Source organism: Capsicum annuum, chromosome 3 (assembly GCF_002878395.1).
Source record: "Capsicum annuum cultivar UCD-10X-F1 chromosome 3, UCD10Xv1.1, whole genome shotgun sequence".
NCBI classification, from domain to species: domain Eukaryota; kingdom Viridiplantae; phylum Streptophyta; class Magnoliopsida; order Solanales; family Solanaceae; genus Capsicum; species Capsicum annuum.
The window spans coordinates 9,947,491-10,019,579 of record NC_061113.1 but is presented as its reverse complement, the minus strand read 5'-3'; the positions used below and the strand labels follow the sequence as shown (position 1 = coordinate 10,019,579).

The 72,089-nt window shown below is 35.6% G+C and overlaps 1 long non-coding RNA gene across 1 annotated transcript; it reads left to right on the top strand.

Annotated features, from left to right (window-relative positions):
• Positions 1–15,553: 15,553 nt before the first annotated feature.
• LOC124896990 lies at positions 15,554–46,403 on the top strand. The gene is made up of 4 exons (XR_007053380.1): positions 15,554–15,906; positions 17,544–17,726; positions 38,705–38,768; positions 46,254–46,403. It is a non-coding gene; the product is annotated as an uncharacterized LOC124896990 (long non-coding RNA).
• The last annotated feature ends 25,686 nt before the right edge of the window (positions 46,404–72,089 follow it).

Sequence of the window (72,089 nt, the reverse complement as noted above, 5' to 3'; positions counted from 1 at the left end):
TATGCTCACTGGCACGACATGAATACCGAAAGAAGGGAAATTATTCCTAAAATATCTTATAGCCTCTGGCACATAAATGTAGCACGAAATAAACTCATGTATAAGACTCTACTAGATACGGCTTTCATACTTCCTAGGACTCGATTGAACCTTAGGCTCTGATAATAATTTTGTAACACCCCGAATCTGGTACCCGGAATGCTACACAGTGCTCATGACCTCGAAGGACCATAAGCTAACCTATGACTGATATATGTACATATATACTGCATAAAATACTTTATAATGCGGAAACATAAACTGAAAGGCCATATGGTTCAATACTGAACATGATCTGAATGATATAACATCTGAGTGGGGTAATAAAATACCCAAAATAAAACTAAACATGCTAAAGTATGAAATATAATAGTCTAGAAAGCCTCTAACTGACTGAACTGTCTGAGTAAGGAGTTGATGGGACATATCCCCAACTAAATCCAACTAATAAACTAATTAATGAGATAATAGGTAAATAATCATGTCCTCGAAAGATGAGGACTTACTTCTAAATCTGTCTGCAGATATCTGGAATCTACTGTTGCTCTGGAGCTCGTATCTCTGAACCTATGGTATAAGACACCATAGCGCAAATGCGTTAGTACTTTAAATGTACTGGTATGCATGTGAGGTAGGCTGAATGCATGGGGTTCATATGCATGAACAATAATAATAACTGACTAACTATCATGAGCGTGAGAATACATGCATGAGACATAACAACTGACACTAATATTGTGATAACGTGATTATTGAATCTGAATATAACTGATAACATATGTGACTGTATTTGACAGACCTAAATCTGATGGAACTATCTGAGTTTCATACTTTATCTGAGTTAATTGTATCTGATAGGGAGTTTGGGGAATAAGAATATAGGAGCTAATGAAGAGATTCGGAAGTTAAGGCAGCAAATGATAGAAATGCATCGATCTTGGGCTAATGAGTTGCCACCTCCTCCATTTCCCACTGATAATCTGGAATATCTTTATAGCTTGCCTCCAGTATCACATGCACAGTTCCCTATTTTTGTTGACACGACACAACATGCATCAGGATCGACTTCGGGGCAACAATATTTGAACACTTCCAATGTTCATTTCCTCACTCCTCAATACAAAACTACCACATACTCGGCTCCACCTTCAATTCCCGTTTTTGCAACTCCACTCCCATATAAAGCTCCTATTTCTGAGGGTCATCCAACAGTCATGCTTTCTCCCTCTGCAAGAAAGCATGTATTAAATAATTCTAATGATCAACATTATGCTTCCGGACCCATATTTAAGTCAACTGGTCATTACGGCTACACTCACCCGTCTGAATTTCCTCTTAACAATGAGAAACCTGTTATGATAGAAGAACAAGAGAAAATGACCAAAAAATTGAGAAGCTTGGAACTGGCTATGAAAAACTTGCAATTGAGGGGTACAAAAGTGTCTCATATAATGATTTGTGCAATGTTTCCAGATGTTCATCTTCCTCTTGGTTTTAAAATACCAAAGTTTAAGAAGTATGATGGATATTCCGATCCTGTATCACATTTGAGATACTATAGCAACCAACTAAGGGGCGCTGGAGGGAAGGAAAAATTACTCATGGCATATTTCGATGAGAGTCCTTCAGGTCTAGCTTCAGAATAGTTTGTTGACCAAGACATTGACAAGTGGAACAGTTGGGATGACCTGGCTAATGAATCTGTACAATAAGTCCAATACAATATGGAGTTGATTCCTGACGAGTAATCCCTAACTAATATGAAGGAAAAAATTACTGAAACTTTCAGAGAGTATGCGATTAGATGGCGTGAACAAGCTGCTAGGGTGAAATCACCAATGAAAGAAAGTAAGACAGTGGAGGTGTTTATTCAAGCGCAGGATGAAATATATTATCAACACTTGTTACCTACATTAGGTAAGCCATTTATTGAGGTCCTCAAAATGGGGGAGATAATAGAGGATGGAATTAAGACCGATCGCATTGTAAATTTTGCAACATTGAAAGCGACCACTTAAGCTATTTAAAAAGGTTTAGAAAGTGTTGGAGGGAAGAAGTATGAGGAAGATGCATCTATCATTGTAGTTGGACAATAGGCACGGGAAAAAGGACCAGACCATCGTTACCCACAGGCTCAAACCCAAGTTTATGCCCAAGCTCCACAGAATCTTTTCCAAAATCTATTATACTTTATTCCCCCACTTCCATATCCAGTAAATAACGCACAATCGCATGTCCAACCCTTATCTTACCCACAATGGCACAAGCCAACTTCTCAGAGTCATCCCCTAACTCCACAAACATACCAAAGCTCTTCTAGGCCAGATTTTTGGTCCAAGCTAAACAATGAAATGAAGCAGAAGTCGAAGGATAGCTTCACCCCAATTGGAGAATCGTGTGCAAGTTTATTCCAGAGATTGGTACAGCGGGGCATGATCAGTCCTCTCCTTGGGTATACTCCTGATCCACATTCAAGAAGTTTTAATCCTAATGTACGATGTGCATATCATTCTGATGTTCAGGGTCACAGTATTGAAGATTGTAGTGCTTTGAAAAGAGAAATTGAAAAGATGGGTCAAGATAAAGAAATTATGGTACAGAACATTGATAGTGAGGAAAGCTCTAGTCATGCTGATATGCAAACCAGTGGCTAAGATGACAGGCTGAGCAATTGAGAAGTCACCGCTCTCCCTATTAGGAAGAGGTCTGGTATCTTGTTTTGTTTTATTTTCTGTTGTCCGAATTATTTCAGGGTTGTAGTTCGGGATCTATCTTGTTTTGTCCTTTTGTCGTTTATGTTTGAACCCTTCTATCTTTTATTTCAACTAAATAAATTGTCCCTTTTCCTTTATGTTTTAAAATATGTACTATTTTTTTGTTTTCTTTATACAGTTCATTTTATGTTGACTCTAGTGATATGACATGCTTGGAAAATTTTCAGCCAGATCTTAAAATCCAGTTTAAGCATGAACATTGAATTGGAGTTTTAAATTTAGAAAAAGAGAGCATCTGAGAAAATAGATAGAGTACTGGGGCATTTGGTGATTAAGTTGAAGCATTCTTTGAAAATTAAGGCAATTATTTTAAGAATTGTGAGAATAACTTGGTCATCAATTGAAAGACATATCTCAATTGGTCAAGTAGTGAATGTACGATCCTATGTCAAAAGGAACAGAAAGAAAATCAGCTCCACGAAATCATGAGTCCTTCAGCATGAGGAATGTACAACAAAAGTGGAGTTGTATGTTTGACAAGGGTAGAAGAAGAATTGGCATATGCTCAGTTGAAGTTAGTGTTGTTAAAGTGTCACAAATGATCTTCATCTTTCATTTCATATTGCATGATATGTACTTGCATTTTTCAAGAATTGATATGACGAAGGCATTTCATTCTGCTATCCAAACATCGTGTCATCCTTTGTTTACCCCATTTTTAGCTTTAGTCCTATTTTCTTTCATACCGTTCTTTTGGAATCAAGATAGAGTCAGCAAAGCTCAAAAGAAAAGTGTGGAGCAAAGCAATATAGTAAGAAAAAATTCAAAAAAAAAAAGAAAAAAATATGTCCAATAAAAAAAAGAGACAACAAAAGAAAGAAAAAAATCAGAATCAATCAAAAGAACAAGCTGCCAGAACTACGCATGAACTGATTCTCCTCTCTCGAGGGTGAGATACGTAGGCTGACCTACTAAAGTCTCTGTCCAACCAAATAAATAATTTAGAACCCAGTCAAAAGAAACTGGGGCATGAGTTAATCCTCATTGTTTGAGTCGATTCCAAAAGTTGTAAGTCCTACCCCACTTCAAGTGTTGTTTGAGCCTCATGTCATTCTTTCTTTCTAACCTTATCCAAAAGCCAAGTTACAATCAAAGAAAGACCTTCAGATCAATCTTTGAAAATGTTAAGGCTAAGCATGCAATGGATATGATGATGCATTTTGGGTACTACTTGTCTTCCTCAGTATAAAATTATAAGAGAAATACAAATGAGTGAGTCTTATTGGTGAAAACCCTTTCGGGCACCGTAAGACGATGGTAAGTTGAGAGAAATAAAAATAAGAGAGCCTTATTGGTGAAAACCCTCACAGGCACCATCACGCGATGTGGAGTTGAGAGAAAGAGAATGAAAGGCTTGTTGACGAAAACCCTTCAAGGCGCCACTAGCCGAATGAGGTCTTAAATACAATTGACCTGAGGAAGCAACTCAGTTTCAAGGTCATTAACTCAACGACAATTGGTAGAAAGTTAGGACGAAAAGATCAAACTGCTTAATCCAGAATGCATGACATATTCATTAGAGTTGACTGTCATTTTTAGATGAATTTTTCGTTTCTTTGTTTTAAATGGGGACATTCATTGTCTTTCTTTCTTCTCTTTATTTTATTTTCTTTAGTCAGTTGTCCAAATAAAATCATTGTCATTTTTTCTCTTGTCTTTGAGTCAAGTCCACGTCAAAACAAGTGAGAAAAATTTTCAAAATTGGCTACCAGCTTCTTCAATTGCGCAAAGCAAGATAAAAGGCCAACACGTGAAATAGACATGGTTGTGAGCCGAAATAAGGCATACAAAAACTTTGTCAACAGACAAGTCAGGTAACTTATAAAAATACCAAGGTTCAAAAGGGTTTATCTGAGAAGCATGGTAAAGTAGAGATACTGTGTTTGTTTTAGTGTCACTCTTAATAATCTGAGTTTGGATCAATGATACAACAAGTCAATGGCATATGCTAATGGTTGGAGGCAAGATTAAATGTGACCGGGGTAAGAGCGATTGTCACGAAAGCTAAAGCCATAAATCAACCACCATATTTTTAAACTCACAAGTTTTCTTTGTATGAAACAGGAACACATGTTGTATTCGGATCAAGGATTTCAGAGCTTAAACATCAAAGGCCGTAATTTCTCATTTCTACAAATACAAAAGGCAATGTTGCTGCACAGGTGACATTTGTAAGGAGACATATTTCCTTGTATGGATAATTCAAGCAGTATTTGTAAGGAGACGCACTTCCTTGTTTGGTAATTCAAGCGACATTTGTAAGGAGACGCACTTCCTTGTTTGGTAATCCAAGCAACATTTGTAAGGATACACACTTCCTTATTTGGTAATTCAAGCGACATTTGTAAGGAGATGCACTTCCTTGTTTGGCAATTCAAGCAACATTGGAGAGGAGACACACTTCCTTATTTGGATAATTCAAGCGGCATTTATGAGGAGACACACTTCCTTATTTGTTTCATTCAAGCGACAATGGTAAGGAGACGCATTTCCTTGTTTGGGTAATTCAAGAGACATTTATTAGGAGACACACTTCCTTATTTTGGTAATTCAAGCGGCATTTGTGAGAAGACACATTTCCTTGTTTAGTAATTCAAGCGGTATCATAAGGAGACGTACTTCCAAAGGAGACGCACTTCCTTGATTAGGTAATTCAACCGGCATTGATAAGGAGATGCACTTCCTTGTTTTGGTAATTCACGCGGCATTTGTGAGGAGATGCACTTTCTTGTTTGGTAATTTAAGCAACTTTTGTAAGGAGATGCACTTCCTTATCTGGGTAATTCAAGCAACATTGGTAAGGAGACGCACTTTCTTTTCTGATAATTCAAACGGTATTTGTAGGATATGCACTTCCTTGTGTGGGAAATTCAAGCAATATTTGTAAGGAGATGCACTTCCTTGTTTGGGTAATTCAAGCATTTGAGCCCGCTTGAAGAACACGACGAATGCATGAAAGTCAAGCAATAAGGTAAAGAAGTTGAAAGTCAAGAAACAAGGTGAAAAAGTGAAAGTAAACAGATTGATGAAATTGCAAGTCAGGAGCCCGCCTGAAGAATGGGGTGATGAAACTCAAGTCAAGAGTCCAAAAGAAGTTACATAGATAGGTCTTTTGTAATTTTATTTATATTTTAACTTATCATTTATATTTTTTTGATGTAATAACAGAGCCGCGGATCAGAACCTCGATGGAACCTCACTCGACTCTCCAACTCGGTATAGTCCACTTTTCTTCCAACCCTTTGAGATACCTGCGACTTGACTCCCTCATAACTTGGGTAGGTAGGATGTCCTAAGTCAAGACTCGGCTGTCCTTCTTCCTTTGAATAATGGTCGGGTCAAAATTCTGTCTCGTTGTCTACTTCTTTGTATGAAAACACTTTGTGTTTACATGCAAAGAGGGGCATGATGTAGACACGTAATTTTGTCCCTTCCAAAAACCCAATTTATCCATTTTTACCTCACGTTGTCATACACTCTAACCCACGTGATTATCCCTCAATAAAATGACAAAAATAATAACCCCTAACTAATTTTATTTTTATTCTAACAACCCATCCAATCAAAACAAAACACCTCACCACCCACCCACGTAACCCTTACCCCTCACATTTTTATTCACTTTGAAACCAATTCACAAAAAGAAACAAAAATAGGGAAGGGGCCCCACTTGAGGGAATATTCCTAATTTGTCAATTTCCCTAACAGAAAAGGGGGCATTTCCCACTAGGAGATACTCCATTCTTCCATTTTTTGAGGGGGAGATACATAGTGAAAGGAACGAAGGAGAGAAAGAAAAAGGGTCTCCATTTTGGGTTTCTTTTTGGTCACACGCCATAACTTCATCTTTTCTTTTTCTTTGTACCCCAAATCACTGAAACACCGAACAATACATGAACACACACACACACTGAGATCAGACGGGAAGAGGGAATCGAAGGAGAATAGAGACTGAATTGAAAAGAGAGAGGAGGATAAGAGAGGTGAGAAAACACGATGAGAGATCGAAGTAGGGGGGTTGAATGGAGAACCGTTTTTCTTGATTTTTCCAGCGAGCCCTCGCTGAAAACCTGTCAAAAACACCGACCAGCTACCTCCTACCCCCAGTTCTGGCCAAAACCATAAACTCCTGCCATAAACGCCACTATCACCGGAAAATCCAACCCATTTTTTATTTTTCGTCATCTCCTAACCATGTCCGAGGTTTGGTGAGACAAAAACAACACCCCAATCCATAAATTCTGTAGATTACAACCAAAAATTCATTGGAACACGATTGAAACAGTAACGGGGTGTACGCATTCGAATACGGGTCTTTTTATCACTTCGTGATTTAGGTTCGAGTAGGCAAAAAACAGAGCAAAAATGGATATATCAAGTTGGTTGTGCGAAGTCGAGGTTTCATTTGGGTCGAGGTTTTGTTAGTTTGTGGTTCCGAATCCGAGAGGCTTTTTCCCGTTTAACAAAGCGTCAATTTGAGGTCTAATTCTTCAAATCTATCTTTTCCATTTTTATCGTGGCATGATGTGCTGATGTTGTGATTTGCGTGGCTTGTGTTGATTGATGATATGATCCTGATATTGTGTTTGACATTCTTTAATTGTCACGATTTAATTGGTTGGTGTTACTTTGAAATTGATTAATCGTTTGGTTAAGAAATGAATTGTGGGAGGAATGAAAATTGATAAGATTGGTGAATTTGATTCATTGGTTGTTTGACTTGATGGTGTTGTTGAAATCTATAGGAGCATATTTTAGGTCGAGAGCTTAATAGGCAAAGTTTAGGTTCGGGTAGGCAAATTTAGTGATATCGTTGAAGGTTGAAAGTTGAATGTATGTGTGGTGAATGTTTTTGAGTTTATCGCAGTTTGATTAAAATTTATTAATTTAGTTGGAGAATGCCCCAAGGCTTATTGTATTTATTCACCGAGGAATACCCCGACATATCATGTTGGCGGAAGATGATCGGAATCAAGGCCCGAGGCATCGGGTAAAGTACAGGAGCGTAGTTAAGACTAGTGTAGGTTAGAATAGGATTTATATTTCTCTGCATTTTTTTCTATTTTGGACTGTATAATTGGACTGAACACTATATTTTAGATTTGTTTTGTTTCATGTGTTTGATTGATTGTTTTATGTGTTTTTTTGTATGGTTTATATATTTGTAATGTCAAAATTAGCCGCTACTCTTCACCAAGCGACCGTGGTCAAACCACGGAACCGAGGGGTGCCTAACACCTTCCCCTCGGTCAACAGAATTTCTTAGCCGAAATCTCTATTCGCGGATCAGTTTTAGAGTCAAAACAGTTTTTAAAAAAGGATTTTCAAAGGTGACTTGGCACACCCGATTATACCAAGTTGCGACTCTGAATTAATTGCAAAACAAATACTTTTTGAAACAAATTTTCATCTTTTGTCACTTTAATAACAAGAACCCTTTCGACCCTTAAAGTGATTTTTTTTTGGTTAAAAAGGGGGTGTGACAAACATTATTTTTAATTGTTACGGATATTCTAATCTCTTTTTCTTCTTTTAATCAAATTTTACTAACGTGAAGTAAAAAATAATAAATGGCAATCTATGGCGGAAATATATCAACTTTATTTTGAATGAATTATATTATAGAAATATAAGGCCTAATACATTATGTTATTTAAAAATGAGAAATTTAATATTTTTTTCTTGTCATTCTAATTTTTTGTATATGTCATATAATGACTATGATGATTTTAATAAATTATTAAAAAGTAGCCAATAAAGTCGCATATCAAACATAACGTAACGATCCATATTAATGATTACCTTATTTTGGTTTTGTGGATTTTGACCAGAGACGAGTGTGGTAATTAGCTTAACAAAAGTTTGTTCTCTTTACAATATATATATATATATATATATATATATATATATATATTCAAGGAAAATCAATATCATCAATAGAGAAAAAACAAAAAATTAGCACTAATCTATTCAGAAATAATTCATTCGTAAATTTTTTTAAAAAGATCAAATTCAATAAAATAATTAATTCAAGTGAAAGTTATTAAGAATTTTCATCAACAAATTTAAGAATATATAAAATATATTTATATCCATCATTCATATTTATCAAAATATATTTTCTCTATTCAATTGATTATGGTTGGATAAACTTATTTAGCTCGTGTTTGTGATATTTTTAATCAAATTTTAGAAGAATAACAATCATAATAATTAGTTTGTGTTTAATTATTTTATCAATTGAAGACATATAAATTATTTTCTCAACATTTGGTTGTATGTTAGTAGGTAAATTAGTAGTTGAGTGATTTTGATAATTTTTAAAAGTTGAGGGCATAAAATCATATTTAAAAAAAAAATTCAAAAGTCTAAAAAGAATTTCAAAAAGATATGGCCAAACACAACTCCAATTTCAACTTCATCTTCAACTCCAACTTCAACTCCAAAAAAAAGTAGTTTTTATGGCCAAACGACTACTTAAATTCCATGGTCATTTTCATGGAAATAGTTTAATTTGAAGTGTCGTTTCTGTCCTTTCCCCTTATTTGTATGCACATTTTACATAAGTGCATTTAGTGGGTTGTGTTAGGTATTCAGAAAATTTAGTCTTCTCCACATTGTACTCTCTCTCCATTATAGTGAAACTTCCTTTGCTTCTACCCGTGTTTTTTTCCGCAAGTGTTTTCACGTAAATCTGTGTGTTGTTCTTGTTTTCCTTTACTTGTCGTTAGCTTATTCTATTCGGATCATAACAAACTGGTATCAGAGCCTGCTCGATTGTTTTCTCGAGGATGACAACCATGAATTATGATATTTCGTTGTTGGATCGCAACACTAGATTTTTGTTATGGCAGGTTAAGATGCGGGCTATGCTCGCGCAGATGGATTTGGATGATACTCTATTAGGGTTTGATAAGATGCCCTTGTTGACACCCAATTTTAGCTCTCTATACTTAAAATTAACACTTTTAAGCTTTATGATCGATAAATGACACAAACTGTAATTTTTCACACATATTTTATAATTGTTAATAAATTATTGATAATCATAATTATTTTAGAATTTTTACTCATTTATTGTTATATTTTAATATTACATAATTTATTGATAATTATCCTTAATTTTGTAAATTTTAGAATTTTTATTAATTTATTATCATTTTAATATTTTTGCACAGTCATCTACATACGTACATAACATACCACTGCAATTCTTATTTTTACATATTATAATTTTAATAATTTATAGCATAATATATTTTTTCAAGATAATTATATTTTTTATATTTTCAGTAATTATATATCGACATTTATATTTTGTACATTATTTAATATAATTCGCTAACAATAATATCGACTCGAATATTTTAATACACAGAGAAGTAAATCAGTCAAGTCAAGATCTCGTCACTTTAAAAAAGTTGACACTTGAATTGACGGGTTGAGTTTTTCATCCATTGAATAAAAATATTTATTCATTGGTTAAAAGAATGTAAAATTCTTCGGTTAATAACTTACGGGCTAAAAAAAGGGCTAAAAAGAGTTCTTGTGAGACAAGAAGAGGTTAACTTTTATTTTTTGGATAATAAAGTGTGCCACTTTTTACTCTATAACAGAAGCGACAATGTTGAGCAGCTTGGGGTCGTCCGGACTGCTCCAGCTGCCTGCTTCAGCTGCTTCAAACGTAATTTTACTAGATCATCCCTAATTAATTATTATAAATTATTTCATTTAAGTATTATAATATTAATAATATTTAATAAAAGGATAGTTTTCAAAATGACTACTAAGTTCCTCAAAGTTTCACTTATTATTATTTGAAAAAAAAATTAGTTGCTTCAATCGTTAATGTATCATCTCTAATTAATTATTATAAGTCATTTACGTATTAAAAATAGAGTAATAGAAGCGGCAATGTTGAGCAGCTTCGGGTCGTCCTGGCTGCTCCAGCTGTTTCAAACGTAATTTTACTATATCACCCCTAATTAATTATTATAAATTATTTCATTTAAGTATTATAATATTAATAATATTTAATAAAAGGGTAGTTTTCAAAATGACTACTAAGTTTTTCAAAGTTTCACTTATTATTATTTAAAAAAAAAAATTAGTTGCTTTAATCGTAATTTTAATGTATCATCTCTAATTAATTATTATAAGTCATTTACGTATTAAAAATTAATAATATTTAATAAAAAAGACAAACATTTTTTACATGTCTGCTTTGGTTGTTTCGACGTAATTTTACTATATCACCCCTAATTAATTATTATGAGTCATCTAAGTATTAAAAATTAATATTAAAAATTTATTATAAAGTCATCTAAGTTTTAAAAAATTAATAATATTTAATATTAAATTAACTTGACGTCTTATATGAGATCCACTTAATTTTTTTTAAAAGTATTTTCTTATATTAACTTTGTTATATCATTTCTAATTAGTTATTATAATTCATTCAATGTATGTCTACTTTGCTGTTTCAATCGCGACTTTATTACATCACCCCTTATTAATTATTATGATCATTTAAGCATTATGCCACTTAAATTGAATAGTTATATCTAAGAGGGAGTTTTATGCTTAAGCAGACAGCAGGTCGGCATGCCTGCTTCAGTTGCCTCATTTAAGCATTATGCCACTTAAATTGAATAGTTATATCTAAGAGGGAGTTTTATGCTTAAGCAGACAGCAGGTCGGCATGCCTGCTTCAGTTGTCTGCTTTAGCTGTTACAATCGTAATTTTACTATATCATCCCTAATTACTTATTATGGTTATTTAAGTATTAAAAAAATTATATTATTAGTATCTTATATAAGAAGTCACAATAAGTAGCTGAAGCAGGCTGCTCATGTTCGACATGTCTGCCTCAATTGTTTCAATCGTGATTTTACTATATTACTCCTAAGTAATTATTATAAGTCATTTATGTATTAAAAAATTAATAATATTTAATAAAAAATTAAAATAGATATTTATAACATGACTGTTTCAACTACTTCAATCGTAGATTTACTAAATTATCCATACTTAATTATTATAAGTCATTTAAGTATTAAAAAATTAATAATATTTAATAAAACAAAGTAAAATGAACGTAAAATGATAAATTAATTTTTAATATTTTAAATTAAAATGACGTCTTATATGGAGCCACTTAAAAAAATTCACAAGTATTTTTTATAATAATTTTACTATGTCACTTCTAATTAGTAGAATAGAAAAAAAATATTATAAATCACAATAATTAATAACTTAAATTATTTAAAAAATATAATTGATTATCTCATAAAAATTTGAATAACTTAAAATATCATTATTCAAATTTCATCAATCTAAATATAATATTATATATCTAACTTAAAATTTATCAATCAAACAAATAAATTTTTTAATTAAATGATATAATTATATATAACGTAAAAATTTTAAAAAATTTTAAAAATCAATATTGAGCTGTGCGTGATCCGGAGGGCAATTCTGTCGTTTCACATATTTCAGCCATCCACAAAATTCTCATTCTAAATAGCAATTCTGTCATTTCATAATAATTTCAGCCATCACAAAAATCTATATTTCGAGATTCAGCGCCAACCACAAAAATGGAGTGAAGAGATGTTGACACTTAAACCCTACATCCTTGACTCAAATTAGCAAAATGAAGCAAAAGAGACAACACATGCACCATGGCTGTAGACCTCAGTAAACTATAAATTTGTTGATTCTCGGATACGAAGGTATCCAACCAAAGGATTTAGTTTTCAAAGTTCATAAGAAGCTCTTGAATCATTAACGGAACACTTGATACCGATTCACCTCTTAAATTCAGCAAAATCGAGAAAAAATTAATCGGGGATTTTTTGTATCAAAAGTAAAAGAAGAAAATCAGAACCATACAAAAATTTGAAGGAGAAGCCATGTTTGCAGCTTATTCCAAAATGGAGAAAAAAAAAGAAATGGGTTTTTTAAGAGAAATCAATAGTTCTCTGTATTGCATGTCGAAGATCTAAAGAAGAAAAGGGAAAATTGAAGATTAAAAATCTCATTTTAGCTTTCTCTTTGCTGGAAAACAACATTTGTAGGAAAAGTGAAAGATGAAGAGAACTTTAAAATTGCAGTAATACCATAAAAATTGAAACTACTAGAAGGGGAAGGAAAAATGAAACTCTATCCAAACGGCCTTCTTTGAAAAAGATATATAAAAGACACGTGTGAAACACACACTACACAACAATAAATTATTTATTTTGAATTCAAGTTACAATTTAAATAACTTTTGATCCAATGTGTTAAAAAATTAATAATATTTAATAGAAAAATAAAATAGATACGAACTATTAAATTAATTTTTAATATTTTATAAATATTTATGATATGTCTACTTTAACTACTTTAATTATAATTTTATTATATCACTTCTAATTAATTATTAAAAGTCATCTAAATATTAAAAAAATATTTAATAACAAGATAAAATAGATATACAATGATAAATTAATTTTTGATATTTTAAATTAACATGAAATCTTATATGAGATCCATTTAAATATTTTTTATAATAATTTCGCTATATCACTTTTAATTAGTTGTTATAGGTCATTTAATATATGTATGCTTTGCTGCTTCAATAGTGAAATTTGATTGACTCTGTAAATTATATCAATGACACTTAAATTGAAATAGAAGGAAAAATATTATAAATAATAATAATTAAAAATTTAAATTATTTTAAGAATATAATTGACTATCGATACCACAAAAGTTTGAACAATGAGAGTAACATATATTATTTGAAAATTATGTAAAAAGCATGATAGATTACAATAGCTAACAATATAAAATATCTAAAAATATATTAAAAATATGATTTATTATCTAAATTATATTTATGTCACATAAATTCACTAATAGTGTTAGCTTTTTATTGTGATATTGTTAGAAGGATTGAAATATATTAATTTGTAGATATATGTGAACTTCTAAAGACTTTACTATTTTAATTTAGTAATTTGTTGATCCAAATGATGTTTTCGAATTTGACGTATTTTAAAAATTTAGTACTTTGTTATTTTAGTTTATTTATTTTATTTAGGTAAAATATTATATATTTAAAAATTACACAGAAAAAAAGTATAAGTCATAACTATTAACATCTTATAATATTATTAAAAAAATACGATAAAAAATATGATTGGCTCTTAAATTGTAATAATGTCACATAAATTGTGATAAAGCGAGTAACATAAATTATTTGAGATTACATAAAAAAAATACTATAAATACAGCGATTAATAATTAAAATATTTAAAAATTAATTAGTAAAAATTTGATTGACTCTCTAAATTCTAAAATTGGGATAAAGCGAGTAACATAAATTGTTTGATAATTACGTAAAGGATACTATAAAACACAATGATTAACAAATTAAATTATTTAAAAATTATATTAATAAAAATTTATTTGACTCTACAAATGTAATTTGTGCTCTATAAATTGTGATAATACAAATAACATATATTGGGCCCGTGTTAAGTATCTAGTATTTATAAAAGAAGGAAAAGAGATTAAGTAGCCGTTTAACCATGAAAATTACTTTTTTTCGGAGTTGGAGTTGAAGATGAAATTGGAGTTGAAGTTGTGTTTGGCCATATCTTTTTTAAAAATTTTTTTAGACTTTTGAAAAATCTTTTTAAAATATGATTTTATGCCCTGAACTTTTAAAAATTATCAAAACCACTCAACTACTAATTTACCTACTAACATACAACCAAATATTGAGAAAATAATTTATATGTCTTCAATTGATAAAATAATTAACAACAAACTAATTATTATGATTGTTATTCTTCTAAAATTTGAATAAAAATATCACAAGCTCGAACTAAATAAGTTTATCTAACCATCATCGATTGAATAGAGAAAATATATTTTGATAAATAAGATTGATGGATATAAATATATTTTTTTATTCTTAAATTTGTTGATGAAAATTCTTAATTACTTTCACTTGAATTAATTATTTTATTGAATTTGATCTTTTTAAAAAAAATTACGGATAAATTATTTCTGAATAGATTAATATTAATTTTTTACTTTTTCTTTATAGATGATATTGATTTTCCTTGAATATTATTGTATCGTAAATATAGATTGTTACGTTATTTTTTATATATAATTTTACTGTTCACTTTTTAATAATTTATTAAAATTCATAATAGCCATTACATGACATATACAAAAAATTAGAATGACAAGAAAAAAAATATTAAATTTCTCTTTTTTAAATAATATAATGTACCGGCCTTATATTTCTGTAATATAATTCATTCAAAACAAAAATTGATATATTTTCGCCATAGATTGTCATTTACTTCACGTTAGTAAATTTGATTAAAAGAAGAAAAAGAAATTAAAATATTTGTAGCAATTAAAACTAATGTTGTACCATACAAAACAAATGTAATAATTTTTTTCTTGGTGGTTGATTGTAGTTATAAGAGGGATTTGTGTAAACATTTAAAGATTGGAGTTATATGTAATAATAATGAAAGTTAAAAATAAAAGTAAAAAATTGTAAAAACAATAAAAAGTTATTTTCACTTTTTGAAATCCAACACCAAAATAATTTTTTAAATTTTCATGATCAAAAATCATAATTTTTGAAAAAGTAAAAAAAGTAAAAAAAAAAATTCCAAAAAAAGATATTTTTTTTTATGTCCAAACGGGCCTAAATTTTTATTAGCACAAAAAATACAAACTTACACCAACACACACATCTGATTTCTCTCACCTCTCACACTCTTCTCTCCAAACCAGCCTCTCCATCACCGCCACCCACCGGCGAACCAGTCACTGCGCCGTCTCCCTTTTCTCTCCCCATTTTTCAACCGCGCCGCCCCGTTCTAGCCACAGCCGCTGCTAAAACAGCCGCAAACCACAAGCCCAACAACTACCCTTTTCCGGCAAACCCACAACCACGCTTCCCGTCCCCTTGTTTCCCCTCTTTCCCACTGCCATCCCCACAAAACCACCATCACTGCCGGCAAGCCCCTCTTCTCCGTCGCTGCTTCGCCGGAAGTGAAGACCGGCGAGGTTTTCAGTTGCTTCCACTGCTTGTCGCCTTTCACCCATTTTTGCACTTTAAAGTTTCATGTGTTTTATGGATCTGATTGCTTATTCTATTTCCGGCGTTGCTCCGGCGAAAGTCGTGGAAGCAACGCCACTTCCATCATTGCTTTATTGTGTTGTCTTCATTGAATGAAGTTTTATTTTGATTTTTATATTGCTATGTTTCTTGTACAGATCTGTCCCAAAAATAATTTCACTCCGGCTACTTTCATTCCCATATACTGTACACATTTAGTTGCTATTGTTTATTGTTTTGTTCCTTAATGTTGATTTTGTTAATTATTGAACTGATTTTGTTTGTTATAGAGTTGTTCTCCAGTGGCTTTTTTTTTTTTTAAAATTTTATATTTATGCATGTGTTCTAATTATTGCTTGTACTAATATTTGCTTGCCACTGTTATGTTTCTTTTTCATTCATCGTTATTTGATTTTTGTGAGTTCATTATGTATGACTGCCACTACCTTTCTTGTTTTATTTATTTTTTATTATATACTAAGGAGGTTATCATTTTCATTTTGTTATGCTATTGCACTAATGTTACTGTAACTCCAACTTAGATTTACGATTTGTTGGACCATTTTGATCCATTTTTTCTTTTATTCGTTTATTTAAATTGATGATATTACATAATGGTCGATGAAGAAATTCTCTGTCAATTTTTAAGGCCTTTGCAAATAAAAAGACGGATATTACGTATACACATACGTAATAAAATTTGGGCGATGACGAATTTTTTATTACAATGCAAAAATTTTATCATTCATATCTTGGCAGGGTGATTTAGGACGGCTAATAAATTGAGCAATCACTTTATAGCCATGGCGTACCTAAACTCTGATCCGAGCCCATACTTTTTACTGAAAAATTCTATTTTTTATATGCACACATGTCTATTTTTTTTGGACAATTATTTATTTGTTAATAACATTTTTATTACAAATGTTTATACATATTATTGAGAAAATTCGTCGGAAATGGCATTCAAGGAAGATTTTAAATTTTGCATTGTATTTTTATATTTTTATATTTGTAAAAATATTATCATAGTGTTTAGGCCGTTAATATTTATAAAAAAAATTAAATTAATTTAGATATTTAATCAATTAATTCATACTTATACATTTAAAAATATTGCGTAATCTTTTTCTTTAAAATAATTTTTTCTTTATTCAATTTTTCTTTTCTTTCCATACACATTCTTATATACTTTTGATCATCTTTACACATTTTTTATATGCAATAATTTATGTAATTATACATTCTTTATATGCAAATTATTTATATTATTTTAATGCATATTTTAAATTTGTATTTATAAACATTAATTTTTTCCTTCGCCTTGTAAAAAATCTAAGTCTGTTCGGGAATCACATTTGTGGATTCTGAAGGGTGCCTAATCCCTTTCATTCGGAATAATTTGAACTCTTACCTAAAATCTAAATTGATTTCGTAGATTAGAATAAAGTCATACTTATTAAATAAATAAATAGATTTTCTATTTTTTTCTTAAAAATTAGGTGGCGACTCTGTATAAAATTAATTTTTTAGAGTCCATAATATCGTGCTCGATTTGACTTTAAGTAAAAATTGGGTATGACAGCCCTCATCATGGACGGACGAGGACAAACGGCGTAAGGATCGGAAGGCTCAAAGGATCAGAAGGCTCTATCTCAGATCCACCTTTATTTATCCAATCAGATTCTACAGGATGTTTTGAAGGAGACTACTGCCACTGCGTTGTGGTTGAAATTGGAATCGCTGTGTATGACGAGGAGCCTAACAAGTAAGTTGCATCTCAAACAACGACTTTATTCTTATCGCATGTCTGAGGGTGCGTCCTTGGAGGATCACCTATTCGTATTTAAGGAAGTCATATCTGATTTAGAGACTCTGAAGGTTAAGTACAATGTGGAAGATCTAGGATTGATTTTGTTGTGTTCGCTGCCTGCATCAATTCATGACCTTTAGGGATACGATTTTATATAGTCGTGATACCCTGATCATAGATGAAGTTTATGATGCGTTGTTCTCTAAGGAGAAGATGAAACATCTTGTGAATAGATCAGAGAATCAAGAAGATGGTCTTATTGTTCGAGGAAGGAATCGTGAGAGGAACTCCGGGGTGATGATAGAAACAAATCAAAATCCAAAAATAGAAACAAAACCTGTAATTACTGTAAGAAGAAGGGCCACATCAAATTCAAGTGTTGGAAGTTACAAAATAAAGAGAAAAGAGAAGCTCCAAAACCAAAGGGAAACCACCCAGAGAAGTCCGGTGAAGCCAGTTTTATTAAAGATGGCAATAGTGATGGAGAACTCTTGGTTGTTTCTGATGGTAACTCCAAATCCTGCGAGGATTGGATTCTTGATTCAGCTTGCACATTTCATATGTGTCACAATCAGGATTGGTTTACAACATATGAAGCAGTCTCTACATGTGTCGTATTGATGGAAAATAACACATCTTGCAAGATAGCTGGTATTGGAACAATTAGAATTAAGATATTTGATGGGGTTGTGAGGACACTTGGTGATATGCGGTTTGTCTTAGACCTGAATCTTATTTCCTTGAGTACTCTTGATTCGAACGGATATACGTACAATGGTGAAGGTGAAGTCCTGAAGCTTACTAGGCGCTCGTGTTGTGATGAAGGGACAGAGAAAGTCTGTAAATTTGTATGTCTTGCAAGGCTCTACGGTTACATGTGATGCAACTGTTTCTACCTCCTCTGTGTTAGAAAGTGATGTTGCTAAACTTTAGCACATGCGTCTGGGGCATATGAGTGAAAACGGGATGGCTGAACTAAGCAAGAGAGGACTTATTGATGGGCAGAGTATTACCAAACTGGAGTTCCGTGAGCATTGCATTTTTGGGAAGCAGAAAAGAGTCAGATTCACTAAAGACATCCACTTAACTAAAGGCACACTTGATTACATTTATTCTGATCTCTGGGGTCCTTCTAGATTACCTTATAGAGGAGGTGTGAATTATTTGTTGATTATTATTGATGACTATTCCAGAAAAGTTTGGGTGTTCTTCCTGAAGCAAAAGAATGATGTGTTGCCTACTTTTAAGGAGTGAAATATTATGATTGAAAAACAAACAGAGAAGCAGGTAAAACGCCTTCGGACTGATGATAGTTTAGAGTTCTATTCTAATGAATTTAATGCTCTGTGCAAGTCAGAAGGAATTGTGAGACACTTGATAGTTCGTCATACTCCGCAGCAGAATGGTGTGGCTGAATGAATGAATAGGACTATAATGGAGAAGGTGCGTTGTATGCTCTCTAATGCTGGTTTACCCAAGTCTTTTTGGGCCGAAGATGCTTTCACAACTTGTCTTCTTATTAACCGTTCTTCCTCAGTCGCGATTGATAAAAAGACTCCACAAGAGGTATGATCTGGTACTCTTGCTAGTTATTCTGATTTGAGGATATTTGGATTCCCTGCGTATGCTCATGTTTATAGTGGAAAGTCTGAGCCTAGATCCGTCAAGTTCTTATTTATGGGTTATAAGCCTGGTGTTAAAGGTTATAAGCTTTGGTGTCCAGAAAGCAGAAAGATTATAATTAGCAGGGATGTTGTGTTTGATGAAACTGCTATGCTTAGGGCTCCCTCCGAATCTAGTGTTTCACCTCCAGATGAACTTAGTGACATAAATCAACAAAAGTCATTCACCCACGTTGAATTGCAAATTGGAGCAGAGTCTATACCAGTGCCTACTTCTCAGTCTAGCCCGGAGATAAAGAGTGGTACTATTCCTTCTTCATCACCAATGACACCACAATATTCTATTGCTAAATACCGACCTAGAAGAGATATTAGACCTTCTCAGAAGTATGCTGAAACTGATTTGATTGCTTATGCATTAAATATAGCAGAAGGTATTGATTTCGGTGAAGAACCCTTCTTCTTACTCAGAGTCAGTTAGTTGTGATGACTCTGGTCGATGGATGATTGCTATGTAGGAGGAGATGGAATCACTTCATAAGAATGACACATGAGATTTTGTGAGATTGCCTAAAGATAAGAAAACTGTCCATTGCAAGTGGGTATTCAAAAAGAAAGAAGGAACATCGGGAGTGGAAGATGCTAGGTACAAAGCAAGACTAGTTGCGAAAGATTACAGTCAGGTTTCAGATGTCGACTTCACAGATGTGTTTTCTCCAGTTGTAAAGAATAGTTTGATTCAAGCCTTGCTTGGTATTGTGGCTATGCATGATCTTGAGCTTGAACAGTTGGATGTAAAAGCTGCATTCTTACATGAAGAACTTGAGGAGGATATCTATATGCAGCAACTAAAGGGTTTTATAGTCTCAGTAAATGAGGACTATGTATGCTTGCTGAAAAAGTCTCTTTATGCTTAAAACAGTTTCCCAGGCAGTGGTATAAGAGGTTTGACTCTTTTATGACCTCTCATATATTTTGGAGGAGTAGTTATGATAGTTGTGTCTACTTCAAGGAGGTAAGTGATGGTTCATTCATGTATCTTTCCTTGTAAGTTGATGATATGTTGATTACAACAAGGGATATGGGAGAGATAATAAAAGTCAAAGCTCAGCTCAGCAAGGAGTTTGACATGAAGGATCTAGGAGCAACAAAGAAGATTCTTGGCATGAGGGATAGAGAGAAGTGTTAGTTATACTTGACTCAGAAAAGGTATATTGAGAAAGTGCTTCACAGGTTCAATATGCAAAATTCCAAACCTGCAAGTACTCCATTAGTAGCTCACTTCAAACTCTTGACCACTTTATCTTCAATGATAGATGATGAGCGTGACTATATGTCTCGAGTTCCATACTCTAGTGCCATCGGGTCTCTTATGTATGCGATGGTGTGTTCCCAACCAGATTTATCTTATTCCATCAATGCAGTTAGCAGATATATGGCAAATCCTGGCAAAGAATATTGAAAATCAGTTCAGTAGATTTTCAGATACTTGCATGGATCTGTTGATGTTTGTTTGCAGTTTAGGTAAAATAGAGATGGAGTAATCGGGTATGTTGATTCTGATTTTGTAGAAGAACATGATAAATGGAGGTCCCTTACAGGCTATGTTTTCACCATTGTTGGTTGTGCTATTAGTTGAAAAGCTACCTTAAAGACTATGGTTGCCTTGTCAACAACTGAGGCAGAGTATATGGCTATTACAGAGGCTTTCAAGGAAGCTATTTAGTTGAAGGGTCTGTTCAGTGAACTTAGCAAAAACTTACAGATTACTATGATTTTTTGAGACAGTCAGAGTGCTATCTTCCTTACGAAAGATCAGATGTTTCATGAGAGGACAAAGCACATCAATGTTTGGTATTATTTTGTGAGTGAAATTATCGCTCGTGGTGATGTTGTGGTGAGCAAGATTAGTACTCATGATAATCCTGCTAATATGATAACCAAGATACTACCAAGTGCCAAGTTTGAGCATTACTTGGATTTGGTTAGTGTTAGCTGTTAAGATGTGCCCTTACGGATTTTTGTGGAAGAGGTTGAGAGTTTGTCTTGAAATGGATTTAAGTTCTGAATTAGAATTCGTGTCAAGGTGGAGATTGTTAGAGTTGTGAATCAAATTTTGTTGGCCCGACCCAAAAAGTTTTATGGTGCGACCCATGTTGGTGATTTTCAATGGGGTCTGTGGTGGTAGCGTAGGGATCGGGCCGACAGGCCCAATATGGACCTTTATGTTTTGGGCCTAAGACTTATTTGTATGCATATATTATATAAGTGCATTTAGTGGGTTGTTTTGGGTATTCAGAAAATTCAGCCTTTTTCACATTATACTTTCTCTCCATTATAGTGAAACCTCCTTTGCCTCTACCCATGATTTTTTTCGCAAGAATTTTTACGTAAATCTGTGTGTTGTTCTTATTTTCTTTTACTTGTGGTTTGCTTATTCTGTCCGAACCTTAACAAACATCAAGGTTAAGACAATGTTTTTTTAAATTCTCATCATCTAGTGATCTCAATTTTTTATCACTTAATAGAAATCCAAAAGTATTTTCATAAGCTTCAAGTTTTTCAAATTTATTTTGAAGAGAAAGAATAGCTTGGTCTACAATATATAAGAAATAATCTACTTAAAGATGCTTAAGGAGACTTTGTGATTTCATTATTAACATTCTCATCAAATTATTTTCTTCTATGTATTACACATTTAGTACGAAATTCAGGTTCTATATTCATCTCAAATGCAATTTTTTTAGTATAAATCATAGCACTGAAGAATCCTTGCTCTCTATTTTTTTTTTTAAAAAAGTTAAATCCCTTAATTGATATATAACAATATCAATATGCATGTCTTTTGATTGCATGGATTTGCTAACTAAATTAACTGCAAATAAAATATCATGCCAAAGAGTCATACCCAGTAAAAACTTAAAATTTTCAAGCTCATATGTTGCTAAACAACTAGCTTCACTTTTAGTTTTTGGATCCTCGCTAACTTCTGCCAATTTAAGTAAAACATCTCTTATTTGTGGAGTTTTAAATCTTATGACCTTAACACTTTCAATACTACTTTTTCATTATGTTTGTGACAATGATTTAAGAGGTAGGCCAGATGCACTATCTTTTAAAGCTTTCCATCGCCTAATAGAAGAAGAAAATAGTGTATATATACGTTGTACCACTCCAAAAAATAAAATAGCTTTTGTGCAAGAATTAGCAACATCACTAAGTACTCAATTTAAATTATGACAACCACATGGAGTATAAAATGATCTAGGATTTATATCTAAAGTCTTTTTTGAACTCCTTGATGTTTTCCCTTCATATTAGATCCATTATCATATCCTTGTCCTCTTAAATTATCAATGTCAAGTCCAATATTTTTAATTTTATCTAAAATAACTTCAAAAAGACCTTTACCACTTGTATCATTCACTTTTAAAAATTTTAAAAAATACTCAGTAATTTTTATTGGAGTTGTTGAAATATCCATACTTCTCAATATGAAAGACATTTGTTCTTGATGACTAGTATCTAGAGTGCAATCAAGTAAATTGAAAAATATTTTATTTTTATGACTTTTTCAATAATTTTATTTTTAATTTCACTCGCTAATAAATTTATTAACTCATTTTGTATATTATGTCCCAAGTAAGGATTGTGAATTTCATGATGTTTAATTCGTCAGATATGCTCTTCCATGATTGGATCAAATTCAGCCATCATTTCAAGTAGACTTAAGAGAATTTCATTATTCTCTTGATAAATCTTCTCATTTTTTTTTACCCTAAATGCCGAATTATTTTTTGAGACTTTTTATTACGACAACAATTCTTGATAATAAAATTTTTCAGTGTACTCTATCCCTATTGATTTGATCTTGAACATCTTTATCAATCATTTTATTTTTCTTCAATATTTCCTCTAAATCAATCCATTCCCCCATATTAATCATATGTTTGTTTGATATCTCATGAGCTTAAGCTTAACACTAAGATTTCTTCAATCTCTACCTCCTTCACTTGCTAGTTTACTATTACTAATATTAGAATTTGTATTAAAAAACTTACAATAAAAATAAAAAACTTTATTCAAATCTCTAGAATAAATTAACCATTTTCTTTTATGCCTTTCTCAATTTGCTAAAATTTGAAAATAATGGACATTAGAAAAATATCTTGATAATTTATCAACTGAAAAATTTGTATCACTAATTTTAATTGATCCCTTTTCTACTAGTAAGCCCCTCAATTTTGTATCGATATTAATCCATTGACTAGGATCATATATATTTTTAGGAATACAATTATTTGGTTCATTAAGTTCTTGATTTTCTTATGGATCTATATTAGATTTCTCACTAATTTCATCCTCTTCGTTTTGAATAGTATTACTCCTGTCATCTAATTCAACTGAATTAATAACTTGCTCATCTTGAGAACAATTTTCTATATTTTCTATTTGTGTTGTTTTATTATTTATTAAAATTTTATCGAAAACTCCTTTTTGAGATTCTACAAAAGTTTCAATTTTTTTTTCTAAGTTTTGAAGTACTGTATTCATATTTTCTAATTGTCATATTTAAATTTTAATAAATATCAAAAGTGTAATTTATATCTACACAACTAAAAACTCAAAATTTTTTTTAATAAATAGCAAAATATGTCTACCAAATATCAATATATAAGCCTACACAATTATCTAACAAAATAATTAATAATAATAATCTTAATAAAACTAAAATAATAGAACCTGATTTAATAACTTGATTTGAATCTAATAACTTCAATCTTCAAAAACTATCAACAATCTTGATATTCAAAAAAAATTGGATCAATAATAATAGTATGGAAAAAATTCTGCAGAACAATTGAAGATTTGATGGCACAAGAATTGAAAGAAAGTAGGAATTGAAGGCAAATAAATAGAGAAGAATGAATATGTAAGTTATTTTCATCATTTAAGAAAAGAAAATGAAAAGTAATAATCAATATTTCTTCTTCCTTCCATATCTTTTTTTCCTTTAAACATGTATTTTGCCTTTTTCAAGGCAGAGTCAAATCAAGTCCTTTATATTTGCATTTTTAAGAATTGTACTTTAAAAAAAAACGTTTAATAATATTTGGTACCAATGGGCCCTTTAATCTTCCAATTTTTAAGCCTATTGAATGTAAATATCTTACTAGATTTTTTTTAAATAAATGGTGATGTAAAGTGGATCCCCCCAAAATTGAGGGCATAAAGCAGGAGCTTCACCTGCTTCACCAAAAGGCCAGCATTGTTATCAATTTCAAGATTCGTCTCATTTTTATTTTCCCTAATCCCTCGCACACTTTCTCTCTTTGTATTTTTTTTCCTCAATATAAATTACCATAAGTATTTCACAATATCCTCATCAAATGGCTTTTTAATGTAAAGATAAGCCTCCTTGTCCAAAGCTTTGATGAGGATATTAAAGAGAAAGTGAGAGAAGGATAAAAAAATGAGACGAATCTTAAAGAAATTGAGAACAATAATATTGTTGAAGAAAATGAAGAACAAATTTGAAGTATGAATGACAAACTTTTTCTCTAAGATAAGAAATGGTAGAGATCCAGTACCAACTATGCAGTAAATTTATAGGCTGCTCATGCTCTAAATGTCTTCCACTTTCACTATGGTAAGTTTCAGATAATGTTGCAATGATTGACAGCTTTGCTACCAAAATTTTTATATTTTAGTAACTTCTTTTTCTTAATTTGATGCTTATATTTAACTCACCTGCTATAATAGGCTTAAGAAAAAAGATTATGTTTCCATAAGTGAATTACTACAAGCTGATTTCTTTTGAATATTGACTATCACTATGTTTGTAGTAAAGTGGAACATAGAACAAATCCAACTAAATTAAAAGATACTCTTGAGGTAATATAATTATTATTTATTTAGAAATGTAACTGGTATATTTGTAATGTACTTTCAGTCGAAACTATATTTTAAAATTACTCTTAAGGAAACTCCACTTAATTGATCAATGGTCATGTAAAATTAAAAATAGCCTTACTTAAATCTGAAAATGTTGAATTTGAACCTTCAACTCTGATCCTTCTCATTAAATGGGCTGATTTTCCATGTTGGATGCTTATGTGGACGGGCCATGTGATTTTTTCCACATGATCTGCTTGGCTGCATTTTGCTAAAGTGAAGGGAAGAACTGGATAATAGTTGAATGGGAGGGGCATTTTTGAGATCAAAAGCAAATAGAGGGTTATTTTCTTCACTTTGAATAGTTGGAGGGCAGTTTTTGCCATTTTCTGTTATAATTAAGATGTGGAAATTACAAGGTGGAAAATGTTAGTGTAATGAGATATCAAGCGCCTATCTTAAAAAACTACAAAACTTGCTGATGATCATCTATATTTAACACTGCAGACTTACGAAATTAAAATTGTCAGATTATCACTATATTGTTGTAATCTAATACACAAAATGCATTATACTTTTAAACTACTTTTATGTCAAGACATTCATATTTATTTACGAAATATAGGATAAGCTTCAATCTTTTTTACTTGTAAGTGATATTATTATATTCAACTATGGTTTTAAGCTGGAAATAACATTAATCAGTTTCCAAAACTTATTTGATTTTGGATCGTGACAAAGTAGTATAGAAATTGTAACAACCCATATGTTATTATGTCTTTTTATTTTGCTCAGAAATGAAGCTACCCAACCCTTAGGATAAGTAAAAATGACATAGGATGAGTTTGGGAACTTCGGGGGCGTTTGGGATGTGAAATGGGACCGTGTGTCGCACGAGGAAGGACGTGCTTTGGCCTCACATCGCACAAGCCAACGCAAGGGGCTACTGCCTCAGATTTGCAATGGCCTTACACTGCACAGGGCTTAGCCCCATGATGGGCTCGCGCGACATGGGGAGAGGGGGCACGCCTTAGGGTGTGTGCCGCACCCCCCTATTTTGTCTGATGGGACTTTATTTTTTAAGCTATATTAAGGGGTATTTTGGTCCTTATGCTGTGAAAATTATCCCCCATTACTCTTATACAATTTTTCTAAGTCTCATTCACCCTAAATCGATAAGAAGGGCTCCGTTCTCTTCCTCCTTAAGTCAAGAAGCAAGTCAACTCCATACTTGAATGAAAGGTCAAGCTATTCTCAATTTCCCTCTATTGAAAAGACATGTTGAATACTCCCTACTTCAACTACTTTATAAAGTGTGAATTTTAACTATTATTTATGTATATTTTTATTGATCATTTGATGTGAACCATAATGGACATGGTTTTTGCATGGAAAAGATATGGACCTCAACTTATTGCGCAACTTGATTTTAAATTTGAGTTTTTCATAGTGTTTAACTCGTCCTTTAAAACATTGAATGGCATTGATGGAAAATGGTTTACATTGAATTTCTAAATTGAAATTTAGAGTTTAAATGGTTAAATTAAAATGATATGACATTATATGGATGGCTTGTAAGTCTTGGTATGACAATATCAACGTGGAAGTGTCTTAATAAAAGACTCCATGGTTAATGATGAGTGAAAAATATTTTAATCGGGCTTAAAGGAAATTTTATAGCTTCATCAAGATAGTGTAGTCCCGGGGGGACCAACAATTGAAACCACGCTAGCCGACGTTGGGAGGTCTTGTCCTGAAATATGGATGACCGTTGTGTGCTGGCTTCACGCAGTAGTACACATTTTATTGGGAGGTTAATGTCTATAGGTGACTTTAGTCCAATTTCAGTCCATGAGACTAACATGAATTGGGGCCTTCCGGCAGGGGGAGCCGAACCCATAGAGCCCGTGGGTGCCTGAAGGTTGGTGTAAGCTACATAGTTTATGATTAAAAGTTTAAAGGAAAAAGGCTCAAATATGTTATTGAACTATCAGAAATGACTTACTTATGCCATCAGTTAAAAGTTTGGTTTATTTATGTCATTGCCATTACAAAACTAAATCATTCATGCCATTAATTTTTAATGGCGGTTTTCAAAAATAACTTTACCATGTGAAATTTTATTAGAGGTTCATGTCATTAATTAAAATAAGAAAAAATGCTCAAATATGCCATTTAACTATCAGAAATGGCTCATTTATGCCATCAGTTAAAAATTCAGCTCATTCGTGTCATCGCCTTTATAAACCCAACTCATCCATATAATTTATTTTTAATGGTGGATTTTTAAAAAGAGTTTTTTCATGTGACATTTTATTAGAGGTCCATGGCATTAACTAAAATAAATCTATATTAGTTTCAACTAATCAGCTACTGTAGGATAAAAAAAGTTACTGTAGGATAGAACTTTTGAGGCTTCTATTAAGCATAACATTTATAATGATTTAAAATAAAAAAGAAATAGTCAAAGGATCTACACTAATCACTATTTTTTCTGATAGAGAAATAGTTGTTGGTATAGGAAAAAATACTTTAATGGGTGTGTGTCGGGTTATTTTAAATGGATCGGTTCTTTCTAATCGGTCCAAGATATTTTAAAATTAATATTGATTTATTTTAATTAATGACTTGTACCTCTAATAAAAGACCACGTAGAAAATCTATTTTTGAAAATCCACAATTAAAAAGTAATCACATGGATAAGCTGATTTTATAATGGCGATGACACGAATGAGCCGAACTTTTAACTGAAGGCATAAATGAGCCACTTATGATCGTTCAATAGCATATTTGAAACTTTTTCTTGAATTTTTTTGGCTGATTTAATTTATGATGTAGACGAATCATTATTGACCACGTGTACAAAATGGTTTTGCCAAAAATCACCAAATTAAATAGTTAAAAAAATAACATGAATGAGCCTTTTTTTGTAACAACAATGGTATGAATGAGCCAAACTTTAAATGGATGACATAGATGCGTCTTTTCTCAAAGTTTGATGGCATATTTGATCCTTTTCTCAATTTTAAATGGTCCTGTTTCATGTTCCTTTCCCCCTTTCCCTGACATACCATTATTTTGGTGGTTGTTAAGCATATGTTTCATGACTGTGCATATTTTATCCTTTTCCTTGGGTTGCATGCCAGTAGTCACCGTACTAAACACCCTGGATGCTACATCATTTTGTGATGTAGGTTTGGAGATCTTTTCTTATGACCCTGTGCAGCTTTAAGTGGTTCGATATTTCTATTAGACAACTGGTGAAGTGGTGAGCCCTCCATCATTAGGAAGACCTTGTTTCCTTTTAGACTCTTTTTACAATTTCAGTATTTTTGATTTTCTTTTGGCATAGTCAGGGTCATCTCCCGACTTAGTTGGTTTTTCATGGTTTGGGGCTTTTTAGACAGTGTTAGGTTGTTACTTTATTGGATTTGGTTTTAACTTACAAACTCAATCATTTGGTTCGTTAAATTTTCTTTATTCTATGGGTTGGCTTCCGCAGTTTCTTGTTATAATTATGCTTATGATGTAAGCCTAAGGGGTCATTGCAGGCCTTCATTGGTTTGAAATTTTTGTCTCGGCCAGGCCCCAGTCCGGGTCATTACACTTAAGCAATGGTTGATACAATCTTGTGGAATGGAACAAAGCACCATTCAATAATTTTCATTATGACTATATTGTTGTAATCCTATAGACAGTTTGGATCCTACAAAATTAACTTCCAACTTTATAAATTTAATTTTTGAAAACAAGTGAATAGAAAAAAATGAGGAAAGCAATGATAGTTTTTAAAATTATGATGTAGAAATTACAAGGTAAAAAATCGGTGGTGTATCGAGTGACATGTTATATTGATGGCCAAGGCCAAAACTTGACATTTTTACATAGTAATAATAGGTGAAATTAACTACATTTGAACTATAATAATTTTGTTTTTTTAAAATATTCGACAAGGAAGCAAAGAAATATTTCCACAAATAAATGAATTGGATTATGTAAATCAAGACAAATATTTTAATAAATAAAAATAAAATACACCAATCTAAGCACAATTTTAGACACTCACCATGCCTCCAAATAATAAAATAAAATGACAGACTCGCCCTCTTATACACCCTTGTATCAAACAAACATATAACAATAAAACTAGAAAAAAAAGGACTCCAAACTTAATACATTCTTAGACATCCCCTTATAAAGAATATCAGCATAATTTTTTCTCTAATTAAAGCCTCACGTTTAAGTCCACATCATTTTGTTCTTCATCTATGTTAACTACTTGTAACACCCAACACATTCGGGCTAAAGTTGAATCGTCTTTTCTATGTTTATAGACCCGAACTCAATAGTTGGTACTTAGATATAAGTGTCAATGACACTTCATTAGTGTGTAAAAATCCTTTGAGATGAATATACCCCATAAAAATCTCCTAGCTCAAAAGTTAAGTTGAGCACTTTCCTATCAATTGACTTTTAGTTGACAAATTTGCATGGGTCAAATTTCAGCGACCATTTGTTGTTGTATATGAAGAGTTATGTGGACTCCTGTATAGCAAATTAAATCGCTTCGAGTTTTATTCCAATGCCCCCGACCGTTCGTCAATCCGAGTATGGAGTCAAAAGTTATGAGTGTTTGAATGAGACACTATCCAAGGTGTATGATGGCCATGCCATGCGATGCGAAGCCATTTTGGGGCATCAAAAAGTGTTATGTTTGATTTATTTAAGGGTATAAAGGTCTTTTATCATCCCATAATTATTACTAACCCTCTTTCGATGAATATTAAGACTTTAACATATTATTTTCACCTAAAAAAAATACCTAATCATCTTCCCTTCTATGAGAGAGGATAAACCACCTAGGGTTTGAAGATTTTGACCTCCAAGGGCAAATCTCTCTATGTCCTCTTCGATTTTCTCTGTCAAAAGGTATGTGGGGTAATCCTAAATCTCATGGGCATAGGTTTTATGATTTTAACAAGCTTTAAAGTTATACATGTATGTATATGTAATGAGTTTTGAGAAATTATTTTAAGAGCATGCATAATGAATCCCATTTGATGAAAGTACGTAATTAGCATGGTTTTTTTTTTTTTCCATAAATTTGATTTAAATTCTTTTGCATACATGATTTGAGTTTGGAAAGTTATTTATGAATGTGACTTGTGAAATTCCCTTTTCCATGATGAAATTTCTGGTCTTTGCATGTGACGAATTGTGAATTGGGTTTAAGAGCATAAATTTTAAGCCCCTTTTTGATTGTGAGATTTATGTATGACTAAATGTTGGGGCAAATTTATGAATGATGATATTTATCGAGTCTTAAATGCCTCTTGATCAATTATACTTTGTTATTTCATATGTTTTTATTGAGGCTATTCTTGTTCAAAAGTATTTTGTGTTCTAATAGGGATAATGCATAAATTAAATGATTGAATTGGACACCGCATATTTAAGTCTTAAAAGAGAGTGTGTTTACATAAGTTTTCATGTGCTGTAAAATGACAACTCTCTTGTGATGTTTAAATCTTCTTGGTGTTCATTTGCATGATTTTGAATAAGAAGGGCCATGGTTTTGATATGATATGGCTTGCAAGTCTAGGTATGATGATACCTATTATGAAAGCAAAGAATGTTTTACGAATGAAGCGTGGTTTTAAAGGACTAAAAATGGGCTTAAAGAGAGTGAGATGTTCACCCGAAGAAGGCTTGAGTTTAGATAACTCATAGCCTGAAATTATGTTTTATCGATACGGGTTTATTATGTCTCAAAATAGGGATTATACGCTAGCGACGACCTTATGGAGTAGTATGTATGATCTTCCTTAATTCTTTCAGAAAACTTGGTCTGGGGACTTGGCCACCGGGCTAAGGGAGGAATCCATATAGCCCATGGATTAGTCTGTATGTAGGATGACCCATCTAGCTCAGAAGTAAAGCAAAGAGTTGAGTCATGATTACAAGAAAATGTTTTGAAGCTCATCAAATTATACCCATGTGTTTTCATTTATGGTATACAAAACTGCTTTATAAAATGCTCTCATTTATGTTGTATAAGAATACATGTTATTTTTGAATTGTTCTACGTACCAGTACTTTCGAGTATTGACCCCTATCTACAAGTTCTGAAGTTCAGTCTCGGGGTCCATCCCATCCATTGATCATATGGGATAATGACAGAGTTGGTGAGCCATCCATCTTTCGAAAGGCATGATTATTCATATGTTTGTCTAATTTAGTTTATAGTCCAACCGGGGGCCTTATCCCGGCCTAGATAGTTAGTTTTTAATAGAGGCTTGGTAGACAGTATTTGAGTGATGTATGGTCATATTTTGTTGACACAGTTTGTATTAAAAGACCCCTTAAATTTCATTATATCTTCTACTCTTTGATTATGTATGGATTATTCTTATGGTAGAATGCTAAGGGGTTTCTCCAGCCTTTATGGTTTGGGATGCCCATTGCAGCCAAGGCCTCAACTTGGGTCGTGAAAAGTTTGGTATCAGAGAATGGTTTATGGTCCCAGGGTGTCTACGAAGCTGTGTCTAGTAGAGTCTTTCTTATGGGTGTGTTGTGCACCACACTTATAATCACGAGGCTACCGAACATTTAGGAGTTGCTTCTCATTTTTTCATACTCTAGTTCCTACTATAACATCGTACATACAAAAGTTATCCAAATTCTTTCCTTACTCTAATATTATTTGATGTCTCATTGTAGAAGCGATTCAAGTGCAAGGGCTTAGATTCTAAACGATGCGGTCCTTCCTAATTAATTTATCCGTAAAGTTATAAGATAGCACAAGGACTTGGCAGAAGTCCATTAGTGGTTCAAAGTGTATTGATTCGAGTGTAAACCTCTATATTAATGCAATCGTGCTTTTCAGCTTGAGGTACGGAGTGTATTCAATTTCCTTCAAAAATCAATGTTGTAGATGTCATGCTTAAGAGAAGAGATATGTGTCAGAATGTTGGAACAATATTTTCACACAAGTAGTACTATATGTTAATATGTCATGACCTATTGGTAGTAAGATGGTCCAGAATTTAGTGATATGAAGTCACAACTCTTCTATATCTTTCTTCATACCACTCCACCAATATATTCCTCGAAAGTCACGGTATATCTTGTTAGCACTGGGATGAATAGAATAACAAATGTTGTGCGCTTCTGGTATCTCAACACGCCATCTCCCCCTTGGGAGGAAACCTCTACCTTTTGGTCTTTAATCGACTCCTTCAGTTTGACCAAACTAGAATCCATGTCTTGCTTTTCCTTCACTTTCGAAACTAGGGAAGATTCGGAACTACTATGAACCCAAATATTTCCTTCAGCTGAGTCAAGAAACCTAACACCCAATCTAGCCAAATGATGGAATTCTTAAGCTAACTCTTTCTAATATTTCTCCACATGAGTAACACTACCCATAGACAACCTGCTAAGGTCATCTGCCTCTACATTGGCCTTTCCTGGATGATACAATACACTCATGTCATAATCTTTTAGCAACTATAACTACCTTCTCTGATGGAGATTCAACTCCCTTTGAGTGAACAGATACCGGAAGATTTTGTGGTCTGTGAATACATCCACATGAACACCATACAGATAGTGTCTCCAGATTTTTAAAGCAAACACCACCACAGCTAGTTCAAGATCATGGGTTAGGTAGTTTTTTTCATGAGGCTTCAACTATCTATAGGAATAGGCTATAACCTTACCTTTCTGCATCAACACACAACCCAAACCAACTTTAGAGGCATCACCATACACCACAAAACCGTCTGTACCATCAGGTGGCACTAACACAGGAGTTGAAGTGAGTCATGTTTTTAACCCCTAAAAACTCTTCTCGCAGGAATCTGACTACTGGAACTTAACTTTATTATGGGTCATTCTAGACATAGAGGACGTAATAGATGAGAAACCTTTAACAAAACAGTGGTAATATTTACCTAGAGCCAACAAACTTCTAATATCTGACGGATAAATAGGTCTAGGCCAATTTGTTACAGCTTCTGTTTTTTGGGGATCTACTCTAATACTATCAGCGAAAACAATATAACCAAGAAAGGCTACTGATCTTAACCAAACACACTTACTGAATTTGACGAACAATATATGATCTCTAAGAGTTTCCAAGACAATTCTAAGATGATCTACGTGGTCATCCTTACTACGGGAGTACACGAAGATATCATCTATGAATATTATGACAAACATGTCTAGATAATGTTTGAACACTCGATTTATGAGGTCCATGAAAGCTGCTGGAGCATTGGTTAGCCTGAAAGACATGACTAGGAACTCAAAATGCCCATAATGGGTTCTAAAGGCTGTCTTTGGAATATGACACTCCCTTACTTTAAGCTGATGATAGCCGAATCTAAAGTCTATTTTTGAGAAATAATTGACACCTTGTAATTGATCAAACAAGTCATCAATTCATGGAAGAGGGTATTTGCTCTTGACTGTGACCTTATTTAGCTGACGATAGTCGATGCACATACTCAAGGAACCATCTTTCTTTCGCATGAATAGGACGGGAGCACCCCATGGAGAAATGCTAGGCCTTATGAAACCTTTATCTAACAGATCTTTGAGTTGCTCTTTCAACTCCTTAAGCTCTACGGGAGCCATGCGATATGGAGGGATAGAAATAGGTTAAGTATCTGGGAGAAGGTCAATCCCAAATTTTATTTCCCTATTGGGAGGTACCCCTGGGATATCTTCTGGAAAAACATCAGGAAAATTATTTACTATATTGATTGAATGAATTATTGGAGTCTCAGACTTTGTGTCTTTAACTTAAACTAGATGATAAATTCAACCTTTGGATATCAATTTTCTGGCCTTAAGATAAGATATGAAATGACTCTTGGGAGATAGTGAATTACCTGACCACTCAAAAATGGCTCATCTGAAAATTAAAACTTAACCACATGGGTATGACAATCTACAATTACATAACAGGAATGGAGCCAATCCATACCAAGAATGAGATCAAAATCAACCATATCTAACTCTACTAAATCTGCGAATATGACCTTATGAAGAATAGTGATAAGACACTTTTTATAAATCTATTTAGCAACAACTGACTCACCTACTAGGGTGGAAACCAAGAAAGGCTTGGAAATCTTTTCAGAACTTATCTCATAATTCACAGCAACTAACGGGGTCACATAAGAGAAATTCGACCCAGGGTCTAACAATACATAAACATCAAGATGAAAGACACGAAGCATACCAGTAACAACATATGGTGAATCTTCCTACTCTTGATGGGATGGCAAGGTATGAAATTAATTTTGGTGCTGACCGCCACTAGTACTGGATGATGCGCCCATAGGAGGGGCAGGGCGACCTAAAGAAGCTGGTGCACTGTTAGCCTAAGTCTGGGGACGAACATCTCAATTTACCCATCTAGAATGTGGGAAATCCCTAATACCGTGACCCTTCTAGACACAACTATAACAACCTTTCTGATCCCACAAATATTTACCTCCATGGTCCTTACCACACTTAACATATGGAGGATGATTAGGCTTCCCACTCATACTATTCTGAGATATGGACATAGAAGACTTACCCCACTTGTATGGGGTGCATGTTGATATCTTCACTGACCATAAGAGCCTTCAATATATGTTCTCTTAGAAAGATTTGAATCTGTGTCAGAGAAGGTGGTTAGAGTTATTAAAGAATTATGACATGAGTGTTTTGTATCATTCGGGCAAGCCCAATATAGTGGCTGATGCTCTCAGTAGATTGTCTATGTGTAGTGTAGCTCATGTTGAGAATGGTAAGAAGAAGTTAGCTCAGGGAGTCCATCAGCTTGCCTTATTCGGTGTTTGTTTAGTCAATTCAGCAGAAAGTAGCATGTGGTGCGGAGTAGCTCAGAATCATCTCAAGTTTCTGAGGTAAAGAAAAAGCAGGATAGAGATCCCAGTCTAGTTAAGTTGAAAGAATCAGTCAGAGAGCAGAAGGTGGAGGTTTTCTCCCAAGGGGGATATGGTGTGCTGCGTTGTCAGGGTTGATTGTGTGTACCTGGTGTAGATGACTTAAGGCAATGAATTTTTGCAGAAGCGCATGGTGCACATTACTCTATTTATCTACGGGCCACAAAGATATACCATGATTTGCGAGAGATCTATTGGTGGAGTGGGATAAAGAGAGATTTTCTAGAGTTTGTAGCTAAGTGCTCTATATATCAGCAAGTTAAGATTGAGCACCAAAAACCTAGTGGGTCCATGTAGGATTTCAGTATTCCCACATAGAAATGGGAAGAAGTGAACATAGATTTTGTGATAGGTTTGACTCATACCCGTCATCAACATGATTCTATTTGGGTTATAGTAGATAGGATGACCAAGTCAGCTCATTTCTTGCTAGGTCATACCTCTTATTAAGCTCAGTACTGTGCCAAACACTTTTTCAAAGAGTTGGTTAGGTTGCACGGCGTTCTCTTATCGATTATATCAGATAGAGGTACCCAGTTTACCTCTCATTTTGGAAAGCATTCCAAAAGGGTCTTGATACCCAAGTTCATTTTAGTATAGCCTTCCACCCTCAGATAGAAGGTCAAGTAGAAAGGACCATTTAGATTCTTGAGGATATATTGAGATTATGCATAGTTGATTTTAAAGGTAGTTCAGATGACCACTTGCCTTTGATTGAGTTCGCATACAATAACAACTATCATTCCAGTATTCGTATGGATCCATTTGAGGCTCTTTATGGTAGGAGATATAGATCTTTGATTAGTTGATTTGAAGTGGGTGAAATAGCAGTGGTAGCGCCTGACTTAGTGTTTGATACGTTAGAGAATGTACAGTTGATCAGAGAAAGGCTTAGGGCTTCCCAGACCTGACAGAAATCGTATGCTGATGTGAGAATAAATGATCTCGAGTTTAAGGATGGTGACCTTGTGTACTTGAAAATATCTCCCATGAATGGAGTGAAGAGGTTCGGCAAGAAAGGGAAACTCAGCACCCAATATGTCGGTCCCTTCAGAATTCTCAGTCGTTTCGAAAAGGTAGCTTACGAACTTGAGTTGCCTTCAGATCTAGCCTCAGTACACCCTGTGTTCCTTGTCTCATTGTTGAATAAGTGTATTGGTGATCCATCTATAGTTGTTCCCTTAGAAAGTGTACATGTTTAGGACAGTCTTTCCTATGAGGAAGTTTCAGTTGAAATTCTTGATCATCAAGTTTGTAGACTAAGGAACAAAGAAGTTCCACTAGTCAAAGTTCTTTGGTGGAACCAGTCCGTTGAGCAAGCCACTTAGGAAGTAGAAGTAGATATGCGGACCAAGTACCCTCATCTTTTCTCCACTAATCCTCACTCAGTACAAGGTACTAATCTTCTTAAGGTTTCTCTCTATCATTCTCAGTTTTAGTTGCACATCATGTTTATGTCAATCGTGCATTCATGAGTCAGTTCAGTCATAAATTACAAACATCAAATATGCATATTCAGTGTATAAGCTCATTCCATCAGTTTTCTCAGCTTAACCAGTATCATTCGAGGATGAATGATCTCAAGGGGGAAATATTATAAACCCCGCATTTCCTTAGCATAATAAAAGTCCCATTGTATGAGTATTCATATATAAAATTTTCAAAACACTTATTATTTTTCAGTTTAGAGCCTACCATTATGTAGGAAATTAAATTAGCTTTCCAACAATAGTAAATTCGCTCAAATCCGATAACCAGGTAAGAAGTTATGGCGATTTTAAGTTTTAGTCGTTACTCTCTGATATTGGAGCGTCACGCCATCAGTCAGTTTCATAATTCTCAATTTCCAGTGGTGGTGTGCGATCATGGCGCATTGAGGAGTAGGAAAAATTGTCAATCCAAAGCCTTACTATGATAGCTCCGCGTCGCGGTATTTTTCTAGGTCCCAATTGTTAAATTTCCAGTGGCTTGACACGATAGTGGCGCGTCGCGCCAAGGCCAAAAATCAGGTTTTTCAGTTTTCAGCTTTCTCTTTTAAATTTGTTCAAGGATATTTGGGTCTTTTTCCATGGCCCTAATTAACCTAAAACATGAAATTTAAACCCTAAACACCCTAAGTAGTCATTATTCTTTCAATTTCAACTCACAATCAAAGATCCCCTTTTCAAGAACAAGAACCCTAGCTCTCAAATTCAAGGCCAATCCTCAAGAATTCACCAAGAATTTTAAGAAATTCACTATCCCAGGTATGTTAGATGTTCATCCATGGAGCCCAAGTAACCCCTTTTAAATTATACAATTGTGATCTTTTAAGTTAATTGATTTTAAATTGTGAGTTCACCCATGAATCTCCAAGTACTATTGATTTTATACCATGTTACCATGAAAATATCATTATTACTCAATCCTCTATGTTTTATATTATTAATTATTGAATTAAACTGTGATTTAGATCTATTATGTTGAATTCATGCTATTTTTATAAGTTTCATGACATTCCTATAATTGTTTTAAATCATGAACTATAAGTGTTTGATAAAATGCCTACAAGAGTGATTGATTTACTAAAAGCCTTCATGCTTTAGTGTCATTTTACTATCAATGTTTTCGATTCCTGGGGGTATTGAATAATCAAAAATCATAGCTTCTTATTTAGTCTAGTCTCAATACATTATAGAATAGTTGTCAGAACATACTGTGAGCATTATCAGAACAGTCAGATATCAGTCAATTAAACTTAGAACACTCTAGTATTTCAGTGTTTTTTAGTTGGGAGTAGGATTTAGCACCGAGCAAGTGTAGGGATGGAGGATTCCCCGTCTGATAGGTAGAGTCATTAGTAGTAGTCCCTATACTCCAGAACTACATAGCTAACATAGGATATGAGTAGTCACCCATTAGTTCAGGCTTGACACATTTAGTCCTTTGGACATTACACCAGTTTGGTGGATCCACATAGCCAGCGTTAGTACCGTGGAATGGTATTAACACCCTTCCAACTGGGGTTACAGGTTGGACCCCGATTAGCTCAGATTGGGGAATGTCGGTTAGGTGATACCTCCTACAGTCTCAGTCCAATAATCCGACCAGTAATCCAGTCTATGTATTGTTTGATCAAAGCATACAGATATCATATATTTCATTATTTTAGTATACATATTTCATTCAGTTCATGTTATATGCTTTGTCATGCATCCTCAGTATTTTCCGACTTCATGTATTTCCAGCATTTATAGACTTTCATGCATACTCAGTATTTACATGCTTCATATGTTTTTAGTATCTATAGATTTCCTATTCTCTAATCAGTACTCTATATTTTACATATATTCTTAGATTGTGTTATTCCTGTTCATGAACCCTTGCATGTCAGCCTACCTCATTTACCATACTAGTACATTCAAAGTACTGATCGCATACATTTTCTTTTATGCTATGATGTATTATATCATAGGTACTGATGCTCAGTTCCTGGATCACACTTAGACTCTCAGACTCTCAGCTGTACAGTAGCAGTGGTGAGTCCTCATCTGAGAACAAATTATTTACTTTATGTTTCTGGTTTAGAAGATAGTTGAGTTAGTTGGAGCCTATCCCATCAACTCATAGTCATTCAGTTTTAGAGGCTTTTCAGACATTAGAGTTAGATATTCAGTCTATAGTTATTTCAGTATTTTTATTAGACTTAGATAGTTATTTCAATAGACTTATATTTTAGTTCTAAATTCAGTAATAAAACCTTATGGCATATCAGTATTTCTTCCACACTTATTATTATATTAGTTAGTGCCCACAATAGGTACCAGCTCATGGGTTAGTTTGTGGTCCCTCAGGACTGTAAGCACCGTGTGATGCCCAGGGTGTACTCTCGGGGCGTTACACACTATCCAAGTGAAAAAAAATTAAAAATTGCATTACTTTTTACTAAATTTGTGTCACAATCCGAACCGAGATCCTGGTCGTGATGAGCATCCCAAACTGTGATGGCCCAAGTGCCCTTTTCCATCTGGGAATCATGCACACCATTCATAAGCTATAAGGGAATGTGGAAAATAAAACAAAACTGAAATATGGTCACTATATTACTCCAACTAAACAATACGAAATTAAATTCATAAATATTCGAAAATACATGACACCAGTCTGCAAAATCTCTAGCAATATGAAATCAACATCAGTCTGAAATCTGGGACAAGGCCCTAGTTGGACCATGAACTAAAATGAAATAACAATGTTCCAAAAGAAACAAGGCCTTCTGAAATAAGGAAGGCTCACCGACTGCAAACTTCTGACAATGAATCTACTACTTAGCAGGACCCCAAGACTGTGCCTCAAATCTTGAAATATAGGGGGTCAATACAATTATACTGGAATATGAAACAATCCAAAATAATATTTTTATTACACAACATAGATGAGAGCATTTCGTAAAACATTACATATAAGATAAGTAAAACACATGGGCATAATTTAGAATTTCAAATGCTTTCTTGCAATCATAGCTCAGCTCTTTGTTATTCTTCTGAGCTAATCGGTACGCCCTACAATCAGGAATTCCATGGGCTAAATGGAATCTGACCTTGACTCGGTGGCCAAGCCTCCAATCTAAGTGTGCCGCAAGGATTAGAGTTTTAGTGAGTTGGTACACCCCCTTACAGGTATACCATGGCATCATCCTTACATGATGTCCACATTATCCCCCTTTCAAGATAATACCCATATCACAACTACGCTTTCCATTGATGAGTCCTTTCACTCAAATGACTTCTTCGGGTAACCAACTAGCTCTCTTAAGCCCTACTTTTAGTTCTTCGAAATCATGCGTCATACTTTCAAAACATTCAATACTTATTCTGTTAAGGGCATGTTATCACCAGGTATTGTCATATTGTAACGCCCCAAAATCGGGTTCCGAGACGTCACACGGTGCTTAGGGTCACAAGTGACCCCAAGCTAACGCTTCTACTGGCATAACTCATAAGCAACTGAATAAAAAATCAAATCCATACAAATCAGCAGAAATTAACTCTTTTCTGAATCTGATCGATACAAAAATGGGATTTTACAGGATTACAATTCTACCTTTACAACCAGAATTGAAACAAAATACATCAACTTCTACTAACTGTCTGTGAAGCCTCTACTAGTACTGACTGTAGGTAGCCGGGTCATGACTCCCGAATACCCCAACTCAATATGACTGAATAAAGAAAATACAACACTATAAACTCTGCATAACTAACCCAAGCCCTTGAATCAAAAGGACTTATCACCTGCTGACTGGATACCACAAAATGACTGGATCCGAAGGTGCAACGATACCTTGCACCAACATTACGAGAAAATGTAGCCCACATACGAATATGTGGGTCAGTACCATGGAAAAATACCGAGCATATGGGGGTCTATGCAGTTGTATAAACATCATCATCATAAATATTTATAAGAAATATGCAGGATGTATGAAAGACTCACATAGCCAGAAGAAAATCATCATAATCATGAGAGGTTGAAATAAGTATAATAACACATGTGAGTCATCATATAATTTGTCAATCACTTTCAGTTCATCAAGAATATCAATTCTCATAATGTAAATATCATTTAAATCTTTCGAAAGAATAACTTTCACAATTCCACGTTCAAATCACTTCACCGTTCACCATAGACACAAGGAAACACACACACACTTTGGGAGATCCTATAACCGACATAAACCATGTGAGCTACATAGAGTTTAACATACAACCCACGTTAGGAAGAGCCGTCCTATCCTTGCCATCGGATTAGGACTTCCAATATCAATCCAAAAACACTAGTGATCACTATATAAATCAGCCTCAGGCACACATACTACGGGGGCACGTAGTTCTAGGGAAGTAAGGTTACTTTATACCTCCCACTCGGTGCTAAAGATTACTCCCGGACTTAGCTCAGAAATTTAAATCAGCCTCTGGCTCACATTAAAGAAAATCCACAATAAACACTTCAACAATTTTCATCGGGAGCCAATTTACTACCCCTTTATCATAGTCAATAAAAACATGGATTTCTTTCACAGTTGAGTTCAAAATAACTCATTCACGACCAAAAGGTCAAATCTTTCTTTCTTACAAACAACACAGGAGCACCCCAAGGAGAAACACTGGGCCTTATGAAACCCTTATCTAGTAGATCTTTGAGTTGCTCTTTCAACTCCTTAAGTTCCGCAGGGGCCATATGGTAAGGAGGAATAGAAATGGGTTGAGTATCGGGAAGAAGATCAATCTCGAACTCTATCTCTCTATTAGGAGGTATCCCTGGGAGATCATTCGAAAAGACATCCGAAAACTCTTTGACGACGTTAATAGACTGGAGAGTTGGAGTCTCAGACTTAGTGTCTTTGACTCTAACCAAATGGTAAATACACCCCTTGGAAATAATCTTTCTATCTTTGAGGTAAGAGATAAAATGACTCTTGGGTGACACAAAATTCCTAGGCCACTCAAACACGGATGCACCCGGAAACTAAAACTTGACCATTCACGTCCGACAATCAATAGAGGCATAAGAAGAATACAGCCAGTCCATACCCAGAATCACATAAAAATCTACCATGTCTAACTCAATCAGATCAGCCAATAAGACTCTATGAAGAACGGTAACAGGACACTTTTTATATACTTTCTGGGCAACAATCGAATCACCCACTGGGGTAGAAACTAGGATAGGCTCAAGAATAATCTCAGGACTCATTTCAAAATTCACAGCAATCAAAGGTGTAACATATGAGAAACTAGATCCAGGATCCAACCAAGCATACACATCAAACTGAAATATACGAAGCATACTAGTAACAACATCGGGAGAGTCCTCCTGTTCCTGGCAGGATGGTAAAGTATAGAATCTATTCTGGCACTGCCCGCCAGCATTGCTAGAAGAGGCTCCCTGAGCTGGGGCTGGGCAAGTCGCTGGAACTGGAGCACTAACAGTCTGAGTCTGGGTCTGAGGACAATAGTCACGACGCCCTTGTCCATCCTGTGGAAAATCTCTAACTCTGTGACCCATGTCACCACATCGAAAACAACCCCTCTTCTAACCCGAACACTTACCCGAATGAGCCCTACCACACTTAGGACACAAGGGATGATTTGGCTTACTGCCAGCACTGAACTGGGACCTGGATGCATATGACCTGCTACCTTGCTCCTGCCTACCTCTAGGCATGGGAGCACTAGTGGATGATAGTGCTGGCATAGACGAACGGTCCTGATATTGAGGGCGACTCCCTCCCTGCGATCCAGTCTGACCCTATCCATGCTGCTCGAACCTCTCTCTTATTCCCTCTCATTCTATCTCTCTCGTTAATCTTGTTTGCCTCAATCTTTTGGTCATGAGTCATCAGCCTAGAAAGATTCATCTCACTATTAAACATAGCAGACCTACACTCCTTAACCACATAACTAGACACTCCAGTCACAAACTTACTCATACTAGCCCGATTATTAGCCACTAAGTCAGGAGCATACTTGGCCAACTGATTGAACTTTAGACAGTACTCCCTAACAGTCATAGAGCCCTGTCACAGGTTCATAAACTCTTCCACCTTCGCCTCCCTCATCTACAAAGGGAATAACTTATCCAGGAATGCATCCTGGAACTCTTGCCAAGTCATAGGGACAACTACCTCACCTCTACCTTTCCTCCAAGAAACAACCCAGTCATAAGCAAGGTATTTCAACCTATAGCAGCCAACTCCATACTATGTTCCTCAGATACATGCATCACCTGAGTAATCTTCCGCACCTCCTCTAAAAACAACCGTGGATCCTCATCAGACTTGGACCCATAGAATTTTGGTGGATTTATCCGCATGAAGTCACGGACCCTGGCAGCAGCTGAATCACCTCCCTGCCTCTATTGAGCTGGGGCCAGGTTGGCCTAAACATTTGCAGTAACATCTTGGGCCAGCGCCTGAAAGGCTACCTGAAATTCAGCATGAGACACATTTTCATTTAATGGGTCAGCGGGTTGAGGTTGCTGACCATCATTATTTCTTCTCACTCGACGTGGAGGCATATTTCTAAAAGAGGAGAACACGAATCAATAGCAGAGAGAGACACTTTAAGCACGATAAACTTCTGAAAGAAAGAATCACGCTTTTTTCCTAAAATGTCTTGTAGCCTCTTGCTCATAGATGTGGCGCACTACACACCGATGATCAAGACTCTACTTAATCAGACTCCCTAGGACACCTTAAAACCTTAGGCTTGTCAGACTCCCTAGGACACCTTAAAACCTTAGGCTCTGATACCAAGTTTGTAACGCCTCAAAAATGGGTCCCGGAGCATCACACGGTGCTTGAGGCTACGAGTAGCCCCAAGCTAACCCTTTGAGCTACTTTCATTCAGTTTAACACAAATCAACGGGGTTCCATAAATAACCCTCAAATATCAACAGAGTAATCATCATCCAAGAATAAAAGAATTTTAGAAAGATAACAAAATATGACTTATTAGTCAACTCCCAACATCTATAATAGTCTGACAAGCCTCTAAGAAAATCAATAAAACCAGCGAGCCATTGAGACATGCCCCAACTGACTCATACTCAGTTATCAAATGTAAACAATTCCATGAAACCAACATTAGACATCATGTCCTTGGAACATGAGGACTAACCACAACAGAGGATGTAGAACAGCATGCCCAAAGAATCACTATCAAACCTGGAACTGAGCACCTGAACCTACATTTCAAGAAAATGCAGCCCACATCCGAAGATGCGGGTCAGTACCATGGAAAGGAACCGAGTATATGGGGATGTATGCAGTTGCATAAACATCATCATCATAAATATTTATACAAAATATGCAGGATGTATGAAAGACTCACATAGCCCGAAGAAAATCATCATAATAATGAGAGGATGAAATAAGTATAATAACAGATGTGAGTCATCATATAATTTGTCAATCACTTTTAGTTCATCAAGAATATCAATTCTCATAATGTAAATATCATTTAAATCTTTTAAAAGAATAACTTTCACAATTCTACTTTCAAATCACTTCACCATTCACCATAGACACAAGGGAACACACACACACTGGGAGATCCTATAACCGACATAAACGATGTGAGCTACATAGAGTACAACGTACAACCCACATTGGGAAGAGCCATCCTATCCTTGCCGTCGGAGTAGGACTATCGATATCAAATCCACACAAACTAGTGATCACTATATAAATCAGCCTCAGGCTCACTCCTATGGGGGAACGCAGTTCTAGGGAAGTAAGGTTGCTTTATACCTCCCACTCGGTGCTAAAGATTTCTCCCGGACTTAGCTCAGATCATTTCAAAGACAATCCACAAAAAAACAATTTTAGTAATATATAAATACATCGGGAGCCATCATGCTCCCATCTATCAAAATCAACCACGTTGTGGATTTCTTTTACACTCAATTTTAAAACAGCTCCATTAAGACCAAAAGGTCAAATCATTCAAAATATCTCAAATATTCAATATCAACGTGCTTATAACACACACTTTCTAAAAAAACACAATTTCCAATCGGGATTCATGACCCAAATATCAAAATCATGATAAATATCGTTCAAGATTCATGCTTTACATCACCACACATGTAAATTCATCTTTCAAAATAATAAACATCAAGATTTCATAATAATCATCATAAGATATGGGTTCATGCTTCAAATTCATAAAAAATCAAATAAAAATCATGCCTTTGTAAAGAAAATTACTTTTGGGCACAAGAACGAAAAAGAGTTCTTGTTGAAAAACCCCACATACCTTGAATGATGAAATTTAGATCGATACTCATTTTTGAGATGTTAATCGTGCCTTTGAATGATGGTTCTTGGAGTTCTTAAACTAGGAACTTGGAATCTTGAATAAATTTGCAGAATTAATGGTGAACTTTAGAGGTTCTTGAAGTTGGATGTAGGAGCTTAGGATATTCTTTTTGAGGGAATTTGATGAAATATAATATATAATGATTCTAATAGGCTTTAATATAGGGTTTGGACAGATTTTGGGTTAGGGGAATGACCAAAACGCCCCTAAAAATCATATAATTCTCGAATCTGTCCTTTGGTGGACTGTTTTGATAGTCTGAAGTAGATCAACCATAACGTTTTACTCCGATATCCAAATTGGATGAAACTAATTTTATTAGAAAGAGGACTCTCATATCTTTCTGTTGATATATTGTATCTCACCCAGATCATTGTGTACGAGGAGTTATGATCGTTTGAAATTGACCCAAAAATTCACTTTTGATAGGCTGAAGTAGATCGACCATAAGTTTTTGCTTCGATAGACAAATTGGTTGAAACCAATTTCATCAGAAAGAGGACTTGCAGAGATTTTCGTTGATATATAGTAGATCACATAGATCATTATGTACAAGGAGTTATGATCATTTAAAATTGGAGCAAAAATACGCCAGGTATCAGTACTTTTTCCTGCACGTTTTACTGTTCACTCCTATTCACGGTTCGATCGGAATGTTGATACCTCGTCGCTCGGGTGTCTGTTTTGGATGATCCATATATAGTTGGAAAGCTTATTTGATACTCTACGCAATGGTGGGTCATAATCTAAGACATTCCACATGGAAAATTTATCGTTCATTCTAGAAGATAGAACCCAACACGTTTACGCACAAAATTTCAACGAAAAATTTTCTGGTGTATTACATTTTTAAATACCATATATTTATTTTTGTGTGTTGCATTGGTATTCTTCATTGTTCTTGAATTTACTGACCTTGGAGAGGATGAAAGTGTTTTGAGATGATATGGATGATTGACTGACAAATGTAGTTTGTGTTCTCTTAGTTGTATTGAGTTGCTTGAGGACAAACAATTGTTTTAAGTTGAGGGTGTTGATGTGTGAGCTAATGTTAACACATTTGAGGCTTTTAACTAAGAATACTTGTAAAGTCTTAAGCAAATTTTGTCGTTTTTGATTGTTTTATGTGTGATTTTGCAGTAGAAGCTATGATGCAAGAGAACCAATAAGGATGGAAGCAAAGAAGATGAAATCTGAAGTAATTCAAAGAGAAGTGTGGCTGGCGACGTTTTTTATAAGTTATTAGCCCTGTGATAAGTTATTGATGTGTGAGAAGATGCTAACACATTTGAGGCTTTTAACTAAGAATAATTGCAGTCTTAAGTAACTTTTTTTATTTTTGATTGTTTTATGTTTGATTTTGTAGTAGAAGATGATATGATAGAGAACCAACATGAAATAAAGCACAGAGGTTGAAATTTGAAGAAATCTAAAGACAAGTGAGGCTGGCGACATTTGTGATAAGTCGTCAGCCCTGTGATAAGCTATCAGGTTAGTCGTCATCAGTAGATAGAGAATTGGCCTAAAGTCAAAGTTGTGATGATATTTTATGATAAGCCGTCAAGGGTTTGATAAGTTATCAAGAATGTTGTCAGCCTAAGGTAGCCAAGGAGAATTGAAGCAAAGCCTTGATGACATTTTGTGATAGGCCATCACGTTGCTGATAGGTTATCAAGTTTGTCGTCATCCTTAAGTAGGAAGAGCCAAAACTGAAGAAGAAGCTGACGACATTTGTGATAAGTCGTCAGCTTCCTGATAAGCTATCACAAATGTCGTCGGCTAATTTAAAGGATTTCTAATTTTTATTAATTTGTTTCCTTATTTAGGGTAAACTATTTAAAGCTTTATTTAAGGGTTTTCTAGACATTATTCTTATTATTATTATTCTGGACAAGGTTGACACCTTGAGTTTTGGACAACATATTTTGATATTTTCTCTCTTTACTTCTTGACTTTAACAACACTATTTTTGAGAGATTATTATCAGTATTTTGAGATTTTTCCTTTGTGATCTAATCTGCAATTCACAATTTATTATTTATCTGTGTAAGTTTATCTTTCAAATCATGAATTCAATTATGTGTTTCGTTCGTTACATCATGAGTGGCTAAACTCCATTAACCTGAGTTATGGGATCTAGGGTTAGGTCTTGATGAGGTGCTAAGTATTCAAGATTCAATAGGTGGTAGGATTTCTTGATAATTCCGAAGTTTTAATTAATGTCTATTAGTTGCAAATAGCATACACATCTTTTTTGATTTTCTTGAGAAAGAAATCAAATATAGTAGGAAGTGAATTACCAACAGGGACTCGGAAATACTTCGTTTAATAATCAGCGCTGTAATAAGGTTGGTTAACCTGAGGTAAAATCTGGGCAGTATATAGAAATTTCCTAGGTCCGAGAGGATTAGGAAATTAAATGCTTAAGTAGGTCGAGAGACATTTAAGCGTAACATTGATAAATATAGCTTGTTATCCTACCTACTGTTAGAATCTTGAACCACTAGTAGCATCTGCCAAGTACCAAAATCCCTAGTGAACATAATTCTGGTTTATTCATAAACTCTTGATTACAAACTGAAACTAAGGTGACCAAAAATTATTTCCTAATCTCCAAAATCCCCATTTTATCTTTTCGTATCATTTATGTGAATTTAACTTGTAGCTTTAGTTTCAAACTAGTTTAATCGACACTCACATTGTTCCCTGTGGATTCGACCCCGACTCCAAAGTTGGGTAAATATATTAACGACGACCGCCTTGCACTAAATTTACGTGTAAGTTGAACATTATCAAAAATGGTGCCGTTGCGGGAATAGTTTGGCGTATTGAGTTGGCTTAGAATTTTAGTTTACTTGCTTGAATTCAAACTTGTAAATATTTGTTTAGTTTTTTTGTTTTCATTTATTTATTTTATTTTCTTTTATTTTTATTTTTCTCACACCTTTCTTGAGATGTCAGCGTGGATAGATGGTTTTTTGAGTGATGACGATTCTTGTTATTATTATGGGGGACCATATTTTGAGGTTTGCTGTGTAGATTTACCTGGAAGTGCATGGATGGAACCTTCACAATATGATGCGGATACTGTCGTACATACTGTAACTTGGTATTTGTCTTGTGGTTAAAGTGATCATACTGAAGATATGTGTGCTATCACAATTCAAACAAACAAATTGATAAAACGAATATTAGAGAATCAAGAACAGCTGTGGGCAAAGCTAAAAGAGTTACCACTCCCACCATGTTTACAGTGGCTAAACAAAGAAGAATATGAAGGGGACATTAGCCAATTTGAGGAGAAAACTAACGGACCACACTCGGACAATCCCCAACTTCCCTGGCATGCCTCAATCGATTTTTGACCGACAGCGCCCCTGGACCCTGGACCCAATCCCAAAACCGTGGGCTTTAGAAAACCGATTTGGTTTGAAAATGCCCCGTTCGTGCCATTTCGCCTGTTTGTGCACTCAAATGGCCACAAAAATTTAAACATACCATACTGGGATGATCCCAACCTCCCTGGCATGCCTCGGTCAATTTTTGAGCCACAGCACGCCCGGACCCTGGGCCGACCCTCAAAACTGTGGGCTATGCCCCGTTCGCGCCATTTTGCCCGTTAGCCCACAGAAATAAACACAAATAATTATACGGACCACACTGTGATAATCTCTAACCTACCTATCACACCCCGATCAATTTTTCTCCCACAGCACGCCCGGACCCCGGGCCCACCCCTGAAACCACGGGATATAGCACAATGATTTGTCCCGAAAATAACCCATTTGTGCCATTTCTCCCGTTTGTCTACCCAAATGGCCACAAAATTTAAACAGACCAACACTAGGATGATCCCCAACCTCTCTAGCGTGCCCTGGATGATTTTTGACCCACAACGGCTGGACATCGTGCCCACCCCCAAAACCGTGGGCTTTAGCAGACCGATTTGGCCCGAAAATGCCTTTTTTGCGCCATTACGCCTATTTTTCAACCCAAATGGCCACAAAAATTTAAACGGACCTCACTAGGATGATCCTCAACCTCTCTGGCATGCTCTGGACGATTTTTGGCCCACAGCACACCCAGACCCTGGGTCCACCCTCAAAACCGTGGGCTATAGCACACTGATTTATTCCAAAAAGCCTCATTCACGCGGTTTCTCCCATTTGACCAACCAAATGGCCACGAAAATTTAAACGGACCACAATGGGACAATTCCCAACCTCCCTGGCACGTCCCGATCGATTTATAGACCATAGTATGCTTAGAATCCCAGTCCACCCCTAAAACCGTAGGCTATAGCACACTAATTTAACCTGAAAATGCCTTGTTTGTTCTGTTTCGCTTGTTTGTCCACACAAATGGCCACAAAAATTTAAACGGACCACACTGGGATGATCCCCAAACTCCCTAGCATGCCTCAATCAATTTTTGGCCCACATCACGCCCAAACCTTGGACCCATCCCCAAAACCGTGGGTTATAGCACACCAATTTGGCCCAAAAATGCCCCATTCGTGCTGTTCCGCCCGTTTATCAACCCAAATGGCCACAAAAATTTAAATGGATTATACTGGGATGATCCCCAACCTCACTGGCATGCTTTGATCAATTTTTGGCCAACAGCATGCTCGGACCCCGGGACCACCCCCAAAATCTTAGGCTATAGACCATCGATTTGGCTTGAAAAATTCCCGTTCGCGCCGTTTCACCCGTTTGTTCACCCAAACAGCCATAAAAATTTAAATGGATCATACTGGGAAGATCCCAAACCTCCCTAGCATGCCTCGATCGATTTTCAGCCCACAGCACGCTCGAACCCTGAGCCCACCCCCAAAACCGTATGCTATAGCATACCGATTTGGCACAAAATTCGTCGTTCTCATCATTTTGCATGTTTGTCCACCCAAATGGCCATGAAAATTTAAACGGACCACACTGGGACTATCCTTAGCCCCTTGGCATGCCCCGATTGATTTTTGGCCTAAAGCACGCTTGAACCCCGAGTCCACCCCCAAAATCGTGGGCTATGGCACATCGATTTGGCCCAAGAATGCCCTGTTCGCGTCATTTCTCCCGTTCGACCACCCAAATGCCCACGAAAATTTAAACAAACCAAACTAGGATGATCCCCAACCTCCCTGCCACATCCTGAATGATTATCAGCGCATAGCACGCCCTGACCTAGGTCCACCCACGACACCGTAGGCTGTAGCACACCGATTTGGCCCAAAAATGCCGTGTTCGTGCTGTTTTGCCCGTTTGCCCACCCAAATGGCCGCGAAAAATTTAAACTGAGCACACAGGGATGATGCCCAACCTCCCTGGCATGCCTAGATCGATTTTCAACCCACAGCACGCTCGGACCCTGGGATCACCCCCAAAATATTGGGCTATAGCACACCGATATGGCCCGAAAATGCCCCATTTGCGCTATTTCGCCCATTTGTCCACCTAAATGGCCACGAAAATTTAAACGGACCACACTGGGACTATCCTCAACCCTTGGCATGCCCCAATTGATTTTCATCCCAAAGCACGCCCAAACCACGGGCCCACCCATAAAACCGTGGGCTATAGCACACCGATATGGCTTGAAAATGCCCCATTTGTACTGTTTTGCCCGTTTATCCACCGAAACGGCCATAAAAATTTAAACGGACCATATTAGGATGACCCCCAACCTCCCTAGTATGCTCCAATCGATTTTTGGCTAACAGCACACCCGGACCCCAGTCCGACCCCCGAAACTGTGGGCCATAGGACACCAATTTAGCCCAAAAATGCCCCGTTCATGCCGTTTCTCCCGTTTGCCCACCGAAATGGCCATGAAAATTTAAACTGACCACACTTGGATGATCCCCAACCTCCCTGGTATGCCTTGACTGAATTTTTACCCACAGAACGCCCGGACCCAGGGATCACCCCCGAAACCCTAGGCTATAGCACATCGATATGGCCCGAAAATACCTCATTCGCATTGTCTCACCATTTTATCCACCTAAATAGCCATGAAAATTTATATGTACCACACTAGAATAATTCCCAACCTCCCTGGCATGCCCCGGTCAATTTTTGGCCCACAGCACGTCCGAAATCGTGGACTATAACACAACGATTTAGCCCTAAAATGCCCCATTCACGCTGTTACTTTTCTTTATCCACCCAAATGGCCATGAAAATTTAAACGGACTACACTGGGATGATTCCCAACCTCCCTGGCACATTCTGGTCGATTCTTAACCCACAACACTCCTAGACCCCAGGCCCACCGCAGAAACTGTAAGCTACAACACACTGATTTGGACCAAAAATAACTCGTCATGTTGTTTCGCCCGTTTGTCTACCCAAATAGCCACAAAAATTTAAACATACCACACTGGAATGATCCCCAACCTCCCTGGCATGCCCCAGTTGATTTTTGGCCCACAGCAGTCATGGACCTCAGGCCCACCCCCAAAATAATGGGCTATAGCACATTGATTTGGCCCAAAAATGCCCCATTCGCACTATTTTGCCCATTTATCCACCCAAATGGCCAAAAAAATTAAACGGACAACACTGGGATGATCCTCAACCTCCCTGGCATGCCCCGATCAATTTTTGGCCCACAGCATACCCGGACCCAGGCCCACCCCCAAAATCGAGGGCTATAGCACACTAATTTGGCCCAAAAATGCCCCTATCGTACTGTTTCGCCTGTTTGTCCACCCAAATGGACATGAAAATTTAAGCGAACCATACTGGGATGATCCTCAACCTCCCTGTCACTTTTTGATTGATTTTCGGCCCATAAAATGCTCGTACCCCGAGTTGACCCCCGAAACTATGGGCTATAGCATACTGATTTAGCTCAAAAATGTCCCGTTCATGCCGTTTTGCCCGTTGTCAACCCTAATAGCCTCGAATATTTAAATAGACCACACTTGGATGATCCCCAACCTCTCTGACACGCCCCAGTCAATTTTCGGCATACAACACGTTCGGATCCTGGGCCTACCTCCAAAACCGTGGGCTATGGCACACAGATTTGACTCAAAAATACCCCGTTTGCACCGTTTCACCCGTTTGCCCACCCAAATGGTCACAAAAATTTAAACGAACCATACTGGGATGATCCCCAACCTCCATGTCATACCCCGATCTATTTTTGGCCTATAGCACGCTCGAACCCTAGACCTACCCCCAAAACCGTGGGCTATAGCACACCGATTTGGCCTAAAAATGCCGCGTTCGAGATGATTCGCCCATTTTTCCACCCAAATGGTCACAAAAATTTAAACAAACTACACTGGGATGATCCTTAACCTACCTGGCATGCCGCCATCGATTATCGACCTACAATGCCCGAACCCTGGGCCCAACCCCAAAACCATAGGCTATAGCACACCGATTTAGCCCAAAAATGCCCTGTTTGTGCCGTTTCGCCCCTTTGTTCACCCAAATGGCCACAAAAATTTAAACGAACAACACTAGAATGATCTCCAACCTCCTTGGCATGCCTAGTCAAATTTTGGCCCATAGCACGCCCGAACCCTGGGGCCACCCCCAAAACCTTGGGATATAGCACACCGATTTGGCCTGAAAATTCCTAGTTCATGCCGTTTCTCCCATTTCTCCACCCAAATGGCCACGAAAATTTAAATAGACCAACACTGGGATGATCCCCAACCTCCCTAGCAGGCCCTGGTCGATTTTGACCCATAGCACGTTAGGACCTCAGGACCACCCCCAAAACCATGGGATATAGCACACTAATTTGGCCCAAAAATGCCCCATTCACGCTGTTTTTCCTGTTTGTCCACCCAAATGGTCACGAAAATACAAACGGACCACACTCGGACAATCCCCAACTTCCCTGGCACGCCTTAGTCGAATTTTGACCGACACCCCCGGACCCTGGACCCAATCCCAAAACCGTGGGCTTTAGCAAACCAATTTGGTTTGAAAATATCCCATTCGTGCCGTTTAGCCTGTTTGTCCACCCAAATGGCCACAAAAATTTAAACATACCATACTGGGATGATCCCAACCTCCCTGGCATGCCTTGGTCAATTTTTGACCCACAGCACGCCCGGACCCCCGGCTGACCCTCAAAATTGTAGGTTATGCCCCGTTTACGCCATTTTGCCCATTAGCCCACACAAATAAACACAAATAATTATACGGACCACACTATGATGATCCCTAACCTACCTGTCACACCTCGATCAATTTTTCTCCCACAGCACGCTCGGACCCCGAGCCCACCCCTGAAACCATGGGATATAGCACAATGATTTGGCCCGAAAATACCCCATTTATGCTATTTCTTCCGTTTGTCTACCCAAATGGCCACAAAAATTTAAACAGACCAACACTAGGATGATCCCCAACCTCCCTGGCATGCCCCGGATGATTTTTGACCCACAACGGCCAGACATCATACCCACCCCCAAAACCATGGGCTTTAGCAGACAAAGAAGGCTGTGATAGATTTTGTTCATGCCAATATCATTTGTAGATTTGAAATTCCTAAGATGATCATTACAGACAATGCTGCCAATCTCAATAGTCATTTGATGCAAGAAGTATGTCAACAGTTTAAGATTGCACATCAAATTATACTCCATATCGCCCAAAGGCCAATGGTGCTGTATAAGTCGCCAATAAGAATATAAAAAAGATACTGCGAAAAATGGTACAAGGGTCTAGACAGTGGCATGAAAAGTTGCCGTTTGCATTGCTAGATTATCGTACCACTGTTCGTACTTCAACAGGGGCGACTCCATATTTATTGATGTATGAGACAAAAGCAGTCATCCTTGCAGAAGTTGAAATTCCCTCTCTCCGAGTCATTGTAGAAGCAGAGATTGATGATGACGAATGGGTAAAAACTCGACTGGAACATTTGAGTTTGATTGAGGAAAAAAGGCTAACGTCTGTGTGTCATGGCCAGTTGTATCCGAGGAGGATGGCTTGAGCGTATAACAAAAAGGTCCATCCCAGGAATTTTGAAGTTGGTCAGTTGGTATTGAGACGTATCCTTCCTCACTAGGTTGAAGCGAAAGGCAAGTTCTCCCCTAACTGGCAAGGTCCCTTTGTTGTGAAGAAAGTGTTGCCCAATGGAGCCTTATATTTGACAGTTATTGAAGGCAAAATGGCAGAAATGGCTATCAATGCTGATGCGGTCAAAAGATACTATGTATGATATTTGATTCTTTGTTGAGTTTATTGCATGTTTAGTACTTGCATTCTTAAAGATTGATATGATGAAGACATTTTATTCTTCTATCCAAACATGGTGTCATCCTTTGTTTACCCGTTTGATCTTCGTTTTGTTTTTCTTTCATATCCCTCTTTTGGAATCAAAATAGAGTCAAAGATAAATGTCAAGAAAATAAGAATAAAAGAAAGAGTTCGAAAATAAAAAAAAATCAAAATCAAATCAAAACAAAGAACAAGCTGATGGAACTACGTGCGACCTGATTCTCCTCTCTCGGGAGTGAGATACGTAGGCTGCCCTATTTCGGGTTTGGTCCAACCAAATGAAGATTTAAGATTCACCCAGTCAACAAAACTGGGGCATGAGTTAATGTGTTGTTTGAGTCGATTCCAAAAGTTGTAAGTCCCACCCCCACTTCAAGTATCATTTGAGCCCCTTACCATCCTTTTCTAACCTTAACCAAAAGCCAAGTTACAACCAAAGAAAGTCCTTCAGATCAATTTTTGATAATGTTATGGCTAAGCATGCAATGGATATGATGATACATTGTGAGGTACCACTTGTCTCCCTCAGCATAAGAAATCAGGAAAGAAATACAAAAATGAGAGAGTCTTATTGGTGAAAACCCCCGTGGGCACCATAAGGCGATGGTAAGTTGAGGGAAAATGAAAATGAGAGAGTCTTATTGGTGAAAACCTTTGCAGGCATCATAAGGCGATGGTGAGTTGAGAGAAATGAAAATGAGAGAGTCTTATTGGTGAAAACCCTTGCAGGCACCATAAGGCGATGGTGAGTGGAGATAAATAAAAATGAGAGAGTCTTATTGGTGAAAACCCTCACGGGTACCGTAAGGCGATGGAGAGTTCAAGAGAAAAGTGAAAAGTGAAAAGTGAAAAGAAAAAGATTTGTTGGCGAAAGTCATTTATGATGTCGACAATCGAATGTGATGAATGAGTCCAGTGGATTTGAAGAAGCGGCTCAGCGGCAAAGGCACGAACTCAACAACAAATGGGGAGTTTGGATAGGGAGATCAGGCAGCTCAATCCAAAATGCATGTCATACTCATTGGATTTGGTTGTCGTATTCAGATAAGTTTTCTTTTTGAATATGAGACATTGCCCTTTTCTTTCATTTACATATTCATGCTTTTTGTCTTTTTATGTCATTTATCAAAATAAAAGTCACCATCTTTTCTTTACATGTTAAGTCAAGTCTGTGTCGACACAAGCGAGAAAGGATTTCAAAATTTACTACCAGTCCTTCCAATTATATGAGGAAAAACCAAGGAACAGCACAAGAAAGAAATATGATCGTAATTCAACATGAATCAAAGGAAGTCTATCAACCGACAGACTATTGGATTCATGGAAGCATTTAGATTTGGGAAAAGAGTGCACCTCAGGGGAATGGTAAAATGGAAACCCATTGTTTGAGTCAGAACTCATTTTCCTCAATCTGGATCCGGGTTGATGATGCGACAAGACAGGGCTATTAGCAATTTGGAACAAAGATGAAAGGAATGAGTGCCGGGCAGATACCTGAAAAGCCAAGATCTGCAAGCCACCACTAAGTTTTAACTGACAAATTTTCTTTGTTGATATAGGGGCAAATTCGCTTTACTTAATTCAGCTATCATTGAAAATGCACATCCATGGGATTTTACTTTCTGTTCAGGACCCTACTGAAGAATGGGATTTTACTTTATGTTCAGGACCCTCCTGAAAAATGGGATTTTACTTTATGTTCAGGACCCTCCTGAAAAAATGGAATTTTACTTTATGTTCAGGACCCTCCTGAAAAATAGGATTTTACTTTCTGTTCAGGACCCTCCTGAAAAATGGGATTTTATTTTATGTTCAGGACCCTCCTGGAAAATGGAATTTTACTTTATGTTCAGGACCCTTCTGAAAAATGAGATTTTACTTTCTATTCAGGACCCTCCTGAAGAATGGAATTTTACTTTATGTTCAGGACCCTCCTAAAGAATGGGATTTTACTTTATGTTCAGGACCCTCCTGAAAAAATGGATTTTACTTTATGTTCAGGACCCTCCTGAAAAATGGGATTTTACTTTCTATTCAGGACCCTCCTGAAAAATGATAATTTACTTTCTGTTCAGGACCATCCTGAAAAATGGGATTTTACTTTCTGTTCAGGACCTTCCTGAAGAATGAGATTTTACTTTATGTTCAGGACCCTCCTAAAAAAATAGGATTTTACTTTATGTTCACGACCCTCCTGAAAAATGAGATTTTACTTTCTGTTCAGGACCCTCCTGAAGAATGGGATTTTACTTTATGTTCAGGACCCTCTTGAAAAAATGGGATTTTACATTATGTTCAAGACTCTCCTGAAAAATGGGATTTTACTTTCTATTCAGGACTCTCCTGAAAAATGGGATTTTACTTTATGTTCAGGACCCTCCTGAAAAATGAGATTTTACTTTTGTTCAGGACCCTCCTGAAAAAATGGGATTTTACTTTATGTTCAGGACCCTCCTGAAAAATGAGAATCTACTTTATGTTCGAGACCCTCCTGAAAAATGGGAATTTACTTTCAATTCAGGACCCTCCTGAAAAATGGGACTTTACTTTCTGTTCAGGACCCTCCTGGGAAATGGGACAACGCTTTCAAAAATGAAATACTACTTTATTATAATTCTTGTTTGGGATAATTTTCGTTCTAGTTTTAATTTTGGGTTTCAGGAGCCCACCTGAGCAACAAAGTGATGAATAGCAAGTCAGGAGCCCGCCTGGAGAATAGGGTGAAGAAACGAAAAAGTCAAGAAACAAAGCGAAACAATTGAAAGCCAAGCAACAAGTTCAAAAAAATTGCAAGTCAGGAGCCCGCCTGAAGAATAGGGTGATGAAAGTCGAGTCAAGAACCAACATAAGCTGTATAGATAGGATTTTTGTAATTTTATTTATGTTTTAACTTGTAATTTTCATTTTGATGTAATAAACTTGTAATTTTCATTTTGATGTAATAACAGAGCCGCGGACCGGAACCTCGATGGAACCTCACTCGATTCTCCAACTCGGTATAGTCCACCTCTTCCAATCCTTTGAAAAACCCATGACTTGATTCTCTCATAACTTGGGTAGGAAGGATGTCTTAAGTCAAGACCCGGTTGTCCTTCTTCCTTTTGTTTCTTTCTTTGAATAATGGTCGGGTCAAAATTTGGTCTCGCTGTCTACTTCTTTGCCTGAAAACACTTCGTGTTTACTTAAAGGGGGCATGATGTAGACACCTAATTTCGTCCCTCCCCGATATCGTTTTTACCTATTGTTTACCTTATCCTACCATGTACCTTCACCCGCGTGATAATCCCTCCACAAAATGACAAAATAACAACCCCTAACTAATTTTGTTTTATCCTAATATTCTAACAACCCACCCAATAAAAAACAATACCTCACCACTACCCCCTACCCCACGTGACCCCACCTTCCCTACCCTAATACCCACCCACATGACCCACACAAAAAAGACCACTCAAAAATGGCTTCTTCTACACACACAGAGAACACACTACATCCACTGGAATATTCACAATCCTAAACAATTTACACACACAGAACATAGGATTCTCTTCATTTTTTCATTTTCTCCTTCTTCAGAAAGCTCACACCACACATGCTACTCGTACATCCAGAGCACACACTCACCTTTCATTCCATTTAAGACCCATTTTCATCATTTACACACATACTGATCATCTTCCTTTTTCTTTTATTTTCATAATTCACAACACTCTATCTTCTTCACTCACCCTTACCGGAAACACACTCACTGTTACACACCACCATCATCTCCCAATATATAGATCCATAATCCATACACAGAAATACTTCATATACACAGCCGTGAGAAAGCAATGTGAGAAATAGAGGGAGATTGAGTGAGAAGAGAGTAGCGAGAGACAGATAGAGAGATCTTCGAGGAAGAGAGAGATTCGAGGTCAAGTTTGGGCTATTCGGGAACGAGTCTTGTAGGTTTGGGTCACTGTTCCGGCAAGGCAAACCTAATCGGAAACGGTAAACCTCGACGGAGCCGGTGGCTATACAACGAATTTAGGCCCCGTTGATCCAAAATCCATCTTAATTCATCGTGTTCTTCCACTCCCTGAGCTCACCGAAGCTCAGGCTACACTGATTTGGTTGTTCCGTCCTGTCGTTCGGGTTTAGGGTTCACCGGAAAAACGTCAAAGCATACCGAGATTCGCCGGAATTGACTATTTTTGGTCGTTTTCAGCGATTTCGGCGACGTTCATTTCAGTTAAACTCCTTCCGGCGAGTTCTGGCCGGATTTGGTTATCTACACATTGGATTCAGTCATCGCAGCTCACCGGAGCTCAGGCGATACTATTTTAAGTTTTTGATCGGATTTTGCGGGCTTCGGGTCAACTGATTTTCATGTCTTGTATTCGATATTCGTGCTATTGGGGTTTTTTTTGACACCAGAGTTGGAGTTGTTCTATTGTTGAGGTTCGAATCAAAGGTTTCGGATGCGGAGAACCCAAATTTAATTGGAATAACACGTTAATTTCGAAAGCTTCTTCTAAGGTCCAATTTTTCAACTCCTTCTTTTCATTTTACTCAATTTGATATATTGATGTTGTGATTTGCGTGTTTCGTGATGATTGATAATATATTTTGATCGCATGTTTGAACATCTGTGATTGTTGTGGCATTGATTGGATGCTTCTATATTGAAGTTGATTGTTTGATCAAAAAATGAGATTTGAGGGGGCGGGAATTGAAAATATTGAAAAAAGTGAGCATTAATTTATTTGATTCATTAATAGTCGCTTAATTCGGGATAAACATCGACTTGGTTAAATTCGATAGTCTCGTGCAATAGGTCTATTCGGGTAGGCAATCATTGGTTCGGGTAGGCAAAGTTTAGGAATAAGTGTTTCGTTGGATGTTGGAATGTGCGTGTGAATGTTTCTTTCTAGTTTATCGTATTTGATTTAAATGTATTCATTTAGCCGGGGAATGCCCCGAGATCACTTGTATTTGTTCACCGGGGAATGCCCCGACGTATCATGTTGGCGGAAAATGATCGTGATGAAGGCCCGCGGCGTCGGGTAAGGCATTGGAGCTTAGTCTAGATTTAGTTTAGACTAGGATTTATATTTTCGTATTTTTTCTATTTTTTGGACTGTATAATTGGACTGGACTTTACATTTTTGGATTGTTTTGTTTTGTTTATTGTTTGATTATTTTGCGTGCTTTTGTGTCGTTTATACATTTCATAATGCCAAAATAGTCAATACTCTCTACCAAGCGATCGTGGTTGAACCACGGGATCAAGGGATGCCTAACACCTTCCCGTCGGTCAACAGAATTCCTTAGCCGGAGTCTCTGTTCGCAAATCAGTTTAAAGAGTCAAATGGTTTTTGAAAAGGATTTTTCCAATGGTGACTTGGCACACCAAATTATGCCAAGTGGCGACTCTGAGTAAAAAATGTAAATAATCCTTTTCCGAAACAAATTTTCATCTTTTGTCACTTTAATAATAAAACCCTTTTCTAACATTAAAATATAAATCATTTTTTAGAGTACGTAAAAAGGGGTGTGACACATATACAAAATCTTAGGAATACACATTTTCTTGTGCTTATGGATGTGTTATGATTCCACCATTGATGATTACAACCATCGGTGATAGAATCATAACACATCCCATAAGCACAAGAATATGTGTATTCATGAGGTTTCATATGTGGACACTCAAGAATGCGGTGTTGTCCGGATGATGGATTCCACAAAACAAATTTCTTGTAAGCCTTAGGTTTTTTCAATATTACCAAACCATAATATGAGCATAATATAATGGTTTACCAAACCTAGGAATTCCTTGAGAGGAAATTGTTGTTTATCTATGATAACTTTATTAAAATTGTTTAAATGTATAAATTAAATTTCACCAATATTTTTTTTTTGTAACAAAAGTTTTTCACTTCCTAACACTTTGGATTCATCACAATGAGCTTTGGTAAATGTAACATCGGAAATCATATCATTCCATGATTTTAAAACACATTTAAAGCGTAATAAAGATGTAACATTTACTTAATAAGGATACAGAAAATGATATCATAAGGAAGAACAGATTTATCATCTTTGATACAGTTCCCTTGATTGTCTTTCGTAATTTTCTTTTTGACATCACAATTGAAGAGCAATACAAAGAGTGGCTCGGGCTCAACTACTATGACGCAAGAACAAATATCATTCTCTTAGGTTTTACTATAACAAATATTTATATCATTTGTCGTTGGCAAGATATTAATAAGTGGACAACACAATTAAACTCTTACCTTAATGTAGAAAAGTAAGTTCATAAATTTTTGCCGCATAAATTTTGCCGCAAGTACTTTATTTAAATATGATTCTCATGTATTATTCAGCAAATTTCACCGCGAGTACTTTATTTATTATAATTAAATCATAACTACCTTTAACCAAATCACATAAGAAATTTAGGTAATTTTTCATTTTAAAAAATTGAAACAAAGAGAATTTTAACTAGCTAAAGTTAATAATTAGTAAAATACTATTTCACACTTTTAATTTCAATTTTGAAAAAAAAATTCTATACTTATGCCATAAGACGAACTTCTAGGCAATTGGGACTTATGTGCTCTCCTATGTGATCTGCACACATAATGTTAGATCGAGGTATGTTCTACACGCATTCAAAAAATAGCAACTATAGATTTCCGTATGTCTAGAGGGTTGTTCTATATTGGACAATGATCGTCCAACATGCTTCAATGCATTCTTGGTGTGACTTGCCCCAAATTGGCTCCAAAATATCTAAATAACTTTATTCTATGAATTGTCCAATATGCTTCAATGCATTTTTATGCTTCAATGAATATCCCGTAGCCACATTTGATAAGCTTGACCTTCTTGTGTAAATCAAAGATCTCTTTTTTGATAAGCTTGATCTTCTTTATGGTATGGGGAAGTGAGAAAATAAGATGTAAAAGGCCATTATCTCGAATAATAATTGAATCAATTACATCTTTCGCCCATAGATCTTTATATAATCCTAGCTCAACATTCACAAAGAATGGATCTTATGAATTCTAGATCTCTTTTCACCAACTCAAATTCTTCCTTTATCAAAGAAATTGAATAAGCATTGGAATCTAGCAAATTATTTAAGTGGCTATGTAGCAGATACATGAAGAGCGGTCCATTACTGGGAAGCAACATTGAGATGAGTACGGAGCTTTTAGATAAACATGTTTTAGATCTTCCTTGAGAAGTTCAATATTTTCCAGCAAGTCTAGAGTTGAATGGTTTGCTTCGTCTGTCCTATCTTTATTTCTTGATTTCTCTTCTAAGTTGCAAACAATAGTTGAAACCTTCCCGGTAAGTGCTCCAACATGTGCTAATGGATCAAATAATTTTTCATGATAATTAGATTCCTTTGGCACGTCTGTAACCGAACTACAGTACAATTGCTATGTACTAAAGATTTTTCTGTCTAGATCCACTCAATCCACTTTTGGGGTGGAGAGAAAGATCCACTAAACCATTCATGGAATTTTGTATCCCTCTTGACTATGGGTTGCTATCCAATACAAGTAGTCTTAGCAAGCAAAACTCATCAGCAGCAAGCAAATCCATGCAAAAAGTGAAACGCTAGCTTCTACAATCACGGTATGCATGTATTACTAGATTTGTAGCAAACAGGACAAGAAGAAAAAAACCATGTATGCTATAGATTAAAGAATATAGAAAATATTACCTAAATGAACTTTTTCCATCAGCAGGACTATCATATGAATTCATAAGCAACATAATTCAGTCAAAATGAGGAATGGTAATACTCTTCAGTACAGTGTCATAGTGTCAAACTGGAACTACAATAACAACATACTCAGTGTAATCCGACAAATTAGGGTCCTAGGGAGGGCAGAGAGTACACAGACCTTACCCCTACCTCAGAGGTAGAGAGGTTGTTTCCGATAGAAGAAAAAACAGTCCAAAGCAGTCCAGTAAAACAACAACTAATAACGAAAAACAACAAATAGTAATTGAACAAAACTATAAAAAAAAATATAGCAATAGAAATGCGTCTGGCATGAAAAAATAATTACTCCAAATGGAAGTGTTCTAAAAATTATGGTTTTAAAACAATCCTTAGATATTTGAGTGACCGTCAATCATTTTATTAAAGGTAAAAAGAGCATTTTAAAGTTAAATTGTTTCTAATTATAGTAAGGTGACATTCTTTTTGGGATGGATTAAAAGGTAAAGAGAGTCAGGTAAAATGGGATAGAGGGAGTATTTTTTTTAGGCACCTTTGGATTTGGGATTTCCAAGATTGTACCACAGATTGAGTTTTTTCAATATGATCATCAAAAGGAGGATAAGAGATCAAGCTTAAATTGAAGTGATTGAGCAACATCATTCATTAATTGATTTGATGTGTTTCTTCAAACTCTTTCTTCACTTGTTTTAGTTACTCTACCACTTGGTCCATTTGGGATTCCTTCAATTGTGAGTTTTAGCAGAGAAAGCTTTTGGAAATTTCGAGGCCAGACTCGACTCAGTCAATTTTTAGCCAGAGTTCTCGAGTTTGAGTGATTTTACATATTAAGTAGAATTGTCAATATAGGCTAAGGCGCCAGTCCAACCCGTAATTTGATAAGATTGGACTAAAATTTTTGGAGTTCATTTAAGAGTAGGACTTTTTAAGCACACATTGTTTGGGTTAGAATCTGCTCGTGGATCAAATAAAAAATAAAAATGAAGTAAACTACAAAATAACATTGTTTGGTACAATATGTTTTCTTGATTACTTTTCAGTAAGTTTCACCTGTTTTAGCCAATAGATAAGAATCAATTTACAGTACTAACAAAACAGAATTAATACAATTGAATCGATTCTTTTACTTATAATTTTTTTTATTTAAATTGATAAATCAAACAAATAAAACAAGTAAACATTGTCCATATATTAAACCAGAGCAATTAACCCTTTCTATGCATGAAATTTCAAACTCTTCATTAACTTGTTATTCTTATTTAGCACCATCTTTTATCCCCTTAGAATAAAGAAAAAATTATTAACTTTTATGGACTTACTTTTTTTACATTAAGGTAGGATTTTAATTATGTTGACCATATATAAATATTTTGAACGTCGACAGATGATATAAATATATATTATAGTAAACCCTAATAGAATATTATTTGTTCGTGCGCTGTGGAACTTGACACCAAGCCATTTTCTACATCAATATTCAATATGATGTCAAAAACAAAATCACGAAAGACAATGGAGGGAAGTCGTTCCAAAGAGGATACATATGTTCTTCCATCTGATATCATTTTCAACATCCTTATTAAGGTAAACTCTACATATTTGGTATGTTATGTGTATCAAAATCATGAAATGCGATGATTTCCGACTTTACTTTCATAAAAGCTCATTATGATCGGTCCAAAGTGGTAGAATGTGAAAAGCTAGTGTTACATAAATATACTGACGAGTTTGAATTTTATATTTAAACAACTTCCATGAAGTTATCATAGATAAATGACACTTCTCTCTCAAAGAATTTCTAGATGCTTATATGATGGCTTGGTCTTATTGAAGAAACCCAAGGCTTATAAGAAATTGGTTTTGTGGAATCCATCATCCGGACAACACCACATTCTTGAGTGTCCATATACAAAATCTCAGAAATACACATTTTCTTGTGCTTATGGCATTTGTTATGATTCCACCACCGATGATTATAAAATTATATTGATCTACAACTTATTTTATGTTGTGTACTCTACGAGTAAGAATATTTGAACAAATTAAATAACTCTCCCTACATTACAACAATGTCTCCCTGAATTTGAACTTTCAACTTCATACACTTATATGTGTAGTAGGGAACTGACACTAACAATGAGAAACATGGTCATAATGTATGTAAAACTTCTACATTCATATACTTTGATGTGAAGTTGCACGAATTGAAGGATTTTACAACACCAATTCATGGCAATTAAGTTAGTGTATCGTCTGTCTACTTTGAATGGCCGTCTTGGCAATAAATGGATTACTCTGGTCCTTAAAAGATAATGTCATCATTCTCCATGCAACACAAAAGCTTATAGTTACTGAAATAACATTCTTCATAAAAAGCTGGTGTATGGGGAATATACATTAACCATTTCCAACCATCTTGTTGCATGACCCAAATGCGCAGTCCATTAAAATAATAATTGCCTCCATATACACTAAGGCGACCTTTCGAAGTAGACACACAATACAAAAACTTATGCTCATTGACATAAATTGACGTTGGACCCTCCTTAAATTCATGTGACTTCACATCAAAGTATATTAATGTAGAAGCTTTACATAAACAAAGGCTAAGTTTCTCATTTAGAGACCAGTACACATGATTTTTAGTGTCAATTCCCTGACTGCACATATATGAGTATGAAGTTGAAAGTTCAAATCAGGGAGAGTTGTTATTTTTGTTCAACTATTCTTACTCATAAAGTATACAATATAAAATAAGTTATAGATCATAACCGTCAGGTGATAGAATCATAACATATACCATAAGCACAAGAAATTGTGTATTCATGAGGTTTCATATATGGACACTCACGAATGTGGTATTGTCCGGATGATGGATTCCACAAAACAAATTTCTTGTAAGCCTTAGGTTTTTTCAATACTACCAAACCATTATATGAGCATAAGGCGCCTAGGAATTCTTTGAGAGGAAATTATTGTTTATCTATGATAACTTCATTAAAATTGTTTAAATGGAAAAATTTGAATTCGCCAATATTTTTGTAACAAAAGTTTTTTTCACATCCTAACGCTTTGGACTCATCAAAATGAGCTTTCGTAAATATAACATCGAAAATCATATTATTCCAGGATTTTGAAACACATTTAAAGTGTAACAAAGATGTAGCATTTACTTAATAAGGATATTGAAAATGATATTATCAGGAAGAACAGATCTATCATCTTTGATACAGTTCCCCTGGATTGTCTTTTGTAATTTTGCTTTTGGCTTCATAATTGAAGTGCAATATAGAGAGTGGCTTGGGGTCAAGTACTAGGGCGCAAGAACAAATATCATTCTATTAGGGTTTACTATAACATATATTTATATTATTTGTCGTTGGCAAGATATTTATAAATGGTCAAAATAATTAAACTCTTTCTTTAATGTAGAATAGTAAGTCCATAAATTTTGCCGCGACTACTTTATTTATATACGGTTCTTATGTTGTATTCAACGAATTTTGTTGCGAGTACTTTATTTATTATAACTAATTCATAACTACCTTTAAACAAATCACATGAGAAATTTAGGAAAATTTCCATTTTAAAACATGGAAACAAAGAGATTTTTAACTAGCTAGAGAATTTTGACACCTTGATGGCTCCGAGACAAGCTAAGTCACTCAAACAAACTACCTCCTGGACATCTTGCCCCACTTCTTATTCTGTCAAAGATTCTTGAATTTGATTTGTCAAATCCTACTTGTTCTCTATCACCTCGCGAGTTTCACCAATGATGTAATTCAATTGCTTAAACCTACACTGATGGCCAGGATTTTACTTCTCTCAACACTTGTAACACAATTGATTGGTCCTTCTGTACTCAAAGACCTTTTGGCTCACCCTATGAGAATTAGCCTGCTAGTTCTGGCCTTAGTTGTATATGGTATTACTGTTCCGTTGACTTTAGGACTGAATGGGCTGTTCATAGGCTTAACATCCCTAGCACTCCTCTTTCCCATTTTCTCCACGGCCTCTAAAGCCTTTTGCTGCATTCCGACAATTTTGATAGCAGCCTTCAAGGTTTGAGGATTAAATCTCATAAGCATTGTCATTTAGATCAAAGCTGTTATAGCTAAGACCTACTGGGATCTCACTCATAAAGAGGACAAGTAATGGATCGATTGTCACACCCCTTTTTTGACGTGCTCAAAAGATGTATATTTAAAAGTTCGAAAGGGCTTTATTATTTAAGTGACAAGAAATAAAAATTTATTTCGGAAAAGGATTATTTGTATTTTTTTATTCAGAGTCGCCACTTGGTATAATCCGGTGTGCCATGTCACCTTTGGAAAATCCTTTTCGAAAACCATTTGACTCTTAAACTGGTTTGCGAACAGAGATTCTGCCTAAGGAATTCTGTTGACCGAGGGGAAGGTGTTAGGCACCCCACGATCCCGTGGTTCAACCACGGTCGCTTGGCAGAGCGTATCGGCTAAATTGACGTTACAAATGCATAAACCCAAAATAAAAATACTGAAATAACCTACAATAACAATAACAAAATAAAAATGTAAAGTCCAGTCCAATTATTACAACCCAAAATAAAACAAGATAAAAAAAATGTAAAGTCCAGTCCAATTATTACAACCCAAAATAAAAATACTGAAATAACCTACACTAGTCCTAAACCATGCTTTACCCGATGCCTCGGGCCTTGATCACGAGCATCCTTAACGTACAAAATTCTTCGGGGCATTCCCCGGTGAGTAAATACAAATTACCTCGGGGCATTCCCCGGTTAAATAAATACACTTTCCAAATACGATAAATAAAACATTCAACAAATATTCCGATCGTTCCCACATTACACCAATCCTAAACTTGCCTACCCGAGCTTACTGTTTGCCTACACGCTCAACAACATACCGCATTCAACATCAACAATGTATCAAAAATATCATAATATTTACTTTTATCAATTTTCGATTCCCGTCCCCAAATTTATTTCAACCAACATGATTAACACATGCTTTGATTTATCAATTCACTTGTTCACCACAGATTTTCTAAATTGAGTCAAGATTCAAGGTTCCCATGTTAGAGGCTTCAAGAACCTTCATTCAAAAGTATGAATAAATTCCCAAAAGCTAAAGTTCATCCAAAGTTTCTAATTCAAGGTATGTGGGGTTTGAACAATAACACCCTTTCGTTCTTGTGCCCAAAGTTTTAGATTTTCTTAAAGAATTTCATATTTTCTAGATGAATTATGCCTAGTTTGCTATATTTCGAGTTTATAAGATTTTAAATTGTTCAAACCTTAAATTACACGATTATTTTGTTTAATTATGATTTGAATTGATAATTCATGCTATAATTTGCACATTCCTATGTTGATATGATGTTTTCAAGAATTTCTAAGATTTTTGTCATGAATTAAACCTTATTGGGAAATTGTGATCCTTTAAGAATGAATTGTTGATAATTTCCAATGTATTTCAAGAAAAGGACTTAAAGCCCTATGCAATTGATGTTTTAAAGGTCTATTGATAATAAGCCTACCAAGATTTCAAGAAAAGAATTGATTTTGATCTTGAGCTAAGAAAGAAAATCCACACCATTTGATTTAAGCTAAAGGGAAGCATAGTTGTCTTCCATTGCATATTTCTGAATTGTTTAAGGTGGATTTTTCCTATAAGTTTTGAGCTTAATTAAGGGAGTATTATTTAGTACCGAGTTGGGCTTGATTCCAATGTCTCATGCCCCCAAAATACGAGCCACCGTAGGATTTGATTTACCCCAAGTGGGTTAAGATAATGATCACTAAAATTTAAGGTTCTACACTGATGGAAAGGATAGAACAACTCTCCCCAATGTGGGAAAGACGTTGGACTCCATGTAGCTCACATGGTTTATGTCGGTTAGAAGAAACTCCTAAGTTTCCAAGAGTCCCGAGTCTTAAAGTTCTAAATCCTTAAGTTTTAACGAAGTTTTACTCTTTTCAAGATAAAATCAAGGGTTATCTTGGGGCTACTTGTATACTTAAGCACCATGTGACACTCCGGGATGAGATTTTGGGGCATTACAAACTTGGTATCAAAGTTTCCCAAACATATCAATATACTGCTTGAACACTCGATTCATGAGGTCCATGAAAAGGATGACCTTGAGAAGAATAGACCTTCAGATGTGAGAAGAAGAGGCCTTGAGTTTGAAGTTAATGATTTGGTGTATATAAAAATTTCTCCCATAAAAGGGGTAAAAAGATTTGGCAAGAGGGGGAAACTTAGTCCTCGGTATATGGGCCGCTATAGGATCCTAAGTCGTATGGGGAGAGTATCCTATGTGCTTGAGTTACCCACAGTGTTGTCAGTTGTGCATCTTATTTTCCAATTCTGCATGCTTAAGAAGCGCATTTGTGATTCTGTTGTAGTGGATCCTTCAGAGATCCCAGATATCCCGAGTAGCCTTTCATTTGAAGAGATTCTAGCTGAGATTCTTGACCACCATATCCGTAGACTGAGGAACAAAGAGGTTCCCTTGGTCAAAGTGTTGTGGGAAAACCAGTTAGTTGAGGGTACTACTTGGGAATCCGAGACAGATATGCCATACAAGTACCCGTACCTCTTCTCCACAAGTTCATATCAAGCCGAAGGCACTACTCTTCAGTAATTCAGCCCTTTTTCGAACTAAAGTTTCAACTAAATAACTATTCTTAATATAAGTTCATGCATTCTCCGAGGTATTCAAGAGTTTAGAATAATGTAGAGTTAGTTTAGTAAGTTGTTTTAGCAGTGCATACTCAGTTTTCTTCGTATCCTTAGCCTAGATAGCGACATTCGAGGATGAATGTTCCTAAGGGGGAGATATTATAATACCCCAAACTTTTCCTTAAGTCTAATTTCGTCTCTAGAAGGTTAAGGAATGACTTTCTAAGTGATTAACGTTTAAAACATATAGAGTTTCCCTAATTTTTACTTTTTATCATGTGAAAAATTTCAATTAGCTTTCCAATGATATAAGGTCCGCCCAAATCGGATAACCGGGCAAGAAGTTATGGCTAATTTAACCTCTAGTCATAAAACACCGTCATTTTCATGTTTGGCGCATCGCGGAGGGGGCCTATTTAACAATAGTCAATTTCCAGTGGCCTAGCACAATTGTGGCACGTCGCGCTGACATTCCAGGTCCCAACCAGAGTGACAACGTGATGGCTCCACCTCGCGGTGCCTCCCAGATTCCCATTTGACAACTTCCAGTAAGCCACCTCGATAGTGGTGCATTACGGTGGCCCATAAAGTCGGGTTTCCAGTTCAATTTTTTTCTAGCTTCGTACAGAAGTTAAAAGGGGCACTTTGGACTTTTTCCAAGCCTCTTAAACCATACAAAAATCAGAATTAAAGTCACTACAAGCATCATATGAAATTTTTCTCAAGATTTCCCTCAACCAAAAACCCTAAGCATCCAAATCCTCTTCCAAGAATCTCAAGGGTTCACCATATATTTTCTAAATTGAGTCAAGACTCAAGTTTCCCAAGTTAGAGACTTCAAAAACCTTCATTCAAGAGTACGAATAGAGTCCCAAAAGATAGAGTTCATCTAAAGTTTCTAATTCAAGGTATGTGGGGTTTGAAGAAGAATACCCTTTCGTTCTTGTACCCAAAGTATTTGATTTTCTTAAAGATTTTCTTATTTTCAGGTTGAATTATTCATAGTTTGATATACTTTGAGTTTATAAGATTTTAAATTGTTCAAACCGTGAATTGCATGATTATTTTTTTAATTATGATCTAAATTGATAAATCTTGCTATAATTTGCACATCCTATGTTGATATGATGTTTTCAAGAATTTTCAAGATTTTTGTCATGAATTAAACCTTATTGGGAAATTGTGATCCTTTAAGAATGAATTGTTGATACTTGCCAAAGTATTTCAAGAAGAGGACTTAAATCCCCATGCTATTGAAGTTTTAAAGGTCTATTAATGATAATCCTACCAAGATTTCAAGAAAAGAATTGATTTTGATCCTAAACAAAGAAAGAAAATCCACACCATGTGACTTAAGATAAAGGGAAGCATAGTTGGCTTCCATTACATATTTCTGAATTGTTTAAGGTGGATTTTTCCTAAAAGTTCTGATCTTAAGTAAGGGAGTAGTATTTACCACTGACTTGGACTTGATTTCAAGGTCTCATGACCCAGAACTATGAGCCACCGTAGGATTTGATTTACCCCAACTGAGTTAAGCGAGTGATCACTAAAAGTTAAGGTTATACTCCGATGGCAAGGATAGAACAGATCTCCCCAATGTGGGCAAGATGTTGGACACTATGTATCTCGTATGGTTTATGCCGGTTAGAAGAAACTCCCAAGTTTCCTAGAGTCTCGAGTCTTAAAGTTTTAAAGAAATTTTACTCTTTTCAAGATAAAAGAAAGGGTTGAAAGTATAAGTATTTCAAAAGTTATGATCCTAAGATTTTCATAAGGCTAAAGTATATGATCTGAAAGTTATTGTTTTAAGATTTCATCTAGTTCATAAGCTTGAGAACGAGTAAAGAATACAGATTTAGATTAAAGTGTAACGACTCACGTGATTTATATTACTTGCTTCCTTATTTATGATTTATGAGAGTTTTATTCAAGCTATGTGAGTCATCTACAAATGCATGCATGTTTTCTATAAAGAGTCATGATGTTGATTATTTAATTACATACCCACCATATACTCAGTACATTCCCAAGGTGCTAATCCAAATATACGTCTGTGTGCTACATTGTCTCATAATGTAGGTTCAGGTGCTCAGTTCCAGCAGCGTCCGTGATCCCGAGTACCTTTATCTATATCTCCACAGTGGTGAGTCCTTATGGTTCAAGGACCTAATTTTAGGCATTTCAGTGAGTCAGTTGGGGATCTGTCCCAATAGCTCTCTAGTTTTCTTAGTAATAGAGGCTTTGTTTGGATGGATTATCAGTACGTTTAGATTCACAGTATTTTGTTAATTTTACAGTATTCATTAGTATTTCAGTTAGATATGACATGACATGACATGATATGATGCTAGGTATATCTTGAGCCTGCTACTAAGTCTAAATACTAACTCCAAGATAATTGGAACAAAATGATGAAACATGTCATGTCATATCTAACTGAAATATGAATGAATCCTGTAAAAGTAACAAAATACTGTGAATCTAAACGTACTAATAATCCAGTATGACAAAGCCTCTACTACTCAAGAAGACTAGAGAGCCATTGGGATAGATCCCCAACTGACTCATACTTAAATAAAAGGAAATAGATCCACTACTTTAAGTAATAAAATGTCAGAAAGTCCTCGAACCATGGGGACTCACCACTCTAGAGATGTAGATAAAGGTACTCGGGATCACGGACGCTGCTGGGACTGAGCACCTGAACCTACATTATGAGACAATGCAGCACACAAACGTATATGTGGATCAGCACCTTAGGAATGTACTGAGTATATGGGGTGTATGTAATTAAATTATTAATATCATGACTTTTTATAGAAAACATGCATGCATTTGTAGATGACTCACATAGCTTGAGTCATCTAAGTAGAACCTTAACTTTTGGTGATAACTAGCTTAACCCACTTGGGGTAAATCAAATCCTATGGTGGCTCATAGTTCTGGGGCATGAGACCTTGGAATCCAGCCCAACTCGATGGTAAATACGACTCCCTTACTTAAGCTTAGAACTTGTAAGAAAAATCCACCTTAAACAATTTAGAAATATGCAATGGAAGCCAACTATGCTTCTCTTTAGCTTAAATCAAATGGTGTGGATTTTCTTTCTTAGCTTAGGATCAAAATCAACTCTTTTCTTGAAAACTTGGTAGGCTTATTATCTATAAACCTTTAAAACTTCAATAGCATGGGGATTTAAGTCCTCTTCTTTAAACACTTTGGAAAGTATCAACAATTCATTCTTAAAGGATCTCAATTTCCCAATAAGGTTTAATTTATAACA